The sequence below is a fragment of the Neoarius graeffei genome, chromosome 3, assembly GCF_027579695.1.
Source record: "Neoarius graeffei isolate fNeoGra1 chromosome 3, fNeoGra1.pri, whole genome shotgun sequence".
Lineage (NCBI taxonomy): Eukaryota > Metazoa > Chordata > Actinopteri > Siluriformes > Ariidae > Neoarius > Neoarius graeffei.
Window position 1 is genome coordinate 79660982 of NC_083571.1, and position 70406 is coordinate 79731387.

The window sequence follows — 70406 nt, forward strand, 5'->3', positions numbered from 1 at the left end:
AAGAACTGTCTATTTTCTACATTTTAAAGTTTTTTTTTTTGTTTTTTTTTCATTATTAAACTTTGTCATGATAACTTGCACTTGCCAGTTGGGTTTCATTAGGTTTAAAAAACCGTTAGTTTTGGTATATTGCTCAATAGAGCTTTGTCACATTGGGCTTTTTGCCGTTGCGCCTTGCGCTTTTGAGCACCGCTCTCGTATTTTCTGTCACACATGTTCACTGTTCAACTGTGGAGTGACGTCGTGCGTGACGTCTAATGTTTATATATGGAAGGCGGATTTGCCTCACCCAATCAGCGTCCGTTTATTTAAATATTCATTTTGAGCCAATGAATATGAAGGTTTTCTTTTGACCAATTGGGGGCCCTAGCCTGAAGCCATATGAAGCCTGTGCGGTGATCCGGGCGTGACTGCACCATATACTGTAAATCAGGACAGACATAAAAGCAAAACAAGTGCAATATTTTCAAAAAAATAAAAACCCAAACAGACATCACTTTATTCTCATAAGTGAGCACAGCATTTCAGTAAGATGTACACGGATTAGAAATCTACATGAAATGTTTTTATTTGACCTTAAATTGTCACTATCAAGTCAGATGTTGATCTATCTTCAGTACAGTGTTAGGCTGAATCAGGCATAAAGTGTCAAAGGTCATAATGTATCTGACCCTGAAGTTTGTTCTAAGATGCTCCCTGACCCGTCTCTCATCTCCTCACATGCCTCCACTTCTCCTCCATCTGCTCCCTGATTTGTCGATGTTTCCACCAATCCATCCTGATCACAACTGATATCATGTGACTCGTCGGCCCGCTCTTCCTCCTCCTCGTCCTCCACGTCCATCTCAAACACGCGGACGTGACGCAGGTTTGAACTCAGCTAGTTCAGCAAGTGCAAAACATGTGGGGTTATTTTAATAAATTAGCATTCATAAGTAGTGATTTGTTTGAATTCGCAGACCTATGTTTTATTCATACACACACAAATATATGATTTCTATGCAAGCCGAAACTGAAGTAGTTACAGTAGCTCAAAGCAGGTTTGCATAACGTGCTTAATCTCAACTCTTAATACGATCACTACGTGTAACAACTAAACAGCAATCTCGCCATGATTATAATCTCGAATTCGTTAAAGAAGCAGAAGAATCATTGACCTTTTACATGCTGCGTGGTTAGTTTATAAAAGATATACATGCAGAACGCAATTCATATCCACACAAGATCTAAAACATATGTAGTAACAAACTGCTTACCACACACGACACTTTGCGAATGCCATTCACAGCCACAAACTGGGCTTTCATGTTCTCTAGATCCCGGCTCATATTTCCCCACGTTAGCCCTCGTACAGGGATCTCGCTGCTCTGTTGGTCCAACCTGGTTCACAATTGACCACAGTTACAGTGAGCTTGATGTACAGTGCAGTATAATCATTAAAACACTTGATTTGGGCCAACATAAAAATCTTTTTGTGCTTCAAAAGAAGTCGCTCATATCACAAGTACTTTTTAAACTACACCCCACTGAAGCAGCAGTGTTTCATTTTTAGGGACTTGGGGATTTGAAGAAAAAAAAACCCAACAACATGCTCCTGTAACAAATATGCTGCTGTGAGCAACATTCTTTGGTGTGGATTAATCTGACTGTTGCAAGCACAAAAAAAGATAGAAATTTCACAAGTTGGTGGACTAACATTTTGGTACACCATTGCACTCTTAAATAAATTCTGTTCAATAGTGGAGGCATAAAATTTATAAAACACTTTTCCTCCACTAATTCAACATGTGCACAAACTGAGGTGTGTCGATACAAAAAAAACAAAAAAAACTTAAGTACCACTTTTTTTTTTTTAAATACACACACACACAAAAAAATAATAAAAGATGACCGTCGCTGGGATGTACCTGAAGGCAGGGTCCCAGTTAAACAACTCCTCACAGCTGAGGGCAGGGCCAAGAGGAAGCTGGGCCAGAAGGCGGAGCTTGTTCTCATTCTCTTCCTGGGTTTGCAACACCACAGTCAATGTCTCATCGTCGTAGAGACGGGCATCGAGGCAACTAAAGCAACGATCACTGCAATACAATGGCATTTTTAAAATCTGTTATTTTAACCTGAATATGCAGGTGGCAAGTATTTTTACCCTTACTAAAACTTACGAATAATCAGGCACAGGTGCTTCATCAACAACACTGGTGTTGAGTGGCGTGCTTAGGTCTATAGCCACTAAGCCATTTTGGACAGATCTATTTAAAAAAAAAAAAAAGCCAGAGAGTGAGTTCAACCACAGCGCTTTACCTCATAGTGCTTTAGTGCAGAATATGCGTGAGAATCATGTGTGTGTGAAGAGAAATGTTACTGTTTGAAGAGAAATGAGACAAATACCTGTTTGGGTCTGTTGCCCTTCTCAGGATGCAGATTTTGGAAGTCGACATCTCTGGCATACAGAAAATGACGTAATGCATACCAGCATTTTTATCGTTCCATCTGCAGGTGAAAAACAATTAGTAACCAATTTCATTATAATAACCATAATAAGTCAAGTCAAGGCGGCACGGTGGTGTAGTGGTTAGCGCTGTCGCCTCACAGCAAGAAGGTCCGGGTTCGAGCCCCGTGGCCGGCGAGGGCCTTTCTGTGTGGAGTTTGCATGTTCTCCCCGTGTCTGCGTGGGTTTCCTCCGGGTGCTCCGGTTTCCCCCACAGTCCAAAGACATGCAGGTTAGGTTAACTGGTGACTCTAAATTGACCATAGGTGTGAATGTGAGTGTGAATGGTTGTCTGTGTCTATGTGTCAGCCCTGTGATGACCTGGCGACTTGTCCAGGGTGTACCCCGCCTTTCGCCCGTAGTCAGCTGGGATAGGCTCCAGCTTGCCTGCGACCCTGTGGAACAGGATAAAGGGCTAGAGATAATGAGATGAGAAGTCAAGTCAAGCTTATTTGTATAGCGCTTTTAACAATAAACATTGTCGCAAAGCAGCTTTACAGAATCTGAATGACCCAAGACATGAGCTAATTTTATCCCTAATCTATCCCCAATGAGCAAGCCCGTGGCGACGGTGGCAAGGAAAAACTCCCCCAGACGACACGAGGAAGAAACCTCGAGAGGAACCAGACTCAAAACAGAACCCATCCTCACCTGGACAACAACAGACAACATGACTATAACATTAACAGTTTTAACATGAAGTCAGTTTATAAACTCTTCATTAATGGAAACTTGAGTGCAAAACTGTTCATGACAACCGCAGTCCTAAAGTTAGCAAGCCAAGTGTCACACAGTTAAAATCACAATAATGACATAACACATACAATCATCGTCATCCTAAGGAAAGGATGCTTGAGTAAATTAGATTACAAAAATGGTGGCATGTTACGTGATTTTGTACAGTCACTATATTCATTCATCCATCCATCCATCTTTGGTACCTGCTTCACACACTCACTCATTCACTCCTAGCAGCAAGTTCGCATCACCAGTCTGTCTACCTGGATGATTTTTACCCCATTTTGTCAATAATTTGGTCTTTTGGCCAGTCACCCACCCACTCACTAGCCAACTCCGTCCTATTACACAGCAATTACCAATCAGAGAGAATGGGGCGGCGGAGCGGTGGTGTAGTGGTTAGCGCTGTCGCCTCACAGGAAGAAGGTCCGGGTTCGAGCCCCGTGAGGGCCTTTCTGTGTGGAGTTTGCATGTTCTCCCCGTGTCCGCGTGGGTTTCCTCCGGGTGCTCCGGTTTCCCCCACAGTCCAAAGACATGCAGGTTAGGTTAACTGGTGACTAAATTGAGCGTAGGTGTGAATGTGAGTGTGAATGGTTGTCTGTGTCTATGTGTCAGCCCTGTGATGACCTGGCGACTTGGTCCAGGGTGTACCCCGCCTTTCGCCCGTAGTCAGCTGGGATAGGCTCCAGCTTGCCTGCGACCCTGTAGAACAGGATAAAGCGGCTAGAGATAATGAGATGAGAAGAGAGAATGGGGCTAGCATGTGCTTCCTCCTCTGAGGCCCTGTTTACACCTGGCATTAACATGCTTTCTGGGTGAAGGGATCACAAGAGGACAGAGCTAAGTACAGGTCAGAACTGGGTCTAATGCGAGCTGATCACTCAAACCATGGTAAAGCTCTCTGCTGCTAGGCTAATCAACAAAGCAGAGATGAAGGCAGCTGCTTTTCATAACTTCATTTGTCATCTCATCCCTCATAAGTTCCCTTAACAGACCACGTGAGTAAAATGTTTATATTAAAAAATAAAAATAAAAATCCGTATAGGTACATGAGATATAACAACTGCCTTTCTCCAAGTGCTCACTGGAGACACGTTCACAATGCTAGGTGTGAACAGCTATGCATCTTGGCTGTCCACTTGTGATCTGATCACTCGGGTTAATACCAGGTGTGAATGGGGCCTGTGAGAAAAGTCAAGGCAACCCCAAAATCTTTTTGAACTGCTGTACATGCAGTATAACAGACATCAAGGACAGCACCATCTACCCTATTGAGGTTTTTCACCCACGTGACCAAGTCATGTGAGGCTGCCATCACGTCACATTGACGTCACGGCTCAAATCAGTTTGAATGCAAGGAAGGTGACAAACGAAAAACAAAAGAAAAAGGAGCGAGATGCAGAAAACACCTTCACTATCCAGCGACATAGGGCATTTACAGGGTGAGCAGAGGGAGAGGTATTTGCAAAAATTGAGGTTAGCAGGCTTAGAGAACGACGTTTACCTGCTTCCACCAGGATTGTTCACTGACGTACGGAAGTACACGAAGCCCTCGTCTTTACCTGACTTCGGCCCACATGATCTGTATACCTATGTCGTTAAAAACCCATCGCCATACACAGGTATTGATCTGAAAGCGTATTAGAGTTTGGATGCCTACAAATATTTTGTCAGGCTGGGTAACATGCCTACATCAGTGGGTCGTCCCTGGAGCCGGTGGTCGCCATCTTATTACAGCTAAGGTTTGTTCACATTTTCATTTACTTTCGGTCCTCAGGATAAACAAAATGTTATTAAATGTCATTGAAATAACTTCTTAGTCTGTTGAGACATGGCCCGTTATAAATTTGCTGTTACCAGGCAATGACCAAGAACTGTATTATTAGGGTCGGTGTCTGTGTTGTAGCAGTGTACTAGCAACTAGCTGTTAGCACTAGCTAATGTCAACAACATCATAGCTGGTATGTTACTGTAGCAATGTTTACGTTCAGTCATTTGGATGACTGTTAAAACCTTTCAGTCTCAAGTTTTTCCTTCACTGTATTTACTAGTTTACTGTAATTATGATCCGGCAGCTATTTACACCGGATCCAGTGCAAATAGCTGCCGGAGCGCGCTGCTTAATTTGAGGGGGAGCAAGCCGGAGCGCGCTGCTTAATTTGAGGGGGAGCAAGCAGGAGCGCGCTGCTTAATTTGAGGGGGAGCAAGCAGGAGCACGCTGCTTAATTTGAGGGGGAGCAAGCCGGAGCACGCTCTGGAACCTCGGCCGGAGCACTCTGGGAGCAAGCCGGAGCGCGCTCCGGAACCTCGGCCGGAGCACTCCGGGAGCAAGCCGGAGCGCGCTGCTTAATTTGAGGGGGAGCAAGCCGGAGCGCGCTCCGGCAGCTATTTACACTGGATCCGGTGTAAATAGCTGCCGGATCATAATTACAGTAAACTAGTAAATACAGTAAAGGAAAAACTTGAGACTGAAAGGTTTTAACAGTCATCCAAATGACTGAACGTAAACATTGCCTACAGTAACATACCAGCTATGATGTTGTTGACATTAGCTAGCTTGACCTTCAAAATGGCGGACACCGGGGCGTCACGTGACCCTGTGACGTCAGGTGAAAAACCTCAATTCCATATGCATGAGCTCTCAGACGTCCACAATTAGCTAGGCTCGTCCTGACTGACAGGAGCTGTGTCCGAACTCACTCACTCGTTCACTACTCCCTACCTAGGGAATTACTATATAGAGGACTATATAGTGAACTCATTGGTAAAATGAAAAAACACTTTCGGACACTACTCCGCTGTGCCGTTATTTACGTCATTACTGTCGCACAATTAAAACGTGCCGGATCAATCGGCTGGTGGGTTTTCAAAATAATAAATACGTGCATGCATTTTTGTGATACATACATATTATACTGAGCGTATTTCCCAGAAAGTACTTTGTGTCTGCTGCATCTTTCAGTTCTTTTAAATCAAGGCTGAATACTTTCTTCTTTGCCGCTGCCTTTTATTAAATCAAATTTGAGGCTTTTGATTAATTCCTCGCTCTGCGCTGTAACTTTTATTCTTGCATCTTATCTGCCTTATTCTATTTTAGCTTATTTTCTATTCCCTTACTATTTTTAATTGTACTTGAATGTCTGTTTATAATGCGTTTCCTCCTCCATCCATTCACCCCAACACACTATTTTTTCTTTCAGTGCGACCACAATGCATGATGGTATATATTGCTTCGGTTAGTGACCATCAGTTGTCCACTACTTTTCATGATGTATTGTGGGATACTATGAGTCCACTATATAGGGTGTAATAATTCTCACTATATTTTTGGACAGCACTACAAAATGGCGGATGGCTTCGGATACAGGGAAGGAGTCTATAAGGTATGCCATCCCTCCCACTCAGAGGGCGCAGCCAACTACGCGCTCTAGACTCCCGGCCACAGATGGCTGATGCATTACTGGGATTCGCACCCACAATTTCTGCATACTTTTCTTTTGTGCCACTCAGGAGCCCCCTTCCTGCATGATTTTGAACAGTCAGTCCATACGATACACCTGAAAATCAAACGCAGGAGCTGTGAAGCAGCAGAACTACACACTGCACACACTGGACCACCCAATATGTACTTCTACTAAACATTATTGACAACATTTTTCAATGAAAACCATACGATTTTTAAAGGCTCGTGCAGCACATTACTGGAAATCTAAGAAGTCTGCACTGCTGCTACAAACGGACGTCAGGGTTCCATCATTTAGAATGAGCAAGAACTCCGAGATATCGGTCCAGTCCAGAGTAAGATTGCGGTCATCCAGCTATGTGTATTGCAAATACTACATCACATTGTGACTTATGAGGTCTTAGCATACATATACCCAAGAAGGTATCCAGGCAATTCTCACTACTCATTGACAATATCGGGATAAAACCATTTCACTCCTACTCTGGCTAAGGATTGATACGATAATCATGATGTCAGTACATTTGAGACAGTATCATGGAGCCATAATAATAGCGACTGTGTTATACAAGCAGCACAATAACAATTAGCGGGGTGTCGTGGCTCAGGTGGCTAAGGCACCATACCATAAATCCGGGGACCCGGGTTCGATTCTGACCCGAGGTCATTTCCCGATCCCTCCCCATCTCTCTCTCCCACTCATTTCCTGTCTCTACACTGTCCTATCCAATAAAGGTGAAAAAAAGCCTCAAAAATATCTTTAAACAATAACAATTAGTGTAGACATTTAATCAGCAGTTATGGTGTTTACTGGCGTACACTTACAGTGACGGAAGCTCAAACAGCCGTGGTGTGTTCTCAGAACTGTCAAAAACAGAAGCATACACATGAGCACATCATCTCTTGCCAGAGAAACAATTTAGTGTTAAATAGAAGTGCACGCTACCTCTCAGGCACCGAGTACAGCCGCAAACACACAGCCTGCTTCACTGAACTACCAATCACAACCTGGGGGAGGGAGGGATAGATAGATAGATAGATAGATAGATAAAAAATTATATACAGGGGGCTGCAAAAGTAGGTATACAGTAAGGATTATTCCAGTATTATAATAGTGGTGCTAGGTTTCATTTAATACTAACGTTTTACGCCAACGGTTTGTTTTTCATTATTGTATACCTACTTTTGCAGCCCCGTGTGTGTATATAAATAAAACACAAATTTGGAGGGTGGGTATCATATGCAAGAAGAAACAGAGGTGAGTGAAAAGAAAAGATAGACAGAATGTGACTGGGAATGAAGACAAATAGGAGCAGGTGTGCGCACGCACGCATGCATATGCATAGTCAGGCGCTCATGCTACAGCAATTCAATTCATCATGTTTCCTTCAGCCTGACTAGAATCCAAAGAGCACTCTTACACACACCTGACTCAGCAATAACTCAAAGGCAAACTTTAACGACAGGAATCAAAACAGTCCGTGTGTAATCTCGATTCTTCAGCTAAGACAGAGAGCTGTGAACCTTTTTTATGCATGTGATAAAATTCACAAATCTCACCAAACCTAGGAATTCTGAAGCTGTGTACTGCATGTGTGTGTGTGGGGTGTGAGAAAGAGAAATACATAGCTTGTGTGTGCATGTGAGTTATAGATTTACAGCTGGTTTTTGCAGACAGAGGTCAATGGAGCCCTCCATCAACCTTTTCACGAAGTGCAGAGACTTTTGTGGGTAGGTGGGAAACAGCAGAGGGCTCTCTGCAGGGGAAAAAAAAAGGAAAAACCCATCAATCACACAAGAGCAGGCATCTTACAGTGAGAAGACCTAAACACTAATCCCACCCAATTCTAACTGCCTAAACTGCCCTAGAGCTAAAAATACATGAATAACGAAGAGGAAAGGATTCTCTCTCCTTAACTGCCTAAAGTTGTACTTCATATATTTAATTATTTATTTTCATGCCTTTCTTTAAATCATAATGATGTGCATTTTATTCAGAACACCTGTACATGTACTCACATAATGAAAGCAATACACTTATCCACATAAAAAATAAAATCATGCAGGTACAGGTCAAGAGCTTCAGTATGGAAGCATGTTGCTGCCACACCGGGGGGTGGGGGAATCAATATCAGGTAATAATGAGAAAAATATATTGTTCTAACAAACTTTATGTTATTACAATATATTTTCATGTTATAATGTGATGATTTGGTTTCACGTTATAACGATCATTTATATTGTTAAAACCTGAAACTTTTCTCGTTATAATATGATAACTTTAAACTCATGTTTGAATCTATGTTTTGAATGAGGTGTGCGTGGAATAAACTGGGGAATGCGAGGAATAAACTGGGTAACAAACTGGGGAATGCGAGAAATAAACTGGGTAACAAACTGGGGAATGCGAGGAATAAACTGGGTAACGTGCGGAATAAACTGGGTAATAAACTGGAATGACCTGGGTAATATAGAGAATAAATTGAGGAATAAACTGGGGAATGCGAGGAATAAACTGGGTAATAAACTGGAATGACCTGGGTAATATGGAGAATAAACTGAGGAATAAACTGGAATGACCTGGATAATATGGAGAATAAACTGAGGAATAAACTGGGGGATGCGAGGAATAAACTGGGGAATAAACTGGGGAATGCGAGGAATAAACTGGGGAATAAACTGGGGAATGCGAGGAATAAACTGGGGAATAAACTGGGGAATGCGAGGAATAAACTGGGTAACGTGCGGAATAAACCGGGTAATAAACTGGAATGACCTGGGTAATATGGAGAATAAACTGAGGAATAAACTGGGTAATGCGAAGAATAAACTGGGTAACGTGCAGAATAAACTGGGTAATAAACTGGAATGACCTGGGTAATATGGAGAATAAACTGAGAAATAAACTGGGGTATGCAAGGAATAAACTGGGTAATAAACTGGAATGACCTGGGTAATATGGAGAATAAACTGAGGAATAAACTGTGGAATAAACTGGAATGACCTGGGTAATATGAAGAATAAAATGAGGAATAAACTGGGGAATGCGATGAATAAACTGGGGAATGCGATGAATAAACTGGGGAATAAACTGGAATGACCTGGGGAATGCGAGGAATAAACTGGAATGACCTGGGCAATGCGGGGAATGAACTGGGGAATAAACTGGAAAATAAACTGGGTAATATGGCTCATTTACATGAATTAATCAAGTGCTGTTTCATGTTTGGGTTGAGACATGGTGAGATTCTGCTGTTACTGAGCATGGTGGATGACACTGTAATAAGTATGTGCACTCTAAGAAAGATTTTAAAGTACATGGGGCTGTACAGAACGAGTCCGACCCGCTGGAGGTAACTTGTAACCATGAAGCTGTCTGTATTCCTCCAGCTGATCAACAAGAAATGATGCTACCCCCTAGCCTGGGCCCGCCCATCCTAAGTGTGACGCAACACGAGGGCCTGTTGCGAGCTTAGTCTGGTAAGGCAAGCTATCTCCAGCTCTTCCAAGCTCCCGAAAAATCGGGAGCCAATCAACTTTGAGCATCTCCAACGGCCCTGGGTAGAGGCATGTTCAAGGCAGTGACGTAGTAGAACTGCGACCGGAAACCATAGATTGTTTACAGAATCTATGCCGGAAGCGCTTCATTCACTAGAAACATTACGAACATGGAGCAGCGGCAAGCCTTTGACACAGCGGTAGATGCTGTATTGAAAGCATTCAACGGGAAGTTCTCATTGAAAACGGAGCAAAGAGCAGCCCTGGAGGTATTTATCTTCTTCCTGTTACTCAAGCAGTTTCCGTCGCGTCACATACGTCAGAGGAAAGAGTGATGTGATTGGTTTAAGCTTCGTCACAGCCTTTTCTGGCTTCGACCAGTAGCAAACTGAGGCATTTCAGGGAGGCGGGTCAACCACGCCTTTGGGAAACGGTTGGGCTTAATATCTTTGCCAGACCAAATGCTCGCAGAGCTCTGAAGTCGCGTTAGCCAGACTAGCTACCCCCAGCAGGTCGGACTCATTCTTCTTTCTGTACAGCCCCATGCATTTTAAAATCCTTCTTAGAGTGCACATATTTATTACAGTGTCATCCACCGTGTTCAGTAACAGCAGAATCTCACCATGTCTCAACCAAAACATGAAACAGCACTTGATTAATTCATGTAAAATGAGCCATATTACCCAGTTTATTCTCCAACCCCCCCCCAAAAAAAACAAAAAAACAGAAAACACTTACTTAATTGCACCTTTAATGTGCACATCAAACATGAGAGGATTTTTGTATGAAAATCTCAGGAGATCAGCTGCATTACATTTTCCTTCCATTCGGATGTTTGATGCGAACACATAAGCTTTTGACCCGGATTTGCATGATTTTACACACTGCACTAATGCTTCAACCACATGATTGGCTGACTGAATAAGTCTTTGCCTTTCAGGTGTGTGCTCTGCTGAACGAATGTCACCCAGTGATTGCCCTCCATATTTGGGGGAGACACCAAATCTTCATCTTCATCTTTCAGATACTGCAGAAAGAAAGAAAAAAGAATTATACTATCTGTCATTGTGTGACAAGTTGTGCCAAATAACTTTCAGGAAACACGCCCACATACATACACTCGCCCAACTTGTCCTCACCTGCCCCACTCGTTCCACATTGAAGTACTTCCCTTTACGATCAAACAGCTCCTCATTCTGTCAGGACAAAGAAACCATGCTGACAATACAGTGTTTTGTAAAGAAATGTACAAGTATTAAAAAGTGTGACTTCACCCTCAGCTCTGAGCCGAACTCCACCCACTGCATCATTTTGAAAAATGCAAAAAAAGTGGGCATGGAGCGGAGGTGGTGGTGATTTGCAAACTCATGTGGGTAGTGAGTTTCGAGTACTTGAAAATGAGCTCAGTTTCACAGACTCCCACTCAAGGGCGGGGCTGGGGGGAGGCGGGGCCTGCACACTTCTGGTTAATTAACAATTATCCGCTGAAGGCGAAGCGAATATCGGTGAATAATAACAGAGACGAAGTCAAGGTTATTATTCACTGATCCTAAGGCGAACAATTGTTTTAGTATAAATACTATTATTTAAAAAAGAAAAAAACATTAAAAAAATGTATTTCAAACTTCAAAAACGGCATGCAAATGTAATAACGGCGTGGCATAGACTTGTCACTTATCTATGCCGACTCACATAAAATACTTTATTTTGAAATCGATAAAATAAATCACAATTCCACCTCACCTTTGAATAGTTTTAGACCAAACTTCGTAGCATCTTTAGTGCTTTTAGGAACAGCATTTTCTTTCATCATTTGTAATTCTTCCTCACTTACGGTGACAAAGCGTTTGGCCGCCACTTTACCGAGTCACTCAAGGTGATTATCAAGAAATAGTATAAATACAGAGATGATTATAGAAAATCGCGTGTGCTGACTGGTCGAGAAATTCGGACTATTTCTTGATAATTACCTCGAGTGACTCGGCAAAATGGCAGCCAATTGCTTCGCCACAGAAGATATGAAGTTTATATTCAAGTGGTGAACATGAGTGAGTGAAGCAAATGAGTGAAAATATTTTCAACACAAGAAGATAAACTTCATATCTTCACATCACCGTATAACGTTCTTTTATATGGACACAAACAAAACAACCCAAGTTAATCAAAAGAATGTTCATTCTGAACCGGTTCGCCATTTTGACAACGCGCATCCGGTTAGTGGGAAAACACTAGGAGTGCCGTCACCGGAGTGAAATATCGGGAATTATTATACATACAGAACACTTTTTCAATGGAATAAAAACATTTATTTTTATACTTGGTCATTTATTTATTTAGGAAAATTATCCAATATTACATATCTGTGAGTGGCGAAAGTATGTGAACCTTTGCTTTCAGTATCTGGTGTGACCCCCTTGTGCAGCAATAACTGTAACTAAACGTTTCCGGTAACCGTTGACCAGTCCTGCACACCGGCTTAAAGGAATTTTAGCCCATTCCTCCGTACAGAACAGCTTCAACTCTGGAATGTTGGTGGATTTCCTCACATGAACTGCTCGCTTCAGGTCCTTCCACAACATTTCGATTGGATTAAGGTCAGGACTTTGACTTGGCCATTCCAAAACATTAATTTTATTCTTCTTTAATCATTCTTTGGTAGAACAACTTGTGTGCTTAGGTTCATTGTCTTGCTGCATGACCCACCTTCTCTTGAGCTTCAGTTCATGGACAGATGTCCTGACATTTTCCTTTAGAATTCGCTGGTATAATTCAGAATTCATTGTTCCATCAATGATGGCAAGCTGTCCTGGCCCAGATGCAGCAAAACAGGCCCAAACCATGATACTACCACCACCATGTTTCACAGATGGGATAAGGTTCTTATGCTAGAATACAGTGTTTTCCTTTCTCCAAACATAGAACTTCTTGGTTTAAATGAGAAGCATTATTTTGGTTTCATCCATCCACAAAACATTTTTCCAATAGCCTTCTAGCTTGTCCACGTGATTTTTAGCAAACTGCAGATGAGCAGCAATGTTCTTTTTGGAGAGCAGTGGCTTTCTCCTTGCAACCCTGCCATGCACACCATTGTTGTTCAGTGTTCTCCTGATGGTGGACTCATGAACATTAGCCAATGTGAGAGAGGCCTTCAATTGCTTAGAAGTTACCCTGGGGTCCTTTGTAACCTCACTGACTATTACACACCTTGTTCTTGGAGTGATCTTTGTTGGTCGACCACTCCTGGGGAGGGTAACAATGGTCTTGAATTTCCTCCATTTGTACACAATCTGTCTGACTGTGGATTGGTGGAGTTCAAACTCTTTAGAGATGGTTTTGTAACCTTTTCCAGCCTGATGAGCATCAACAACGCTTTTTCTGAGGTCCTCAGAAATCTCCTTTGTTCGTGCCATGATACACTTCCACAAACGTGTTGTAAAGATCAGACTTTGATAGATCCCTGTTCTTTAAATAAAACAGGGTGCCCACTCACACCTGATTGTCATCCCATTGATTGAAAACACCTGACTTTAATTTCACCTTCAAATTAACTGCTAATCCTAGAGGTTCACATACTTTTACCGCTCACAGATATGTAATATTGGATCATTTTCCTCAAATAAATGACAGAGTATGTTTGCCTTATTTGTTTAACTGGGTTCTCTTTATCTACTTTTAAGACTTGTGTGAAAATCTGATGATGTTTTAGGTCATATTTATGCAGAAATATAGAAAATTCTAAAGGGTTCACAAACTTTCAAGCACCACTGTAGCTCATATGAAAAATACAAGTGGTGTATTTCCCCGGAAAACACACTGTCCATAAATAAATAAAATATTCATCATAGCACAGTTTATCATTTATTTTACAGCTCACAAAACATATCTAAAATGTGTAGTACTGGCACCTCTTTAATGTTTGATAAACTATTTATATTTACTCACAGCACTAAAATGTTCAGACAGGAAATCAGCAACAAATGCCAAGTCCTTCTGGGTCATCTGGGGACAAAATTAGCACGCAATTAGTGAACAGATTTCAACTAAAATACAGAATAAAACTGATTCATTCTCATGGAGCAGTTTATCACCTTGTTTAGCTCTGCTGGGACATGATCTTCTGACATGCGAAGCATTGCTTACCAGGAACAAACAAAATCAACCCATGATTACATCAATGAGAAAAATGAAGCATGACCAAATTTGTAAGTATAAAAAAAAAAAAAACCACATTAAAATAAATAAATTTAAAAAAAATAATCAGATGGTTCCAGTCTTACCAACATAGAGCCATCGGAAAAAGGCCTTAAAATTCTTCATACTTTTATCTATTACTCTGGAAAGGAAACACACACACACACACAGTGGAGTGCTCAATGGTGACCAGTTTACGACACATTGCAGAGGAACATGTGGTGGCCACATGCTGAGACTTACTGTAAGAGCTCACTAGCCTTTAGTGTGAAGGATCCTACTGCTGAGATGGCATCTAGAAGACACGCAAAAGAGTTAGAGTGCTGTCTTTTAAAGCCGAGTACAACATATTCCTTCTTTTAGATGCCATTTTCATGTGGCGATTTGTTACTATAAATAGATTTGGATGGTCCTTTTACCCTCTATAGCTGCAGGGTCCAGACCAAGAGGCTGAAACTTCTGCTTCCACAAAGCCATGCCTTTGACCTCACTCAGATGATACAGCAAAGCCTCTGAACCACTGAGAGGGAGAATTAATATGTTAAATCAACAGATATGATCATAAATACACAATCAGTGGAACATTTTACTAAAAAATGAAAAAAAAAAAATACTCCTGAACAGGGCAACAGAAAACCATTTGTTGCACTGTAATCAATCATCGGGAGATCAGAATATACAGTATTGTGCAAAAGTCTTAGGCACCTTATTATTTTTTTCTTAGACAAAACTTTATAGATTTCTATTTGATGACTTCTACATTATCGAGTCAGTACAAAAACATTTTAGAGTCCAAACATTTGTTTTCCAGCACAAAATTAAAATATTATAGAAAAAAATGCATCTGAGCAGCATATTCCATAAGAGAGCACTTTTCAGATTAAAAAAGAACACATAATGAAGGCTGCTGGGTTTTGGTGCAAAATGAAGAAGCGAGTGTGACAGTCAAAGTGTCCAGAAGAACTGGGGCTGCTTCTGTAAGATGCTCAGTAAAACCTACAGCTCATTTCCTTATCAAACTGCACTCACTGTACCTCAGACTACTATTTTTTTCTTTTTTTTAAAGCAAAGGGTCATCTCACACCAAATATTGACTTTGTTTCATTTATTATGGCTTACTGCTGTTTATAGTACAACCCCGATTCCAAAAAAGTTGGGACAAAGTACAAATTGCAAATAAAAATGGAATGCAATAATTTACAAATCTCAAAAACTGATATTGTATTCACAGTAGAACATAGACAACATATCAAATGTCGAAAGTGAGACATTTTGAAATTTCATGCCAAATATTGGCTCATTTGAAATTTCATGACAGCAACACATCTCAAAAAAGTTGGGACAGGGGCAATAAGAGGCTGGAAAAGTTAAAGGTACAAAAAAGGAACAGCTGGAGGACCAAATTGCAACTCATTAGGTCAATTGGCAATAGGTCATTAACATGACTGGGTATAAAAAGAGCATCTTGGAGTGGCAGCGGCTCTCAGAAGTAAAGATGGGAAGAGGATCATCAATCCCTCTAATTCTGCGCCGACAAATAGTGGAGCAATATCAGAAAGGAGTTCAACAGTGTAAAATTGCAAAGAGTTTGAACATATCATCCTCTACAGTGCATAATATCATCAAAAGATTCAGAGAATCTGGAAGAATCTCTGTGCGTAAGGGTCAAGGCCGGAAAACCATACTGGGTGCCCGTGATCTTCGGGCCCTTAGACGGCACTGCATCACATACAGGCATGCTTCTGTATTGGAAATCACAAAATGGGCTCAGGAATATTTCCAGAGAACATTATCTGTGAACACAATTCACCGTGCCATCCGCCGTTGCCAACTAAAACTCTATAGTTCAAAGAAGAAGCCGTATCTAAACATGATCCAGAAGCGCAGACGTCTTCTCTGGGCCAAGGCTCATTTAAAATGGACTGTGACAAAGTGGAAAACTGTTCTGTGGTCAGACGAATCAAAATTTGAAGTTCTTTATGGAAATCAGGGACGCTGTGTCATTCGGACTAAAGAGGAGACGGACGACCCAAGTTGTCATCAGCGCTCAGTTCAGAAGCCTGCATCTCTGATGGTATGGGGTTGCATTAGTGTGTGTGGCATGGGCAGCTTACACATCTGGAAAGACACCATCAATGCTGAAAGGTATATCCAGGTTTAGAGCAACATATGCTCCCATCCAGATGACGTCTCTTTCAGGGAAGACCTTGCATTTTCCAACATGACAACGCCAAACCACATACTGCATCAATTACAGCATCATGGCTGCGTAGAAGAAGGGTCCGGGTACTGAACTGGCCAGCCTGCAGTCCAGATCTTTCACCCATAGAAAACATTTGGCGCATCATAAAACGGAAGATACAACAAAAAAGACCTAAGACAGTTGAGCAACTAGAATCCTACATTAGACAAGAATGGGTTAACATTCCTATCCCTAAACTTGAGCAACTTGTCTCCTCAGTCCCCAGATGTTTACAGACTGTTGTAAAGAGAAAAATGGATGTCTCACAGTGGGAAACATGGCCTTGTCCCAACTTTGAGATGTGGTGTTGTCATGAAATTTAAATCACCTAATTTTTCTCTTTAAATGATACATTTTCTCAGTTTAAATATTTGATATGTCATCTATGTTCTATTTTGAATAAAATATGGAATTTTGAAACTTCCACATCATTGCATTCCGTTTTTATTTACAATTTGTACTTTGTCCCAACTTTTTTGGAATCAGGGTTGTACGTTTTTAACGTTGAAACATTTCATTTCTTTTTTTTTTAAAAGCCATTTCTCTACAGCATTTCTTTACATGTGCTTAAGACTTTTGCACAGTACTGTAAATGTAAAACGATGCCATGGCCATCTGCAAAATTGTCAGAGGTACTAGGCAATCGCAAGCATCCATGAGCTTGTGTATGTGGAACAGGGCTGACAGCAATTTCATCAGTATGTGTTACGCTTCCATGTGATGCAGCATCAGCAGCAGTTCAAAAAGATTAGCTGGTTTTACACGCCACGGAGGAAGTATGTGATAGGTTTAAGGTTATCAGTTGGACACCCCTACTCATTCAGATGGTTTTCTGTATTTTCTACATTGTAGAACAAAACACGTCATCAAAACTATAAAATAACACATGGAACATGCGTATATGGAATTATGTGGTTAAAAAAAAAGTTTCATATTTTAGCTTCTTCAAAGTAGCCACCATTTACCTTGATGCTTTACACACTATTGGCATTGTCTTAACCAGCTTCATGAGGTAGTCACTTGGAATGCTTTTCAATTAACAGGTATGCCTCGTTAAATGTTAATTAGTGCAATTTCTGGCCTTCTTAATGCATCTGAGATTAAACAGGAAACAATAATAAAAAATACAGTAAATGGCCCTAATGCACAACTGTAGTAATCCATATTATGTCAAGAACCACTCAACTAAGTAAAGAGAAATGACATCCATCATTACTTTAAGACATGAAGTGTCTTTTAATGAATAAAAATAAAGAAAAAACAGTGAATTACTTTAGAAGGCGTGCCCAAACTTTACACTGGTACTGTGTGTGTATTTAAAATGTATGCAATGTATTAAGCTGCTTAAGTGTTTCTCCTGTTACTTCAAGCCATTATACCTCTGTAAATGACTGATAACCAGTTTCTGGATGCTTGAGTAGGATGACTCAATGGACTGGCCCAACATCTTCAAGCCCTTTCAGTGGCAAAAAGGCACAAAAATGCATACAAACAAGGTTAGTAAGTGAGAATTGAGTTTCGGAGACGACTGATCAAATCTTTACTCTTTCAGAATCCTACGGTCATGTATTATCTGTAAGGAAAACATACGACTGCATTGGTAAAGAACATCTTAAATGCTTCAGACTTACTTTGACTGTCAGCTGATTCATGAGAAGTGCTTGCAATTCAGGACTGGGGGGGAAAAAAATTCAAAATGCACGTCAGTGGATGTGTGTACCTGTCACATAGTGCCCCCTGTTGGATAGCTAAAGCTAATGCATGATAAGACTCAAGATTCCTTTGTCAGCCCATCCATACACGAGTATACAGTTAGGTTGAAATGATGATTCTCCGAGACTCATGGTGCAACATAAAAGACAAAATGCAAGACAAATGACAAACACTATAAATTAAAGGTGAGTAACTTCAAGTGCCACATGAATTACACAATAGTGCTGGTCTTTACTGTGCCTGTCTACAACCAACATATTACATTTTAAAAGCACTTTAGCTGCATACTTCATGTTTACTTTGAGCTGCAACAACTAATCAACAAAATGGATGCAACTTAAAAAAAATATATATACACTTGGCAACAAATTTCATTAAATTTAGTTGGTTATGAAGCATGCCATGATGTCCAGTGATGTTTACTTTTTGTGCAATATAACGTCTGAGTACGCTAGTACAAGCCATTACTCAAACACACCAAAAGAGCAGTCGTCTTCTCCACAATAAAATAGTATGAGCCAATCAACATATATCTCGCATGATGTGTAGCTATTAAGTGACACTACCGAGAAGCCCCGCCCCCTTTCATGCTCATCTCGCATAATCCCAGAAGCCCCGAGACTCACAGGGCACACTCGCTTATGTCCCAGTAAGTGGAGAATTTCAAATTAAAATTTCATTAATGAGAAACAAAATCCATCAACGCACAGTATGTTGGAACTAATGTCACACAAGACAAAATCAACTGATTCGTGGGGGGGGGCAAGAGTGCTCTGAGAGCACAATATCCCCTGCTGGCAACTATGCCATAACTCTGGTAAAATGCAAGTGAATTGAACAAAATTGCAATACGCATATTACTGACATACAACAAAGAATCCTGTCAAGTTTTGTAAAATTCCTCCAAAAATTGTAAGAGGAGTTGATTTCAGAAGGCGAGTACCCTTCCCAGGACAGACAGACAGACAGACAGATGGACATCGCCACAACATAATCCCCCTTCGGGCCTTTCGGCCAGCGGGGGATGATAAAAATTGTGAGGAAAGTTGATTTCAGAAAGCAAGCACACCTTGATGAAATTGCCAAAGTACAAGTTTGTTAATAATCAAGGGCATAACTCTGGTAAAATTTGCCCAAATTAAATGAAATTTCAATATGCGTATAACTGTCATACAACAAAGCCTTTTGCCGAGTTTGGTGAAATTCCTCCACAAATTGTGAGAGGAGCTGATTTCAGAAGAACGTACACCCTCATGAAATTGTCAAAGTACAAGTTATTTAATCAAGGGTCAAAACTCTGGTAAAATTTCACAAATTAAATTAAATCGCAATATGTGTATTACCGTCATATACCAAGGCCTTTTGGCAAGCTTCGAGAAATTCGCCCAAAAATTGTGAGAGGAGTTGAGGTCAGAAGGCGAGCACACCTTCATGAAAATGTGAAAGTACGAGGTTGTTAATCAAGGGCCACAACTCTGGTAAAATACGACCAAATTGAACAAAATTACAATATATGTGTACTACCGACATATAACAAGGCATTTTGCCAAGTTTTGTGAAATTCCTCCAAAAATTATGAGAGAAGTTGATTTCAGAAGGTGAGCGCCCTTCCCCGGATGGATGCCACCATGACATAATCCCCCTTCGGGCCTTTCGGCCAGCGGGAGATAAAAAAAAAAAAAAATTAAAGCCATGTTCATCTGATGTCATATGTATGTATCCGGCATACACCATCAGAACCTGTCCAACATGCACACGAAAGAAATATTTCTTATCCAAGACCACTAGATTAGACTCTGGTGTCTGTTCTACTCTACAGTGTCGGTACCTGGCGTGTCCCCATAGCAACAGCTCCAAGAACTCATCTTGAACCTGAGTACTTGTATTCTTTTCCTGCAAAACAGCAGCAACAGGAGGTTTCTCACTCAAACTATATTTTTAAGATAAAGATTATAAACTGTCAGGGATGATTATTCGTAATCCAGCCATAAAGACACTGTTCTTGGACCTGGACAAATTTGGTGAGGCGGAGATCCATTTGCATGAGGATGTCCTCCCAGGCCTCGCACATACAGGTGAGAGACAGACGCAGGTACTGCAAGAGGCACATGTAAAAGACAGAGAGAAAAGACGATATCCGAATAACTAAAAAACATTAAATTTAAATAAATAAATAATTTAAAAAAAAAATCACAATTATGTATTGTTTTACTTTTACACTGTTAGAATTTCTTTAAAAAAAGCTGTCTTTTCTGAATTTGTACATACATACAGTACGATGCAAAAGTCTAAGGCACCATTTTTTTTCATATAAACCTTGTTATAGATTTCTATTTTATGACTTCTACATTATCAAGTCAGTACAAAAACATTTTAGAGTCCAAACGTTCGTTTTCCAGCACAAAATTAAATATTACTGGAAAAAAAAAAAGGTTTGTATCTGAGCAGCACAAGACAGCACGTTTCAGATTAAAAAAGAACACATAATGAAGGCTGCTGGGTTTTGGTGCAAAATGAAGAAGCGAGTGTGACAGTCAAAGTGTCCAGAAGAACTGGGGCTGCTTCTGTAAGACGCTCAGTAAAACCTACAGCTCATTTCCTTATCAAACTGCACTCACTGTACCAAAGACTAGTTTGTTTGTTTTTTTAAAGCAAAGGGTTGTCTCACACCAAATATTGACTTTCTTTCATTTATTATAGCTTACTCTTGTTCATAGTATTTCTTTTAATGTTGAAACATTTCATTATTTTTAAAGCCATTTTTGGTCTACAGCATTTCTTTACATGTACCTAAGACTTTTGCACACTACTGCACATATGAGATAATGTTGAAATCCAAACCTGTATCAGGGTGGAGATGTGTGTGAATTTGCGGGCCATTCTTGTCAGCTCTGGGAGACATGAGGACAGCAGTCCTGTGTCCAACTAAATAAGGAAAAGGGAGCATCTTCAGATAATCTTCACCTGACGTTTAATCAGCGTCATCATCCATCACCCACAATGCCACATTTCTGCTGGCTGAACTGGACAATTACACTCGAGTAAATATTTAAAAAGACTGCACATTAGGGCTAAACGATAATTAAGACAGACAGACAGACAGACTCACTCATCTGACTCATACATTTTGCTTTATTTAACACGTTTTTCATTTTTATGCATGTTATTTGATGAGCTTCGATTATGTACAGCATCCACCATACAAGCCCCTCTATATGAGCAGTTACAAAAGAAACAATAACCTATTAAAAGCAATACATAATATTATTTAACTGTTTAAATTAAACACTTTCCTAGCTCGGCACGGTGGTGTAGTGGTTAGCACTGTCGCCTCACAGCAAGAAGGTCCGGGTTCGAGCCCCGTGGCCGGCGAGGGCCTTTCTGTGTGGAGTTTGCATGTTCTCCCCGTGTCCGTGTGGGTTTCCTCTGGGTGCTCCGGTTTCCCCCACAGTCCAAAGACATGCAGGTTAGGTTAACTGGTGACTCTAAATTGACCGTAGGTGTGAATGTGAGTGTGAATGGTTGTCTGTGTCTATGTGTCAGCCCTGTGATGACCTGGCAACTTGTCCAGGATGTACCCAGCCTTTCGCCCGTAGTCAGCTGGGATAGGCTCCAGCTCGCCTGCGACCCTGTAGAACAGGATAAAGTGGCTACAGATAATGAGATGAGACTTTCCCAGCTTGGGATCAATAAAGTAAATCTATCCATCTATAAACCTATTATTTATATGTTACAGCCACGAAAGTAACGCAAACTTTCTGACCAATCAGATTTGAAAATCCAACCAGCTGTAGCATAATACGACTTATCAATATAGTGATAAATTATCTTACAATAGACTTTCCTGAAATATCATAACCTCCATTTTTTTTTGTTCTTTAAACTAAATACAATCTAAAGGAGCCAACTGTAAAATGTTTAAATATTTTACCTGTTCGCTCCTTTTTCAGTGTTAAATATTTTTGTATAACATGAAAGAAAATATGACATTTGTTATGGAATTTTTTAAATAATATTTTACATAGGGCGGCACGGTGGTGTAGTGGTTAGCACTGTCGCCTCACGGCAAGAAGGTTCTGGGTTCGAGTCCAGCGGCCGGCGAGGGCCTTTCTGTGCGGAGTTTGCATGTTCTCCCCGTGTCCGCGTGGGTTTCCTCCGGGTGCTCCGGTTTCCCCCACAGTCCAAAGAAATGCAGGTTAGGTTAACTGGTGACTCTAAATTGAGCGTAGGTGTGAATGTGAGTGTGAATGGTTATCTGTGTCTATGTGTCAGCCCTGTGATAACCTGGCGATTTGTCCAGGGTGTACCCCGCCTTTCACCCGTAGTCAGCTGGGATAGGCTCCAGCTTGCCTGCGACCCTGTAGAACAGGATAAGCGGCTACAGATAATGGATGGATGGATATTTTACATATAAAATGCATTTAAAAAAAAAAAAAAACGCACACACTAATACAGGTAGTCGTCGACTTACGACCTATGCGACTTACGACCGATCAACTTTACGACCGTCTGGTTATGACTGGCAAGTGTTTCCCAGCTGAGCGTACGACAGTTTCCGCCCCAGCTCCCGGCAGCGCCCAGCATCCAGCCAGTGTTGCCAGATACTGCTGACGGTTTCCAGCCCAAAATATGTTCAAAACCCACCAAAATGCACTTAAAACCACCCAATCTGGCAACACTGCATCCAGCCTCTATTATGTGTGCAGTGTTTCGCTGGACAAACAACGAGCGAGCTACAGCGCGCGTACGGCTTAACCAGATCTTGTGCTATAACGTGCGCAGCTGGTAATCAAAGTAACTTTCACTTTTCTGTTGTTACACTGTTCTGTGTCCAATGTCCAAAATGAAAAGTTAGTTTTCAACTGTTCAGCTAAAAAAAAAATGTAATTAAAATGATTGTGTTGTTGAAATGATGTGTTTGCAATTTATTTATAATCAAAAACTGATACAGGTGGATGAAAGAGTGATAGTGTGATAAAAAAAAGTACTATACTAGTACTACTGAGTGATAAGAAGTCCTAGTGAATGCTCGATAAGTAGACAATAATAAATAATTAGGTGTATTTTTCGGCGCGCACGCACTATAACTCAAAATAATATACCAGCAAGAAATAAAAGTTACTTTCACCCCTGAGTATGCAGTGTTTGACTTAAACCAAATAATGAGCCAAGGTAATGAAATAAGAAAATGTTGATAAAATAAGACTTTAAGATGATTACAATATCATTACACATCACAATATACTTACGTTCATTTAACATGGGCCGACTTACGACCAGATCGGTTTATGACCGGTCAGTCGTAACCAAACGCAGTCGTAAGTCGACGACTACCTGTATTTGGTGTGGCCGCCTTGAGCTTTGCTTACAGCTTACGTTCACCGTGGCATTGTTTTGATAAACTTATGCAATGTCACAACATTTATTTCAGTCCAGAGTTGTATTAATTTTTCACCAAGAGCTTGTGTTGAGGATGGGAGTGTCAAACCACTGTGTAAAGTCTTCTCTAGCATCCCAAAGATTCTCAGTGGGGTTAAGGTCAGGACTCTGTGGTGGTTAATTCATGTGTGAAAATGATTCCTCATGCTTCCTGAAGTACTCTTTCACAATCTGAGCCCTAATTTTATACCCGTGCCAACAGGGAAGAAAAAAAATCCATCAATATGAACCTGGTCATTCAGTACATTCAGGTTGTCAGCTGACTTAATTTTATTGCCCCATAGCGTTTCTGAGCCTCGACCTGACCAACTGAAGCAACCACAGATCATAACACTGTCTCCAGAGGCTTGCACAGTGGCCACTATGCATGATGGATGCATCTCTTCATGAGCTTCCCTTCTTACCCTGACACACCCATCACTCAGGAACAGGGTCGATCTGGACTCCTCAGACCACATGACCTATTCCTATTGTTCCAGAGGCCAATCTTCATGCTCCTAGCAAACTGAAGCCTTTTCTCCTGATTAGTCTCAATAAAAAATGGTTTTCTTATGGACATACAGCTGTTTAGTACCAATCCTGTGAGATCTCATCACACTGTACATATGGAAATGCTCTTAGTTTCACGATTAAAGCTAGCCGTGAGTTCTACTGTTGATTTTTTAATGATTCAACTTCACCAAGCATTTACATGATCTCTGATCATAGTCAATCAGGATCTTTTTACAACCACATTTCTTCCATGAAGTTGACAGTTCACCGCTATCCTTCCAGGTTTTAATAATGCATTAGACAGTTCTTAACCCAATTCCAGTCATTTCAGCTCAAATCTTTAGTTGTTTTCTTTGCTTGATGCAGGCCAATAATTTGACCCTTCTGAAACAGTAACATCTTTTCCATGAGCACGGGATACATCTTTCGACATGTTTGTTTAAGAAATGAGAAGCTACTCACTGCATCAATTCGGGTTAAAAGAATTGTTGCCAGCTGAAACACATTAATCACTGCACTAATTATCCAATCAAAGGCTCTTAAGTATTTGCTTATTTAAATCAAAATGGTGACTTTTTTTGGATGGGCAGTGTATATAAATAAAGATGTACTTATTTGTCTAGGCATTAAATAAAGTATCAAGTGTATCGTAGAAAGCCTGAGAGATTTTGCATTATGATATTTTTGTCAAGCTGCCCAACTTGATGACACATCATATACATTTTTAATTTGGAAACAAGCTACAAACATCACTTTCTGATCATGTCTGGACACACTTAAAAAACCAGACACACAAAACCTACCTTGAAACATCCGATATCTACGAATGCGTAGGACAATGTTCTGCTCTCTTAACTATATTAAAACAGAAATGTTGCTACTGAAGAGAAAGAAACAGAAGCTGAAGGTTATGAAGACTTGGTCCCAGTGGCGTTTCACTCACCTGTATGTACTCGATTTCAGAGTTCCTGTTTGTGGATCGTATTTCTGTTATGACAGAGAGAGATTTGAGGTCACTGGACAGACAGAGACTACGGCAAGTTCCGGTGACCTGACAGAGACAGACCAGAATTATCATTACTTTCATCTTCGGTACTGTAGATTCATGAAGACAAAGCAAGTGAGGTGATGAAGACAGAAAGGAGCAGAGAGAAGAGATGATGAACTCGTACCCCATTTAGTGTAGCTATCTTATACAGGCCATACGCATAAAGTTCCACAAAACCAGACGGCCCGCCTACGACCAAGATATTGAACCTGCAATACACATAAGAACACAATGCTGAAAGGGGAAGGAAGGAAGACAGACAGACAGACACACACAGACCAAAAATAAATAAATAAAAGAGTCAGGGTTACCAAAGCAGGAAGTAAAAATCACACCACTGACCTGACTTCCCCCAGCAGGTTTGTGACTTCATCAGATTTCTCTTCACTGCCAAAGAAAGCCCAGTGCATGAGGACACACAGCGCACATACACCAGTGCAGTTGAATTCTTAAATCTGATTTCTGCCAGAAAGGTAAACTTTTTCATCTGAATATGCTGTGTCTACAGCAACAGCTAAAGTCTGACTGATAAATCAACGTTCTGATATTATTGGCCAATATGAGTTAATTGACAATAAATCTGCATCGGCGTTTATAACAGTTGATAAATGACCACCCCACCCCCGAGATGAAAGATCCTTTAACCATGTTATGAATGTTGTCACTGCATAGTCTATCCACCAGACGGCACACTGCAACTCCACTGTTTGCAATCACAACAATCAGCTGACCCAAGCAGAGTACCAATACAGTGTGTCAAACGGAAGGTGTCAGCTGTTTAAAAATAAGTCAGTTTCAGTTGTACACATAAATTAATGGCATATACATATATGTACAAACCGTATTTTTTAGTTTTAAATTTATTTTTTTTTTTTACAGTTCCTATATAAAGGAATAATGTAAAGTGTTTCAGAGTCATGTTAACATTGCATATATGCTATATTTGAGTGATGAAGATGGATTAAACATTACTTTATTTAAGCTGCACTTTGAAAACACATAACTAATAAATGTAGATGATTCCAGATGAATAGTTATGTATATACTGTAGGCTTAATTAAAGTAATTCTGTTGTACACATAGTTCAAAAAGTTTTTCCCCAGCTACAGTTAGGCCTGCTTGGCTATTTTTGTACTATTCAAATCCTGTAATACTTCAATTTGGATGAAGACGTTTGTCTTTTTTTTTTTTTCCTTTTCCCTCAAGGGGTGGGTATCGGCCAATAATATTGGTTATCAGAAATCACAGACCTTTACTGGTATCGGGGCCAAAAATCTCTTATTAGTCGGGCCCTAGTAACAGCTAATGGTGGATGCTGATATAATTTAAGTTTAATAATGAGACGGTCAATGACTGCATAGCTCACTCTGGCCCCGTCTAGTCCAGAAGGAACCATCTAAAAGTGGGCCACCTTATGCAATAAATGTTGCAAGTGATATGCACTATGTACAAGCTATATACACCCTAGGAATACAGACCTATTTGCCAGAAAGAATCCAAAACAACGAGGAATTGACCGAGAAAAAGCGATTTTTGCTGAACTGCTCATTAAGGCTTAATTAGTCCAGAACTTCATTAATAATTGTAATAAGCAAATCTGGGTAGAAGTTATATGCACCCTAGGTACCCCTACCTTCATGCCAGAAAGAATCAAAATCGGTGAAGAACTGAAGGAGAAACAGCGATTTGTGTGGAAATTGCTCGTTAGGACTTAATTACTCAATTTCTTCATTATTAATTGCAATTATGCAAATTTGGGTAGAAGCTATAGGCACCCCAGGCAGACCTACCTTCCTGCCAAAAAGAATAAAAATCAGTGAAGATTTGAGAGAGAAGTGATTTTCGTGAAATGTGGACCACGCCGGACAACACGATGGTATAAGCTCATCGCCTGTCGGCCAGATGAGATAATAATAACAAGTTGCTTTATATCTTACATAGAGGAACATATAAACAACGATATGAGGAGAAACTTTTATGGCAGAAACTCTTAAGGACAGATGGAAAAGGGGCTGATGATGAAATGAAGGTTTAGAGCTGCTACAATATACTCAAGTGATAACAGGAACTAACTTGCTTTAAAAGGTAACTATAAAAGGATTTAAAAAAATATATATACAGGTTATTTTGTGTGTTGTTGGAGGAAATGAGCAACTCCTAGGTGGCAACATGCAACACCATCTACCGCTGTTGATTATTTTCCTATAACTGCGTGCCCCATTGTAATTTACTCCTTACATAGGCAGCTGAAGTGATGTCAACACATTCCACCCACCCACCTGAATATCTTTGATGATGAGCTGTAGCTGAAAACACAGAACACAAAACATTTGAGAAAGCTTATTCTTCAGAGCTCAGACAGCATGCCTTCACACAAAACACAGCTCCGAGTCCAACCCTGATCTCCAAACTGACCTCTTGGGTAACGTTGGTAGCTTTGGTAGGAAACGACTGGACTCGTCCTCCGAATCGCTGGATGATGACGAGGAGCTTTAAAACAAGTGAAAGGAAGAGTAAATCAATTTTTTTTAAAATAAAAGAAACTAAAGAAATTAACAAATCGAGACAATATTAAGAAATCACAGATAAGACACACTTGCTGTCACTCTGCACTTCCATCCAGTGCATGCAGGACACAGAGCAGTCGACAGGAAACAGGTGGAGGATCTCCGCCTTCTCAGCATCGCACAGGACAACCTGCTTGGTGTCTCCCACACTGAACGCCAAGACTGTCATCAACAATAACAGAAATATTATAGAGACACCAGTGCTACTTTTTATTTGGATTTTCAATATTATATCCATCTCAGAATTCTGTTGCTGCAATTCATTCTACTACACAGAGATCAAGATCTGTAGGATTTCTATGTCTCGTCTGTAAATTTGATCACCATATTAAGATGATCTACACTAATTATTTCTCTGCGATTCACAAAAAGTAGGCATGGAACGAGTCACCCAATTCACGATTTGATTTTCCCATGATATTTTTGTACTCCCTCCATTTGCTTCTCTTTTCTTTAGCTTTCTGCAGTCTGTAAAAAGAGAGCTCTGATTTCTAGTTAAATCTATTTGTACAGTCATCACACAACAGCTCTTTCCCATTTTACTTTCGATTGTGGTTTTGCAGCAGTAGAGCTGTGCTACCGCCACCTACGGTGAAGTCATATGTACTCCCACTATTGTACATTATTGTGCCCTCTGCTGACTAAATAATGCAATTACAGCTAGGAAAAATTAAGATTACTCAGCTTGATGGTAACCACGAGTCTTTTTTTTTTTTACTCAAATTGTCAAATTTGTATCATGGTTTCTGGTTGCATAATATGTAGTTACATGCATCACAAAAACAAATGATGTATGCTGACAATATACAGTACCGTGCAAAAGTCTTAGGCACCCAATTTTTTTTCATACAAACTTTATAGATTTCTATTTTATGACTTCTACATTATCAAGTCAGTACAAAAATATTTTAGAGTCCAAACGTTTGCAGGGGTGATAGCGTTCCGGCGCGCCGTGGCTGGGGGAAAAAAAAAAAAAAAAAAAATCTAGTTCGCCCATTGTCCTGTGTCATTCTGAGATGCGCAGATAGACAGTAAAGGGAATTCGGAATTCCCTTTACTGTCTATCTGCGCATCTCAGAATGACACAGGACAATGGGCGAACTAGATTTTTTTTTTCCCCCCCAGCCACGGCGCGCCGGAAATCCGGCGCGGCGCCGGAACACTATCACCCCTGCGTTTGTTTTCCAGCACAAAATTAAATCTTACAGAAAAAAAAAGTTTGCATCTGAGCAGCATATTACATAAGAGAGCACTTTTCAGATTAAAAAAGAAAAACATAATGAAGGCTGCTGGGTTTTGGTGCAAAATGAAGAAACGAGTGTGACAGTCAAAGTGTCCAGAAGAACTGGGGCTGCTTCTGCAAGATGCCTGGACAGTCACTCCTGTAATGAGCAAACGCCTGGCTGCATTTGAAATGTGGGCATATCGGAGAATGTTACAGATGCCCTGGACAGCAAAAATCACCAACAAGGAGGTATTAGAGAGGATTAACATCAAGGAATGCCTCATGAACATTCTACAAATTAAGAAACTCAAGTATTTTGGGCATATTATCCGCCACAATACTTTTCATTGGACGCTTTCTCATCTCATCTCATTATCTGTAGCTGCTTTATCCTGTTCTACATATACTTATACCATAAACTTTTCAAATTTGCATATTTTAGATTTTTTATTCTATGTATATAGTTACTTTTGTCTTTGCTGAATTCTTCAATTTTAACTGTTCAAGCACCAATCACCAAAGCAAATTCCTTGTATGTGAGAACGTTTGTTTGTTTTATCTGTAACTGCTTATCCTGTGTGGGGTCGCGGGGGGCAAGCTGGGGCCTATTCCAGCTGACCATGGGCGAGAGGCAGGGTACACCCAGGACAAGTCACCAGCTCATCGCAGGGCTGACACAGAGACACAACCAACCATTCACACTCACGGTCAATTTAGAGCCACCAATTAACCTAACCTGCATATCTTTGGACTGTGGGAGGAAACCCACGCAGACACGGGGAGAACATGCAAACTCCACACAGAAAGGTCCTTGGCAGCTGCTGGGTTTGAACCCAGACCTTCTTGCTGTGAGGTGACAGTGTGAGAACGTACTTGGCAATAAACTTGATTTTGATGTGTGTGTGTGTGTGTGTGTGTGTGTGAGAGTGAGAGAGAGAGGCCAAAAGTTTGTGGACACCAAACTATCACACTCATCCATCCATTATCTGTAGCTGCTTATCCTGTTCAACAGGGTCGCAGGCAAGCTGGAGCCTATCCCAGCTGACTACGGGCGAGAGGCGGGGTACACCCTGGACAAGTCCCCAGGTCATCGCAGGGCTGACACACAGACACAGACAACCATTCACACTCACATTCACACCTACGGTCAATTTAGAGTCACCAGTTAACCTAACCTGCATGTCTTTGGACTGTGGGGGAAACCTAGTCTGGTTAACACCAGACCATATCACAAGTGAAATATGGTCTGGAATCCGCCTATTGAATTTCTCGTAGGGGAGGTGTGGTTTACGATTGTCAACGGCCGTTTATCGGACGTTGCGAATGTCTATCATTTGGCGTATACGTAGCCCATGGCCAATCACGGCAGTTGTACCCGGTGACGTAGTTAGAGTGATGAAGATGAAGAGGCGAAGAAAGACTGTAACGCCAAACGCTGTTCTTTTTTTAAAACAAACTTTCGCTCTAAACTATTCAGAACAGTGTCTAAAGCTTGATCGAAAGTTTGGTTTGTATCGCTCGCTGCCATGTTAAATGTGATCCGTAAACAGTCCCAAATAAACTACAAGCTTCCGTTTGTCGAGTAGTACGCGTCACTGTCTTTCCACCCCTCCCCACTCTCTGATTGGCTCCCTAACTCAGGCGAGCCTTTAGACCATAGTTTCCATGCTGTCTTTTCAGATTGGAACGATTGTGCAAAGCAGCATGGGATTTCCCAGGCTAGGGGAAACCGGAGCACCCGGAGGAAACCCACGCAGACACGGGGAGAACATGCTAACTGCACACAGAAAGGCCCTCGCCGGCCACGGGGCTCGAACCCGGACCTTCTTGCTGTGAGGCGACAGCGCTAACCACTACACCACCGTGCCGCCTCATTGGACGCTTTTAGAGGGAAAAATTAATGGAAAAAGAGGAAGGCCAAGAATTTTATGGACATCCAACATCTGTAGGTGGACAGGCCTCAGTTACACCAAAGCAATGCGAATGGCTCAGGACGACAGAAGCGGCTGGAGAACTATTGCATCCAACCCTCGACCTGAGGATGGAACCTGACGACAACGATATAAACTAACCAACTTGTTAAAACAAGTTATCCATAACACAAAACAAGCATGAGGTGTGATATCAAATTGAAAATTTGAAATGCAAAGGGAATTCTGTTTACTCCTGGCTGTGCGCGCAAGCACCGCCATATTGCTGTGACGTCAAAGAACTTGGGCAAGCTGAGGATGTCCCGAGTTCCCAACTTGGAATTCCAACATGAGAGGCGGGGCTTTTTTGGGTTCTGAGCACACTGGATTGCCACATGTGCATCCAGGTGACTGAGTGTGTCCGATACTGACACACTCACAACCAAACCAAGCTGTTGTAAAACGACAGAAAACATCTGAGGCACAACAGGTCTTTTCTAGGTCCCTTCTAAGATCTGTGCTGTATCAGTCAACATCGCAAGCATCCAGTATGTCAGAATTCATACATCAAATCCAGCTTCAAACTGGCTTAGTATCAGATCAGAGCAACACTTTAGAAACATGTCTAAGGCTAGGCTGACACTTGCACGATTCCGTGGCACGCATTGGCACGACTCGAGTCGTGCCAGTGCGCAAACTAGTCGTAAACTGGCGTGAAGTGTGCGTAAACCCGTCGTGACTGCGTGCCATGTCGGGACGAGAATTTTGAAATGTTCAAAATTTTGGTCACGACAAAATTTTGCGACCGGGTCGTGAACTATGCGCAAACTGTTCGTGATCTCGTCGTGAACTCGTCGGGACGATGCGGGAGGATGCGTGCCAGTGCGTGGAAGTGCGCGCCATGCCACGACTGTCACGAACTGCCATGAATAGTTCACGAACAGCTCACGTCGAGTTCACGAGTAGTTCACGACATGTTCACGAATTGGTGCGCGTCGCAGCGTGGCCGTGCCTTCCCACTGACACGATCACGCATTGATGGCACAAGCAGTTCACAACTAGTTTACGCACTTCACGAACAGTTTGCGCATGGCACGAGCAGTTCACGACGAGTTCACGAGCAGTTCACAACTACTGCGCGACAGTGGCGCTCGTGTCGGTGCGGGGGTATATATAGGGCTTCCCGGACACTTCTCACCATTTGCAATTTTTTTTCTTGCTTTTTTCTTTAATGTCTTTTATTTTCTATTCCTTCATGACTTTTTTTTTTTTTGGGGGGGGGGGGGGGGGGGAAGAGTTTCGTTTCTTTTATTTAAAAAATGGAACAACTGTGGATGCAGCTCATGAAGCTACTACCATTCTTTCTTGCCAAGGGACAGCACCAGCAGGGGACATGTAGTAATGTGACAGGTAGTCTCGCTGATCCTTTGCATCCTTCTGGGTATGATGGCCGGTTAGAGGCAGCAGCCCCTGCAGGTGTCGGTCAGTCTTCCATCCACCAGGGATCAGATCATGTGTGTCCGGATCTTCGCGGTCCACTTCTGAAATTGCGTGTGGGTACCTGATGAGGATGAGGTTGTGCTTGACACAGGCGTGCCCAAGTCGGCACGACACCGTCCGAATTGCGCAAACTCGTCGTGCCAATGCGGGAAGTGCGTAAACTATGCGAAAACTATGCGTGAACTCGTCGTGCCAGTTCGTGAATGTGGACAAGCACGCATTCGTGAACTCGTCGTGAACTATGTGTGAACTAGTCGTGAACAGTGCGGGAGCCTCCCAGTTCGTGCCCCAAAATGGCACGACTTGCCACAACAAAATCGTGGCCAAAAGTCGTGCAAGTGTCAGCCTAGGGTAACTCGTCCTTTGAGTTCTACGTACATCCTGAAAAAAAGATTTGAAATAAAGAACCTAAAGCTTACTTTTGCCATCAGGCCTCCAAGCCAAGGACGTGATCTCTTTTCCTGTGTTTTCATTGGGCGCTAAACTCCAAACACGCTGAAAATTAGCAAGCCGGTGCAGAAGAAGCTGAAATTGAAGATTAAAAAGAATTGCATAATCGAATCAAATCCAAGGTCAATTACAGACAGTAAGATTTTCCTCAAATGCTATATATTGCTGTGTGTTGAATACAGGACTTGGAGCTCTGACGATGTAACATACTGACACTGTGATAAATTACGTTAATACTTTTTTAAAACCTGGATAATGGATACGGTGATATATAAAATGTTTAAAGATTTTATGAAATGTAAAATATTTTGCAGACATTGTGTGAGTCACTGAAAAGTTCTCTCTTTTTAATTACAACACTGCTGGCAGTTTGTGAGCAAACCTACACATACACCATGATAAATATTATTTATCAGAGAAACACCTTAAAGAAATCACCATACAATATTTTTGTCACATCGCCCACGCCGTGAATGAATGCTTATATAGTTCAGATTATTTATTTATTAATACTGTTTATATTGTTTGAGTGTTTAGTCTATGTCTAGTTCCTATCTAGAGTGTTTATACTGTTTAAATTTTTTTTTTTTTTTAATTATTCTATTTTTATTTATTGCATTGCCTGTTTGCACCGTGGGTCAGAGAGGACTGAAATTTCATCTGTGCTGTATGTCGAGCATGTATAGCATATTTGACAATAAAGTTGACTTGACTTGATTATGACTGGAAACAGGATCAACCAGTCATAATACGAACTTGAAGCTTTTCCTCCGCATAGTAGTTTTTAAAATCAAGATTAGACTTCTCCATTCATTTTTCCAGCTATTTTTAAAGTTTGATAAAAGGGCAAGCCGTTAAATATGACATGCATCACAGAGACTGTGTGTAAGTGCAAAGACAATGGGTTTAAATACTTACTGCCTTGACTATCACTTTCCAGTCTTACCAAATTTCTAAACGAACCCTGTGATATTTGCATGTACAATAAATCGACATGGTACACTCTAAGATCAAAAGTTTGTGGACACCTGACCATCACAGTCATGTGTGCTTTTTGAAGATTCCCATCCCATTCCAGATTTTTGGCTGTTATACAGCAATAACCTCCACTCTTCTGGGAAGTCTTTCCACTAGATTTTGGGGCGTGGCTGTGTTTTCATTCAGCTAATGGCGTATTAGTGAGATCAGGCACTGATGTTTGTGAGGAGGTCAAGGGTGCAGTCGGCGTTCCAGTTCATCTCAAAGGTGTTCAGTGGGGTTGAGGTCAGGGTAGAGGTCTGTGCGGGACAGAATTTTCAGTCCCGCTCCCGCCTGCATTGTGCAGTCCCGCTTCCGCCCGCTCCCGCAAAGAATTATGATTTTCAGTCCCGCTCCTGCCTGCCATATTTTGTCCTGCTCCCGCCCGCAAATCCCGCATGGTGCAGACGTTCGCGTTATTTCTCACGAAAGTTCTTGTAATTGGCTTGGGGAATTAAACATGCTGAGCTTAGCTGAGCTCTCCACTGACCGATCCTTCACCTAGCGCATGTAGCGAAGGTGCGCGTTGCCAGGCAGCATGCGCAGCTGAGGCTTTACAGAGATACCCAACACACCTACCAAAATCTACAGTGGATATTAAGAATATTGTACATTGCACATAGCTTATATGTCACTCCTCACATTTACATTCTAGGAAATACAAGTAGGCCTATAAGAAATTAATATAATTTAAAGACACAGCGTGATGGTGCCCCGCCCCCTACTTTCTTTTTAAAGCAGCACTTACTTCTGAAGCACTGTGAGCTTCACTAGAGGAGCTCTGCTCTTCTGCCATGATCGGAGATCTCAAACACGGAACAGCGGAAAGGAATCGGAAACGTACGCGAGATTAGACCACATCCGCAAATTTAGGCATCTTAAAATGTTTTTATTAATGCTAAATAAAATATCCAGCACAAATTATATATGATAGGCATAAATTAATAATTTATAAGTTTTATTTTAAACACGTTTTTAGTTAGCGGGACTGCAGCTTATCACCTCTCCCACCCACGCCCGCATTGTGCACTCCCCCTCCCGCCCGTAATGAGCTTTCAAAATTTGTCCCGCGCCGCACTGCTTTGCGTCGGGTCCCGCGAGACTCCCACGGGAGTGCAGGGCTCTAGGTCAGGGATCTGAACAGGACATTGGCGTTTGTTTAGGGTGGTTTAGCCCCATCAGTGAATTGAACCAAGTTTGATCATAATTTTGCCTTCTAAGGCACCAATAACAGTAATTTATCAGTTTTTAGAGTTAAAGAGGGGCAGCACAGTGGTGTATAGTGCTTAGCACTGTCGCCTCACAGCAAGAAAGTTCTGTGTTTGAGCCCAGTGGCCAACAGGAGCCTTTCTGTGTGGAGTTTGCATGTTCTCCCTGTGTCCGGGTGCTCCGGTTTCCCCCACAGTCCAAAGACATGCAGGTTATATTAACTGGCTACTCTAAATTGTCCATAGGTGTGAATGGTTGAGAGGAGAAAACCTCTATAATAATCCAGTAGAAGCCAACAGGAAACCACTACTGTAATTCTTCCCTACAAACTTTGATGGCTGAAGCCGTCAGAGCGGACCTGCCATCAGGCAGAACACTAAAGAAGGAGAGTTAAGGATCAGAAATCATAGCCCACAGCCATATACTGCTTGGTGACCATTTTGCTGTGACTGCTAACATGCTGAACATCTGGCATCCTTCAAGTGGTTTCACCCAATCATTGAACTGAACCAAGTTTGATTGTAATTTTACATTCTAAGACACCAATAACAGTCATTTATGAGAGCTTTTAAGATAATCAAATTAAATTATATTTAAAATTAAATACAAAATTAAATAAAATATCGATTGGTGGCCGTACTGCCGTGACCATCTGACCATATGAAGCTCAAGCTGTATTTCTTTTTTTAAGATTTTTTTTTCTGGGCTTTTTCCACCTTTATTGGATAGGACAGTGTAGAGACAGGAAATGAGCGGGAGAGAGAGACGGGGAGGGATCGGTAAATGACCTTGGGTCGGAATCGAACCCGGGTCCCCGGATTTATGGTATGGCGCCTTATCCACCTGAGCCACGAAGTCCCCCTCAAGCTGTATTTCTGAGAGTAAATACAGTAAAAAAACAAAACAAAAAAAACACCCAAACAAACAAACAAAAAAAAAACCCTCATAGAAATAGAGGTCCTTTATTTATTTTAGGACATTTATTTTTTTTCCATAATGATCTACTGAAATTTCTTTGTAAAAACCCACAGAAAGACAGCTTAGGCTGATTATTATTAATCATTGTGATTATAATTTATTTGTATACTTTTATTTTTCATACAGGCGATATACATTTACTTGCGATTGTACATAATTCAGCTCACTAATCAGAGTTTCTTCAACCACTTTAAGTTAGGTTATATAAGTCAAATGAAAAATCCAGTCAAAAACTTCAAGTTCAAACTTTCCTTGAAAAAACAGGGAAAAAACAAACAAAAAAAGCTCTGTTCCCTTTAAATTTAAAATGATCAATCCTAGACACGTTTGATCAAATTTATTCATATTTAAACATGGGGCTAAACCACCGGATACCCCACGGAGTTCTTCTGTTCCAACCTTGGCAAAGCGTGCCTTCACCAAGCTTGCTTTGTGCACAGGAACATTGTCATACTGGAACAGGTTTGGACTTCTGAGTCCCAGTGAAGGGAAACTAACGTTATAGCAAATACAGTGGTGCTTGAAAGTTTGTGAATCCTTTAGAATTTTCTATATTTCTGCATAAATATGACCTAAAACATCATCAGATTTTCACACAAGTCCTAAAAGTAGATAAAAAGAACCCAGTGAAACAAATGACACAAAAATATTATACTTGGTCATTTATTTATTGAGGAAAATGATCCAATATTACATATCTGTGAGTGGCAAAAGTATGTGAACCTCTAGGATTAGCAGTTAATTTGAAGGTGAAATTAGAGTCAGGTGTTTTCAATCAGTGGGATGACAATTGGGTGAGAGTGGGCACTCTGTTTTATTTAAAGAACAGGGATCTATCAAAAATGTGTTGGGCCTATGATGACCTGGCGACTTGTCCAGGGTGTACCCCGCCTTTCGCCCGTAGTCAGCTGGGATAGGCTCCAGCTTGCCTGCAACCCTGTAGAAGGATAAAGCGGCTAGAGATAATGAGAATGGATCTATCAAAGTCTGATCTCCACAACACGTTTGTGGAAATGTATCATGGCACGAACAAAGGAGATTTCCAAGGACCTCAGAAAAAGCGTTGTTGATGCTGATGAGGCTGGAAAAGTTTACAAAAGCATCTCTAAAGAGTTTGGACTCCACCAATCCACAGTCAGACAGATTGTGTACAAATGGAGGAAATTCAAGACCATTGTTACCCTCCCCAGGAGTGGTCGACCAACAAAGATCACTCCAAGAGCAAGGCGTGTAATAGTCGGTGAGGCCACAAAGGACCCCAGGGTAACTTCTTTTTTTTAAAAGATATTTTTTTGGGCTTTTTGCACCTTTATTGGATAGGACAGTGTAGAGACAAGAAATGAGCGGGAGAGAGAGAGACGGGAAGGGATCGGGAAATGACCTCGGGCCGGAATCGAACCCGGGTCGCCCGCATTCATGGTATGGCGCCTTAACCACCTGAGCCACGACGCCCCCATCCAGGGTAACTTCTAAGCAACTGAAGGCCTCTCTCACATTGGCTAATGTTCATGAGTCCACCATCAGGAGAACACTGAACAACAATGTTGTGCATGGCAGGGCTGCAAGGAGAAAGCCACTGCTCTCCAAAAAGAACATTGCTGCTCGTCTGCAGTTTGCTAAAGATCATGTGGACAAGCCAGAAGGTTATTGGAAAAATGTTTTGGGGACGGATGAGACCAAAATAGAACTTTTTAGTTTAAATGAGAAGCGTTATGTTTGGAGAAAGGAAAACACTGCATTCCAGCATAAGAACCTTATCCCATCTGTGAAACATGGTGGTGGTAGCATCATGGTTTGGGCCCGTTTTGCTGCATCTGGGCCAGGACGGCTTGCCATCATTGATGGAACAATGAAGTCTGAATTATTATTATACCAGCGAATTCTAAAGGAAAAATGTCAGGACATCTGTCCATGAACTGAAGCTCAAGAGAAGGTGGGTCATGCAGCAAGACAACGACCCTAAGCACACAAGTTGTTCTATCAAAGAATGGTTAAAGAAGAATAAAGTTAATGTTTTGGAATGGCCAAGTCAAAGTCCTGACCTTAATCCAATCAAAATGTAGTGGAAGGACCTGAAGTGAGCAGTTCATGTGAGGAAACCCACCAACATTCCAGAGTTGAAGCTGTTCTGTACGGAGGAATGGGCTAAAATTCCTCCAAGCCGGTGTGCAGGACTGATCAACAGTTACCGGAAACGTTTAGTTGCAGTTATTGCTGCACAAGGGGGTCACACCACATACTGAAAGCAAAGGTTCACATACTTTTGCCACTCACAGATATGTAATATTGGATAATTTTCCTCAATAAATAAATGACCAAGTATAATATTTTTGCCTCATTTGTTTAACTGGGTTCTCTTTATCTACTTTTAGGACTTGTGTGAAAATCTGATCATGTTTTAGGTCCTATTTATACAGAAATATAGAAAATTCTAAAGGGTTCACAAACTTTCAAGCACCACTGTATATTCTATACAATTGTGTACTTCCAACTTTGTGGCAACAGTTTGGGGAAGAACCACATATAGGTGTGATGGTCAGGTGTCCACATACTTTTAGGAGGTTGGAACATTACATTAACTCCAATAATATAAGAAGAATATATGAAGGAGGGGTGTGTGTGTGTGTGTGTGCTCACCTCGCCAGCAGTGTTGGCCAGGGCTATGAGATCCCTCTTTGGAGACCAGGCCATGTAGAGGACAGGGTTGGGGAGCTGCTTCTCTCCCACCTGTCTGAAAGCTCGCATCGTGAACACTTTGGACGGAACCAAACTCAGAACTCAGCAACTTTCCTTCCTAGTATTATAGATCTCTAGCTACTTGCTAGCTAGATTAGCCGTCTTTAGCAGTGTGTGGCAGGCAGCGAGTCAGCTAAAACTCACAAAATATATCAACACGACAGAGTAAACATAAATAAATGCAAACTAAACCATGTGAACAGATGCTCTGACATTTGCTTCTTCTATGATTTGGACAAACTGACTCATTATTATGAAACTTCCTCGAAACTGTGCGCATAGTAGGCACTGACCAATCAGAATTCTCCTTTACGCGCTCGTGAACAGCTAGCTACGGAAAATGAAAAGGGACAAACACCTAAAATTCGAAAACGCTGAACAACATCCAGACTGTTGTGTGTGTGTGTATATATACTTATATATATATATATATATATATATATATATATATATATATATATATATACTATCGTTCAAAAGTTTGGGGTCACTTTGAAATGTCCTTATTTTTGAAAGAAAAGCACTGTTCTTTTCAATGAAGATCACTTTAAACTAATCAGAAATCCACTCTATACATTGCTAATGTGGTAAATGACTATTCTAGCTGCAAATGTCTGGTTTTTGGTGCAATATCTCCATAGGTGTATAGAGGCCCATTTCCAGCAACTCTCACTCCAGTGTTCTAATGGTACAATGTGTTTGCTCATTGCCTCAGAAGGCTAATGGATGATTAGAAAACCCTTGTACAATCATGTTAGCACAGCTGAAAACAGTTGAGCTCTTTAGAGAAGCTATAAAACTGACCTTCCTTTGAGCAGATTGAGTTTCTGGAGCATCACATTTGTGGGGTCGATTAAATGCTCAAAATGGCCAGAAAAATGTCTTGACTATATTTTCTATTCATTTTACAACTTACGGTGGTAAATAAAAGTGTGGCTTTTCATGGAAAACACAAAATTGTCTGGGTGACCCCAAACTTTTGAAAGGTAGTATATATATATATATATATATATATATATATATATATATATATATAAAACCACCGTCCCGCCCATATATATATATATATATAGGGGCGGCACGGTGGTGTAATGGTTAGTGCTGTCGCCTCACAGCAAGAAGGTCCGGGTTCGAGCCCCGTGGCCGGCGAGGGCCCTTCTGTGTGGAGTTTGCATGTTCTCCCCGTGTCCGCGTGGGTTTCCTCCGGGTGCTCCGGTTTCCCCCACAGTCCAAAGACATGCAGGTTAGGTTAACTGGTGACTCTAAATTGACCGTAGGTGTGAATGTGAGTGTGAATGGTTGTCTGTGTCTATGTGTCAGCCCTGTGATGACCTGGCGACTTGTCCAGGGTGTACCCCGCCTTTCGCCCGTAGTCAGCTGGGATAGGCTCCAGCTTGCCTGCGACCCTGTAGAACAGGATAAAGCGGCTAGAGATAATGAGATGATGATGATATATATATATATATATATATATATATATATATATGTTGCGTTCACTGTAAGCAAACTGGAATTAAAGATTTATTTGGTTAGTGCTTACTTTTTAAAGGTGCAATAGTCGATTTTTAAAATTTCATATTTGTACAAATAACCTGCATGATATTTAGAACATGATGAAAATGTTTGGTTTAAACCATGACCTCAGCACAAGTGTACTAAGTGGCTGAGAAAATCCATTTGGAAAACTGACTTCCAGTCCAGAATGTTTGTTTGTGTTTTGATGTGCCTCCTGTCAGTCATTTAGACACTCTGTACAGAACACTGTAGATCCTGAGTGGATGGATGCTCAAAGAGTTTAAATAAAATCATTCAAACATCAAACCCACATACATACAGTATGTTAGAGACCTAATCTTAATTCAAAGTCCTTCCCACGCCATGTGGCGCATAGAGCGGTGCCGATCTCCGTTTCCGTAGCCCTCGGCCTCTCGCCTATTACATAGCTAGGGTTACAGTGGGGGGTTGGTCCTCTGGTAACCATGAGAGTTTGACTCCCCACTCGCATCTGTATTGCAGCATGCCTTGCCAGACGGCAGTAGGTACCATTTTTATGATGGTCTTTGGTATGACCCGACCGCGAGTAGAACTCACAATCTCATGATCGAGAGGCGGACATGCTAACCACTAGGCCAACTTGCAGTCAATCTTGAGTCAATAATTAAATAAATGAATGAATAAACTAATGAATGAATAACTTATAGTACTGTGCAAAAGTCTTAGGCACATGTAAAGAAATGTTGCACAACAAAAATGGCTTAAAAATAATGAAATGAAAATTTTCAACATTAAAAAAAAATACTACAAACAGCAGTAAGCCATAATAAATGAAACAAAGTCAGTATTTGGTGTGAGACGACCCTTTGCTTTAAAAAAAAAGTAGTCTCAGGTTCAGTGAGTGCAGTTTGATAAGGAACTGAGCTGTAGGTTTTACTGAGCATCTTACAGAAGCAGCCACAGTTCTTCTGGACACTTTGACTGTCACACTCGCTTCTTCATTTTGCACCAAAACCCAGCAGCCTTCATTATGTTTACTTTTTTAATCTGAAAAGTGCTCTCTTATGGAATATGCTGCTCATATACAAACTTTTTTTTTCTGTAACATTTAATTTTGTGCTGGAAAATGAACGTTTGGACTCTAAAATGTTTTTATACTGCCTTGATAATGTAGAAGTCCATCCATCCATCCATCCATTATCTGTAGCCACTTATCCTGTCCTACAGGGTCGCAGGCAAGCTGGAGCCTATCCCAGCTGACTATGAGTGAGAGGCGGGGTACACCCTGGACAAGTTGCCCATAATCAAGGTTATCACAGGGCTGACACAGAGACAACCATTCACACTCACATTCACACCTACGGTCAATTTAGAGCCACCAATTAACCTAACCTGCGTGCGTATCTTTGAAACCGTGGGTGGGTGAGTGGGTGAAACCGGAGCACCCGGAGGAAACCCACACAGACACGGGGAGAACATGCAAAGTCCACACAGAAAGGCCCGAACCCAGGACCTTCTTGCTGTGAGGTGACAGTGCTAACCACTACACCACCTCAATGTAGAAGTCATAAAATAGAAATCTATAACAAAGTTTGTATGGAAAAAAACATAGGGTGCCAAAGACTTTTGCACAGTACTGTGTGTCCCGCTCACATAATTCAAAAATTTCCAACTTGGAACCTCCTACTTTCCACATTAGAGCATTCATGCAAACTCAGCCTGCTGAAAATAAGAAATAAAATGAATAGCTTGTTTGTGTATGATGTCAGGTCACTGCATTGCTGTGGCCTGAACTACAAAATAAATAAATTCCTCATAAAAGAAAGTTGCAGCAGAATGACCTGGCTTTATAAAGTAAAAGTAGTATGAGGCTGAGAGAAAAGTAAAGCAGGCTATCAGTCGGTACTTGTTGGTGTACTGAATAAAAATTCATAATCAGAACTCTTTATTTATGACATTTATAAGAATTACAGTGTCACAATGGATAAGTAACAGTACATGATAAGGTCATTTATTTTTAAATGATTTGATCTATTTTTACTCTGTCACTGCCCTTCAGTTTAACTAGCTTTATTACTACAGCCTATTGTTATAAATATAACAGTATATTATGTTGTTGTTGTCATCATTTTTCTTGGACAATCAAAATTTCTGACTTCGATTTCTTGCACTTGAATATAAAAACCTGCCACTTGGATCATTAAATTCTGGGGTGAATCAAATTAATTTCCATTTCTGCCTCTGAGAATTACTGAGCATAATGTGTACAACCCCGATTCCAAAAAAGTTGGGACAAAGTACAAATTGTAAATAAAAACGGAATGCAATAATTTACAAATCTCAAAAACTGATATTGTATTCACAATAGAACATAGACAACATATCAAATGCCGAAAGTGAGACATTTTGAAATTTCATGCCAAATATTGGCTCATTTGAAATTTCATGACAGCAACACATCTCAAAAAAGTTGGGACGGGGCAATAAGAGGCTGGAAAAGTTAAAGGTACAAAAAAGGAACAGCTGGAGGACCAAATTGCAACTCATTAGGTCAATTGGCAATAGGTCATTAACATGACTGGGTATAAAAAGAGCATCTTGGAGTGGCAGCGGCTCTCAGAAGTAAAGACGGGAAGAGGATCACCAATCCCCCTAATTCTGTGCCGACAAATAGTGGAGCAATATCAGAAAGGAGTTTGACAGTGTAAAATTGCAAAGAGTTTGAACATATCATCATCTAGAGTGCATAATATCATCAAAAGATTCAGAGAATCTGGAAGAATCTCTGTGCGTAAGGGTCAAGGCCGGAAAACCATACCGGGTGCCCGTGATCTTCGGGCCCTTAGACAGCACTGCATCACATACAGGCATGCTTCTGTATTGGAAATCACAAAATGGGCTCAGGAATATTTCCAGAGAACATTATCTGTGAACACAATTCACCGTGCCATCCGCCGTTGCCAGCTAAAACACTATAGTTCAAAGAAGAAGCCGTATCTAAACATGATCCAGAAGCGCAGACGTCTTCTCTGGGCCAAGGCTCATTTAAAATGGACTGTGGCAAAGTGGAAAACTGTCCTGTGGTCAGACGAATCAAGATTTGAAGTTCTTTATGGAAATCAGGGACACCGTGTCATTTGGACTAAAGAGGAGAAGGATGACCCAAGTTGTCATCAGAGCTCAGTTCAGAAGCCTGCATCTCTGATGGTATGAGGTTTCATTAGTGCATGTGGCATGGGCAGCTTACACATCTGGAAAGACACCATCAATGCTGAAAGGTATATCCAGGTTCTAGAGCAACATATGCTCCCATCCAGACGACGTCTCTTTCAGGGAAGACCTTGCATTTTCCAACATGACAATGCCAAACCACATACTGCATCAATTACAGCATCATGGCTGCGTAGAAGAAGGGTCCGGGTACTGAACTGGCCAGCCTGCAGTTCAGATCTTTCACCCAGAGAAAACATTTGGCGCATCATAAAATGGAAGATACGACAAAAAAGACCTAAGACAGTTGAGCAACTAGAATCCTACATTAGACAAGAATGGGTTAACATTCCTATCCCTAAACTTGAGCAACTTGTCTCCTCAGTCCCCAGACATTTACAGACTGTTGTAAAGAGAAAAGGGCAAGGCAAGGCAAGGCAAGTTTATTTATATAGCACATTTCATACACAATGGCAGTTCAATGTGCTTTACAGAAGCAAAAACAAAAACAGTAAACAATAGAGAAATAAAATTACATAAAATAATTTTATTTTTAATCTAAAACAATTAATTAAAAGAATTAAAAGAAAATAATAAGAATTAAACAACAGTAGAACTAAAATAATAAAATGCCAAAAAGAAAAAAGGAGAAAAAGAAAAAGAAACCAGCGGAATAAAATAGAATAAAATTAAAGTAAATTTAAAACATGCAGAGAAAGTAAAGATTATAAAAAATGTAAAAATATTAATTATTTAATAGAAAGCATCTGAAAACAGCTTGGTCTTTAACCTAGATTTGAAGCTGCCAACAGCAGGAGCATTTTTAATGTCCTCTGGCAGTTGGTTCCATAGCTGTACTGCATAGTAGCTAAAAGCTGCTTCACCACACTTTGTTTTAACAACTGGTTTTAATAGTAAATTTTTCTGTTGCGATCTGGTAGATCTGATCGGGTTAGGCCGCTGCAACATATCAGAGAGGTAATTGGGCCCTGTACCATTTAGAGATTTATACACCAGCAGCAATGCTTTAAAGTCAATTCTGTAGCTTACTGGAAGCCAGTGAAGAGACCTTAGAATTGGAGTAATGTGCTCTGTTCTTTTTGTTCGTGTGAGAACCCTCGCCGCTGCATTTTGAACCAGCTGAAGTCGTTTGATGGTCTTTTTTGGCAGGCCTGTGAAAAGGCCATTGCAGTAATCAACCCTACTAGAGATGAAGGCATGTATTAGTTTTTCCAGATCATTTTTTGACATAAGTCCTCTTAGTTTGGAAATGTTTTTTAGGTGATAAAATGCCGTTTTAGTGATTGCTTTCATGTGACTGTCAAAGTTTAGCTCGCTGTCAATGAAAACACCAAGATTTTTAACCATTTCTTTAGTTTTAATCCCTTTTGTGTCAAGAATAGTGGTAATCCTGAGTCTTTCATCTTTTTTTCCAAATAGAATTACTTCTGTTTTATCTGTGTTCAACTGAAGAAAATTTTGTGACATCCAGCTATTGATTTGATCGATGCACTGGTAGAGACATTCAAGGGGGGCATAGTCATTTGGTGATAGAGCAAAATAAATTTGGGTCTCATCTGCATAGCAGTGATACAAAATTGAATTTTTATTGATAATTTGCCCAAGTGGGAGCATATAAAGGTTGAAAGGTTGAAAGGTTGAATATAAAGGGGATGTCTCACAGTGGTAAACATGGCCTTGTCCCAACTTTTTTGAGATGTGTTGTTGTCATGAAATTTAAAATCACCTAATTTTTTTCTTTAAATGATACATTTTCACAGTTTAAACATTTGATATGTCCTCTATGTTCTATTCTGAATAAAATATGGAATTTTGAAACTTCCACATCATTGCATTCCATTTTTATTTACAATTTGTACTTTGTCCCAACTTTTTTGGAATCAGGGTTGTACATTTAAATCTTTATAGTGTCTACAGTTTCACATTAAACACAACGATCACACCTTTTTAAGGTGTAGCCACACTTAATTACTTTGTTCTCTTGCATTACTAAGTTGTGACCAACCATATTTATTAATTAGGGATGTCACCAGCGGCGGCTGTGCAGAAAGCTGAGAAATCCTCTTGCTTTCGTAGTTTAGTCATCATTTTGTTGCCGCCAGAGAAGCTTCTGTGAGCTTTGCCTTTTATGGAGTTTTGTTGATGTCACTAAATGTAAATTAACTTTGCAAGCTTGAACATACTTCTTAATTTATGGTTGATTTGCATTTATGAACATACTCACGAGTGCGAAAAATCCATTTATACATTTGCCAGGAATTATTAGTTCTGTTACTAAAAGGCTTATAAATGATGCCCAGTAATGTCCAAATGCACTCACTGGACCACATTTATCAATCTATATTTTTTTTAAAGTTGCGTGTAAGTGTTTGTGAAAGCCAAACTGAACAAAAACCTTCTACCTGATTTACAAAAATTTCAGAAACGTTGATTTTCATGCTTACATGTGCATGTTGATCATCTGTAAAACACATTCCAAGCAGAGCTCATTTGCATTTACTGACGCCCACAAAGCTCCATAAAAGGTCAAGTGCACAGACAGCTGGGAGCATGAAATGAGCAATCAGGGTAAAGGCTGAAAGACAGAAGTGGACATTATCTTAAAAGACTGAAATCTTGACTCACTACTATGGCAGTAAGAATATGTCTCATCTCATCTCATTATCTCTAGCCACTTTATCCTGTTCTACAGGGTTGCAGGCAAGCTGGAGCCTATCCCAGCTGACTACGGGCGAAAGGCGGGGTACACCCTGGACAAGTCGCCAGGTCATCACAGGGCTGACACATAGACACAGACAACCATTCACACTCACATTCACACCTACGGTCAATTTAGAGTCACCAGTTAACCTAACCTGCATGTCTCTGGACTGTGGGGGAAACCAGAGCACCCAGAGGAAACCCACGCGGACAACATGCAAACTCCACACAGAAAGGCCCTCGCTGGCCACGGGGCTCAAACCCGGACCTTCTTGCTGTGAGGCGACAGCGCTAACCACTACACCACCGTGCCGCCCGTAAGAATATGTAATAACATATAATATGAATAATAATAATGGGGCAGCACAGTGGTGCACTGGTTTGCATTGTTGCCTCACAGCAAGAAGGTTCTGGGTTCCAACCTGCTGGTCTTTTGACTGGAGCCTTCCTGTGTAGAGTTTGCTTGTTCTCCTTGTGCCTGCATGGATTTCCTTTGGGTGCTCTGGTTTCCTCCCACAGTCCAAAGACGTGCAGATTAGGTCAACTGGCTACTCAAAATTGCACAAAAGTGTGAATATAAGTGTGAATGGCTGTCTGTCTCACTTAGTCCTGTGAGAGACTGGTGACCTGTCCAGGGTGTACCCCACCTCTCATCTGAAGTCAGCTGGGAATGGCTCCAGCTCACCCACAACCCGCATTGGATAAGCGATATACAGTTGTGCTTGAAAGTTTGTGAGCCCTTTAGAATTTTCTATATTTCTGCATAAATATGACCTAAAACATCATCAGATTTTCACACAAGTCTTAAAAGTACATAAAGAGAACCCAGTTAAACAAAAAAAATATTATACTTGGTCATTTATTTATTGAGGAAAATGATCCAATATTAGGGCGGCACGGTGGTGTCGTGGTTAGCGCTGTCGCCTCACAGCAAGAAGGTCCGGGTTCGAGCCCCGTGGCCGGCGAGGGCCTTTCTGTGCGGAGTTTGCATGTTCTCCCCGTGTCCGCGTGGGTTTCCTCCGGGTGCTCCGGTTTCCCCCACAGTCCAAAGACATGCAGGTTAGGTTAACTGGTGACTCCAAATTGACCGTAGGTGTGAATGTGAGTGTGAATGGTTGTCTGTGTCTATGTGTCAGCCCTGTGATGACCTGGCGACTTGTCCAGGGTGTACCCCGCCTTTCGCCCGTAGTCAGCTGGGATAGGCTCCAGCTTGCCTGCGACCCTGTAGAACAGGATAAAGCGGCTAGAGATAATGAGATAATGAGATCCAATATTACAGATCTGTGAGTGGCAAAAGTATGTGAACCTCTAGGATTAGAAGTTAATTTGAAGGTGAAATTAGTCAGGTGTTTTCAATCATTGGGATGACAATCAGGTGTGAATGGGCACCCTGTTTTATTTAAAGAACAGGGATCTATCAAAGTCTGATTTTCACAGCACATGTTTGTGGAAGTGTATCATGGCATGAACAAAGGAGATTTCTGAGGACCTCAGAAAAAGCGTTGTTGATGCTCATCAGGCTGGAAAAGGTTACAAAACCATCTCTAAAGAGTTTGGACTCCACCAATTCACATTCAGACAGACTGTGTACAAATGGAGGAAATTCAAAACCATTGTTACCCTCCCCAGGAGTGGTCGACCAACAAAGATCACTCCGAGAGCAAGGCGTGCAATAGTTGGCAAGGTCACAAAGGACCCCAGGGTAACTTCTAAGCAACTGAAGGCCTCTCTCACATTGGCTAATGTTAATGTTCATGAGTCCACCATCAGGAGAACACTGAACAACAATGGTGTGCATGGCAGGGTTGCAAGGAGAAAGCCACTGCTCTCCAAAAAGAACATTGCTGCTTGTCTGCAATTTGCTAAAGATCACGTGGACAAGCCAGAAGGCTATTGGAAAAATGTTTTGTGGACAGATGAGACCAAAATAGAACTTTTTGGTTTAAATGAGAAGCGTTATGTTTGGAGAAAGGAAAATACTGCATTCCAGCATAAGAACCTTATCCCATCTGTGAAACATGGTGGTGGTAGTATCATGGTTTGCGCCTGTTTTGCTGCATCTGGGCCAGGACGGCTTGCCATCATTGATGGAACAATGAATTCTGAATTATACCAGCGAATTCTAAAGGAAAATGTCAGGACATCTGTCCATGAACTGAATCTCAAGAGAAGGTGGGTCATGCAGCAAGACAACGACCCTAAGCACACAAGATGTTCTCCCAAAGAATGGCTAAAGAAGAATAAAGTCAATATTTTGGAATGGCCAAGTCAAAGTCCTGACCTTAATCCAATCGAAATGTTGTGGAAGGACCTGAAGCAAGCAGTTCATGTGAGGAAACCCACCAACATCCCAGAGTTGAAGCTGTTCTGTATGAAGGAATTGGCTAAAATTCCTCCAAGCTAATGTACAGGACTGATCAACAGTTACCAGAAACGTTTAGTTGCAGTTATTGCTGCACAAGGGGGTCACACCAGATACTGAAAGCAAAGGCTCACATACTTTTGCCACTCACAGATATGTAATATTGGATCATTTTCCTCAATAAATAAATGACCAAGTATAATATTTTTGTCTCATTTGTTCAACTGGGTTCTCTTTATCTACTTTTAGGACTTGTGTGAAAATCTGATGATCTTTTAGGTCATATTTATGCAGAAATATAGAAAATTCTAAAGGGTTCACAAACTTTCATCACCACCGTAGATAATGGATGCATGAAGTTAAACTCAACAGTATATTCCATATATAAAAGTGCAGTCTTTTTAGTCTTCTTATGTGTAAATTTGCACACACTCACTAGCACGAGTAGGATACGAACGTTTTTTTTTTCTGAATGTACAGGATTTTCATGAATACCAAATTCCTTGTGTAAACACTCGTACTAACGATTTACGAATAAATCCGTTCATATCCAGCCTGATGAATGAGGTCCATTAAACCATTGTAAGTAGTGTTTCCTACATGACACAAACAACGCAGTGTTAGTCTGTGATCCTGGTCACACTGTGACAAACCTCTCATGGTAGACATTCCTTTGTATCCAGTCAGAATGGCTTAACTGTAATCAGTGGATTGTAGGGAAACGGGAATAGCTCCGAGCTGTCAGACATTTAGCAGCGAATATGATAAGGGCCCTTAAATAGAGCCTTGCTGCTTCTCTGAGACTCATACAGACTGTAATCACTGTCAAACACCTCTGTAACCAGTCAGCCATCATTAAACAGCAGACAGGCTCCCATTTCTCCTTCTAAGTTTAAAAACTGGCTTCATATCAGTCAGCGCAATGTCAAACTGGAGAAGGAACCACTGGCTCTGAGTATAACAGAATGCCAAAGAGGATATATCAAGGAGGCAGGTGAAGTGAGATTAAGTCGACAATTAGAAAATAAGAATAAGAGCTAAAATAAATATAGTAGTTAGGTATATACATCTGTATATACATGTTTGTGCTGTGCTAAAAGCCGTGTGTTGTGTCAGGCTTGTATCAGTATTTAGTAAATGAGCCACTGATGCGATATATTCAGCGTGTGACTGACTGACCCACATGGCTATCTTTATGGAAATAGAAACACATAACTCTTGGAAGGTGTAAGTGCAAACAGGCCAACAGTTCTGTATGTACAAAGTAATTTCTTAAAGCTTTGTCACATTTTTTTCCTTTCAGGTTGAAATGACCTAAGATAATATCTGTAATGTAGTTATTCATTTTAAAGGAGACATATTATACCCATGTTTCACAAGCTGACACAGTTCCCTGAGGTCTTCATGAAATGTCTGCAACATACTTCGGTCAAAATACCACAAGGATAAAACACCACAGCACCTTCTCACCCTGTCTAAACAGCCCTGTTCAAAACGGCCGATTTGAGTGCCTGTTCCTTTAAATGATAATGAGCCGCTGCCCACCCCACTCCACTCTTCTACTGGCCAATCAGATAGCACTTTCTTCATCAATATTCATTCACAAAGGCAGTTCTCAAGCCATGAGTGAAGATACTCTGATGAGGGGGTGGGATCATTCTAATGATCTCCCCTTGTGACATAGGAATGGGAGCCAAATCTGAACGGCTTGTTGAAGCACATGTTTTCTGAAATAGGCAGGATGAAAGAAACTGACTGGGTGTCTTATTTCAACGTTTGTAGGTTGGTTGGCACTCCACATACCCAACTATATGTGTACAAGCACTGAAAGTGAGTTTTTCATAATATGTCTTCTTTAAAATTGATTTGTAGCTTTATATTAGAAATTCAGATTTTGTTGTTTAGTGTTCTCGTTTGAGAAGAAATTTAAAATAGATCAGAACATCAGGGTTGGTCATCTAAATGGCAGCATGATGCAAACAAGAAAGGAAATTACTCTGTATTGAATAGTTTTATTTGGAAAGTTTTAAGAGACGGGGCGGCACGGTGGTGTAGTGGTTAGCACTGTCGCCTCACAGCAAGAAGGTCCAGGTTCGAGCCCTGTGGCCGGCGAGGGCCTTTCTGTGCGGAGTTTGCATGTTCTCCCCGTGTCCGCATGGGTTTCCTCTGGGTGCTCCGGTTTCCCCCACAGTCCAAAGACATACAGGTTAGGTTAACTGGTGACTCTAAATTGAGCGTAGGTGTGAATGTGAGTGTGAATGGTTGTCTGTGTCTATGTGTCAGCCCTGTGATGACCTGGCGACTTGTCCAGGGTGTACCCCGCCTTTCACCCGTAGTCAGCTGGGATAGGCTCCAGCTTGCCTGCGACCCTGTAGAACAGGATAAGGCGGCTAGAGATAATGAGATGAGATGAGATGAGTATTGTTTGTGTCACAATAAAACAACAATTTTCACCTTTAAAGCTGTAGGCATGTTGTGTAAATCAAATGGTGCTACCCCTCCAAAAATCCATTTTAATTCCAGCTCGTAATGCAACAAAACAGGACAAACATCAAGGGGGATGGATACTTTTGCAAGACACTGTAGGTTTACTTTATGCTTTTATGACGAGTAAAAGGCTCTTAAAGTTACAATTTATTCAGTTCTGCATCTTGCAGCACATTATACAACAGCTCTGGTTAAAAGAAAGAGGAAAGTTACAGTATGTGTTTACGTGTTTGGATGTGTGTGAATATGAGTTTATGGCTGAAAAACACATTACTGTCTTCTGTGAACAGGACAGCATACATGTGATGATAGAGGTAAGGAGCCACCTCTCTGTTGCTTCCTGTCTATCTTTTCCTTTCCCTCTCTCTGGCTGTGAAACTTGAGCCAGTGGGCCAAATATAGTGGCGCAGAGTGAGCGGTCGGGGCTCAGGACAGGTGGGACAGCAGGCCAGCCTCAGCCACTGCGCAGAACTCTGACCAGCTCGCTGTAAAACCCTGCAGCTTCGAGAGTGAAGGAGAAAAAAAAACAAGATATATACACTAGTGGGAAAAAAATCTTCTGTTTTATCTCACTGACAGACGTTCCCTTCAGAAAAACTGGACTCAGAAAAAGTGGGACAGACATTTGTCGAAAAATATTTGAAGGTAAAAACAAGGATATTTCCAACTTTTAGGTCAAATATTAACAAGATCAAGGTTTCAGGTTTGTTATTTTACCACTGAATTACTGCATATTCTACTGAATGACGTGATTAGTAGATGTTTTCATTTGCTTGGCTGCAAGTTTAAGAACTGCATTATGTGTGTATACTAAGCTAGAACTATTAAATATTCACATGTTGTTTTTATATCCATTGTTTCATCCATGACAGTAATGAACAACACCAGGCAATTTGTCGACTTTTCACATTGTTTAGGTGTTGTTGATCTGTTTTTGCATTCTACTATGAATTATTAAGTAATTCCACAGAGATGTTGACATTTCCATGTGAATAAGAGGCTTAGGGCTTAAACAGTGTTTGTTTCATCTGTAGGAGTGTAACAGTTTGAAGCTGTGAAACGTACCCCTCAGGGATTAAAAATAACAGCTGGCCTCCAGGTCGCCATGACGGACAGAATGTCACACCATCACATTCGTTCCCAACACACACACACACACACACACACACACACACACACACACACACACACACACACACACACACACACACACACACACACATGTGGGCTTGTATTAATCAAAATTCTAGAATCAGATGTTTGATCAATGGAAATCTGCTGCACGATCCGTATCTTAATCTTAAAATGCAGCTATAGCAATAGTGCGTTTGTTTTAGGACACTTGCTCAGACCCTGCTCTATATATGTAGGGCAAGCAGTAACTGGGAAGCCATTTGAGTATCATATAAGCACATCTTTTGAACTTTGAACGTAAAAACGTTGGAAACTCTGCACCATTTTAGACAACAATACACAACTAAGTTCATACACATATGAATGCATGACACAAGTTCTCTCAGAGACTCGATATGTTTGGGAGAGAGACGGCTACCTTTCCGACACTTTCAGTTTCATACTAATATTTCACCAACTGCAGGATGGAGCTATTTTTTGCACAAATGATTGATGTGTAATGTAACGGAATTGTTCACTGTGAAATATACTGTATTTCACAGTATATTTCAAGAAGAAGAAGAAGACCAAGGGTCTTCTTCTTCTTCTTCTTCTTCTTCTTCTTCAGTTATCTTACTTGATTAGTTGTTTGGCCATAGTTAATTATTTTTGTTCTGCATTCCAGGTGTGGGTATTAATGAATTTTTATTCATATTAAATAATATGTGAATTGAATATTGGCGTAATTTACTGCAGGATTACCTTATAAAAGTGACAGTGAAGTACATTGTGAAGCTACGTAATTTATAGTGGCTATATAGGAAATAATCATCATGCAGCCTTTACCTCTTTTTTTAGACAGTGAAAGCTGTATATTATGCATGAACACAAATTGTCAACCTGTCTGAAATGGTATTTTGATGCCATAGATTGGAAAGGATTGTCCTGATCAGTGATGCATTCATTATTTCAAGGAACCAGAAATAAGGAAAATGAAATAATGTATCATGTGATGGGATGATGGGAAGAGAGAATGATCAGACATAGTGTTGCATGCCAGTGACGCACTATTGGACTCATGGAGATATTTAGTTAATACCCATCAGCTGTGCCCAAGGAATGTCTGAGTCACTGTACAACAACTGCCCTCGAAGGGTCTCCGAGTGTGTTTACTGTTAGTGCAGGTTCTCAGTATGAGTTTGTATCTAGTCTCTGTTGGACACTCTGAGACCAGCTGTAAGAATATCAAATTTATTTATTTATTTAATGTTCAAATTGATTCATTTATATTGTGTTGCTGTCCATTGTAGGATGCAGGATGGGAGCTGGAATGACACACTCCCCCGCTCAGTGCTTCTAAAGGAAGCGTGTCCTCCAGGGGGTGTGTCTCAGGATGGGGATAGAGGCATGTTTTTGGAGGCATCCTCAGATGGCAAAGTTTACTTGGCGGAGTTCGAGGGAGAGGATGGGGACTTTCTGGAACTCTCTGCCTTTCTAAGTCAGGATGAGATTAACCGCAGTCTGGACCTGGCTCGAGAGGCCATGAGTGATGCTGAGGATCCCTGTGATGTCTCTGATATGCCAATTCCTGCCTCTTTATCCAAAGAATTTGATCCAGCACTCCAGTCCCCACCTTCTACCCTAAACTCCACCCCTCAGCATTTAACCGCAACAGAGAATCAGCCTTTTCATTCGCAAACCAAAGGTACCACACGACAGAATTCTGTTGCAATGGCATCGTCTAATCCAGCTGAAGCTACATCTGTCAAGGTTACATCCAGTCAAAGCGTTCAGCTCAACAGACCCACTCAGACCCGTACAGGCTCTGAACCCCCAGCCAACCAAAAGTCCAGCATGCCTGTGTACAAGCAGGAGCGCCCCCGGCTGGTCCATGGAGGTCTGGAGGTCAATGAGCGAGCAGCTTCCACCACTGAATTCTGCAGCCGGGCTGCCACCTTTATCGAGGAGCTCTCCTCTATTTTTAAAGGGTCTAACCGCTTTGATCACCAGGAAGATGATGACTCCTCCTCACCGGACAGTGGCTACCTGTCCCCAAAGAGCCATAAATTGGCAATGCAGCAGGCTCGGTCCTCTTCATCATCTGCATCGTTTTCTCCAGAGGTTCAGCAAGGAGCAGGTCTTGAAGGCAAGATAGAGATGGAGTCAGAAATAGATGAAAATGATCATCAGGTTGGTGAGATCAGTATGGATGGGTCAATGGCTCCTCCTCGGTTCACCCAGAAGCTGAAGAGCCAAGAGGTAGCAGAGGGGAGTCCCATTACTCTAGAATGCAGGGTGACAGGGAACCCCCAACCATTGGTTAGGTAAGTACAGATCTGTCATGTTGTTGCTTGATGCTGGAAATGTTTACAATCTTAAGAAATTATTTATTTATTTAAAACACTTTTATGTGGCAATAGTAACCATTCGGTCTATGTAACTAATGGAAAATCCTGCAGGTATAACTAGTAAACATCCATCAAACCCTGCCTGCTATACATCAGCATACCTGATATGTTGTTGACCGCCAATGAGATTACCTTTTGGCTTGGAGATATGCTATGAAACAACCGTGGCTCAGTAGATGAAGAGCAGGACCAGCCATTTCTCCTGCCAATACTGGAAGGTGCTGTCACAAACACCTATTTATAGAGTGAACGTTGCAAGGCAGTTAAGTCCCCTGTTGGTTGTGTTCCAGACCTATTCCCCTTGAAGGAAATCTGAGCAGCTAAACAATATGAAAATGGCCCCTATTTACTCATATTCAAACCAAAGTGAAATAGGCTTTAGTTTAGAAAGCACTTCTTAATTGACTGATTGTTTGATGGGTTAAATAAGCATGAAAAAAACAACATTCCATTGGCTCAAATAAATTAATTTGCAGTTTATAAAAGGTGGTAGAAAACGTTTGATGTCTTTCAAATGGCATGGGGATATTCATAAAAATGTCATTACATACTGTCTTCCTGTAACAGCAAACAGATTTAAAATACATAAATAAAGTCAAGAAAAATAAAGAAAAAATAAAGAAAAATAAAGTTTAAATAAAGAAATAAAGAAAATAAAGAAATAAAGAAAAATAAAGAAAAATAAAGTTTTCTTAGTTGAAGTCAAACCTAAGACTACTCTGAATCAATAGTAATAGCAGCATTGCATTGACTCTTGTGATTCTTGCTTTTTTAGCAGTTATGAATGATTAGGTTTCTGATGGGACTGTGGTATTAAACAGACCGAGAAGGTTTAAGATAAGGCTAATGTGTGTGTGTGTGTGTGTGAGAGAGAGAGAGATTTTCTAGTACAATTGCAACTTGAGAAATGATTTTCCATCTTGTGGACATTTTAAGTATTTAAGAAAATAGCGCAAACTGTACACTTTTAGCATTGCTGTCTCACAGCTCCAGGTTCGATTCTGAGCTCGAGGGACTGTCTGTGTGGAGTTTCTGTATGTGTTCTCCACTTGTCTGCATGGGTTTCCTCCAAGTTCTCTGGTTTCCTCTCACCAGTAGGTGGATTGACTGAGATCAGTTGCCCCTAGATGTACAGTGGTGCTTGAAAGTTTGTGAACCCTTTAGAATTTTCTATATTCCTGCATAAATATGACCTAAAACATCATCAGATTTTCACACAAGTCCTAAAAGTAGATAAAGAGAACCCAGTTAAACAAATGAGACAAAAATATTATACTTGATCATTTATTTATTGAGGAAAATGATCCAATATTACATATCTGTGAGTGGCAAAAGTATGTGAACCTTTGCTTTCAGTATCTGGTGTGACCCCCTTGTGCAGCAATAACTGCAACTAAACGTTTCCGGTAACTGTTGATCAGTACTGAACACTGCCTTGGAGGAATTTTAGCCCATTCCTCCGTACAGAACAGCTTCAACTCTGGGATGTTGGTGGGTTTCCTCACATGAATTGTTCCTTTCAGGTCCTTCCACAACATTTTGATTGGATTAAGGTCAGGACTTTGACTTGGCCATTCCAAAACATTAACTTTATTCTTCTTTAACCATTCTTTGGTAGAACGACTTGTGTGCTTAGGATCGTTGTCTTGCTGCATGACCCACCTTCTCTTGAGATTCAGTTCATGGACAGATGTCCTGACATTTTCCTTTAGAATTTGCTGGTATAATTCAGAATTCATTGTACCATCAATGATGGCAAGCCGTCCTGGCCCATATGCAGCAAAACAGGCCCAAACCATGATACTACTACCACCATGTTTCACAGATGGGATAAGGTTCTTATGCTAGAATACAGTGTTTTCCTTTCTCCAAACATAACGCTTCTCATTTAAACCAAAAAGTTCTATTTTGGTCTCATCCGTCCACAAAGCATTTCTCCAATAGCCTTCTGGCTTGTCCACATGATCTTTAGCAAATTGCAGATGAGCAGCAATGTTCTTTTTGGAAAGCAGTGGCTTTCTCCTTGCAACCCTGCCATGCACACCATTATTGTTCAGTGTTCTCCTGATGGTGGACTCATGCACATTAACATTAGCCAATGTGAGAGGGACCTTCAGTTGCTTAAAAGTTACCCTGGGGTCCTTTGTGACCTCGCCAACTATTACACACCTTGCTCTTGGAGTGATCTTTGTTGGTCAACCACTCCTGGGGAGGGTAACAATGGTCTTGAACTTTCTCCATTTGTACACAGTCTGTCTGACTGCGAATTGGTGGAGTCCAAACTCTTTAGAGATGGTTTTGTAACCTTTTCCAGCCTGATGAGCATCAACAACGCTTTTTCTGAGGTCCTCAGAAATCTCCTTTGTTCGTGCCATGATACACTTCCACAAACGTGTTGTGAAGATCAGACTTTGATAGATCCCTGTTCTTTAAATAAAACAGGGTGCCCACTCTCACCTGATTGTCATCCCATTGACTGAAAACACCTGACTCTAATTTCACCTTCAAATTAACTGCTAATCCTAGAGGTTCACATACTTTTGCCACTCACAGATATGTAATATTGGATCATTTTCCTCAATAAATAAATGACCAAGTATAATATTTTGTCTCATTTGTTTAACTGGGTTCTCTTTATCTACTTTTAAGACTTGTGTGAAAATCTGATGATGTTTTAGGTCATATTTAAGCAGAAATATAGAAAATTCTAAAGGGTTCACAAACTTTCAAGCACCACTCTGTGTGTGTGTGTGTGTGTGTGTGTGTGTGTGTGTGTCTGTGATGTCCTGCAATGGACTGGCATTCCATTCCATCCCATCCGATGCCCACTGTTCCCAGGATAGCCTCCAGGTCCACCACCACCCTGACCAGGATAAACCAGTTATTTAAAGTGAGGGTGTGAGAGAGTGTAATACATTTAATTGTGCCTATAGGGAAACAAGATGTGCCAGGACAGTAGCACAAGGTAATGCATTATATTTTCAGCAAAGGTAATAAACAAATTTGATTTGTGAGTAGTGAGAATAATTGTGTACAACCCCAATTCCAAAACAGCTGGGACACTGTGTAAAAGATAAATAAAAACAGAATGCAATGATTTGCAAATCCTTTTTGCAATATTCAGTTGAATACATCGCCTTTTTTTAACAATACTCAGTAACTGTTTGGGAACTGAGGACACTAATTGTTGAAGTTTTGAATGTGAAATTCTTTCCCATTTTTGTTTGATACACAACTTTATTTGCTCAACAGTCCAGGGTCTCGTTTGTTGTATTTTATGCTTCATAATGTGCCACATATTTTCAATGGGAAGCAGGCGAGTTTAACACCCACACTTTTTTTTAAAACTATAAAGTAAATGTTATTACTTACATTTTACCCACCATCCCAAATTTTTTGGAGTCGGGTTTTTAGCTAATTAAGATATATATTTATTCAGCAAAATATTTTACAACTAGACAGATGGAACTGCAGGTAGCTACAACTGTCCAATACAATTGTCCAGTAGTCATGTGAATAAATCAGTCGCTTTGTTGTGAAGTGGCTAAGACTTGAGTAAGAAAATACAGTATCAATCAAAAGTTTTGACACCCCTACACATTCATAGGTTTTCCTGTATTTTGTATTTTCTACATTGTACAACAATAAAGACATCAAAACTATTAAATAACATCTGGAACATATATGGAATAATGTGCTAAACAAACAATGTGTTAAACCCCCCCAAAATATTTCATATTTTAGATTCTTCAAAGTGGGGTGGCACGGTGGTGTAGTGGTTAGCACTGTTGCCTCATAGCAAGAAGGTCCTGGGTTCGAGCCCAGCGGCCAACAGGGGCCTTTCTGTGTGGAATTTGCGTGTCTCCCCCGTGTCTGGGTTTCCACCGGGTGCTCTGGTTTCCCCCACAGTCCAAAGGCACGCAGCTCTAAATTGACCGTAGGTGTGAATGGCTGTTTATGTGTCAGCCCTGCAATGACCTGGCGACTTGTCCAGGGTGTACCCCACCTCTCGCCCATAGTCAGCTGGGTTAGGCTCCAGCTTGCCTGCAACCCTGTAGAACAGGATAAACGGCTACAGTTGATGGATGGATGGATTCTTCAAAGTATCCAGCGTTTACCTTGATGACGCTTTACATACTATTGGCATTATCTTAACCAGCTTCATGAGGTAGTCACCTTGAATGCTTTTCAATTAACAGCTGTGCTTCGTCAAAAGTTAATTAGTGCAATTTCTTGCCTTCTTAATGCATTTGAGATCAAACAGTAAATAGTAAATAATAAAAATACAGTAAATAGCCCTATTGCACAACTGTAGTAATCCATATTATGTCAAGAACCGCTCAAGTAAGTAAAGAGAAACGACATCCATCATTACTTTAAGACATGAAGTGACTTTTAATTCATAAAAGTAAAGAAAACACAGTGAATTAGAAGGTGTGTCCAAACTTTTGACTGGTACTGTATAGCCAAATTTTTATTTTTTAAGATAACTGCAAGGATAACATCAAAATGTAATTTTGGTCTAAAATTGATTGAGTTCATAAACCAGAATTTTTAATGTACTAGTTTGCAGGCTCAGCCTCTCAAAGCTGATTATACTGTGGTGGTGTTTTACATTCAGAACGCTCTTGTAGACAAAAACTCCATCAACATGGACTGCAGTGACAGAGTCCATTGGAAATATTCTAGAAGTAAAACATGACATTCTTTGGTTGTTTAAATGTTTGGAAATTTTCAGTTTTCTGATATATTAGTGATGATGCATATATAAACACAGCGTGGTTGACTGTAAATCAGATGTTGTCTTATTCAATGTGTGTGATATTATTTGGCTTTTTTAGTCATGTAATTTGGTGTTTTATTCATTCCTTCAGTTCATCAATTCAATCATCATTAATACAATTCATTCAAAAACTGAGGAAGTTGAAGGACTATTTAAGTAACTATTTAACTCATGGTTAGAGGTGAATGAATTACTGAAGTTCTTTTGTCCAAAGGTATTGCAGGTCCTGAAATTACTTAGTAGAAGCTATACTGGCAATTGTACCATAGTTAATATGAGGGATCATTATGAGTGCTGGTGATCTGAATGATTAATATAGTTGGTGATGTGAGAGCTACCATCTCTCTCTCTCTCTCTCTCTCTCTCTCTGCAATTGAGTGTTAGTATAAATAGGTTGCCCCTAACCATGTCAGCAATGTCATGACTTGATGCATTCTATTGCGCTCTGTCCTCTCCACCTCTCCACACCTTCTTGGGTAATATGTAAGGAGAGGAGCTGAAGGTAAGATTTAACTGTTGATATGTAAACTGCATGAGGTGACACAGAACAAAGACAGATTCTTTATGCTCTTTATTGAGGGTGAGAATTACTCAAGTTCACCACAGTGCGCACATGGTGTAACATCTGGTGAAGGTAGATTGTGAACTCCAATTTCACAAATGTCCACAAGTCACGCTCCATTTAGTGCTACTCAGGAGATGGCCTTAGGATGTCTTGAATGCCATTTAATGTTAAAACGCACATAGAGACCTACATTCAAATGCGCTTATTCTTCCTTTACCCAGTGGGCTAATCTGTTTTTAGACAGGAGAGCCTGCTTATGGTGCTGCCCAAAGCACATAAAATGGCTGATCAGTGGATTTATTAATTTAAGGCTTCATCAGTCTAACTTTGTTAGAAATTCTGTATTCAGCTACAGCGTGATACAGCAGGGCCGTGCAAAGACCTTTGGAGGGGCAGGGGCTCAACATTCAAAAAAGGGCACTTGGAACAAATTTTTCACACAAGTTAACTTTATTCAAAACTAAATTTCAATTGCAACTGAACATTCTGTGTGTGTGTGTGTGTGTGTGTGTGTGTGTGTGTGTGTGTGTGTGTGTGTGTGTGTGTGTGTGAGTGAGAGCCATCTAAATGCTGCAGTATTCTTCAAAGCAGCAGTCTTCGGTTTGCCGTGTTCTTGAAAATGTCTATGACAACACTGTATTCAATATGGATATCTTTCTCAATTGCCAGCAGAAGAAGGTCTGACAGCCTTTCTTCATGACAAAGGCTGCGGAGTTTTGTCTTCACTAGCTTTAACTTTGAAAAGGAACGCTCTACCATTGCAGTTGACACAGGTAGTGTTCCATATATTTTCAGCAGCCCAGCCAGCTCTGGAAAAACCAAGTCGGCATTGTTCTCCTTGAGCACATAAAGCATGGATGCCACACTGGGGAGGCAAGAATGAAATGGATGGAGCAAACGGTTTAAATATAGCCTAGGCGGCTTCATTAAATGATAAACAACCCTACGCATTTACTGTTGTGTTCTAAGCTGCACAATATTGCATGTTCAGATAAGAAATGAAAGGAGACTTTCAGTGTGACCTTACCATGCCGTTCCTCGCACTGTCTCCCACTGTCAACCGCCTGCATGCGCTTTCTGCACGGAGGTTCACTGAATGCATGACGTCACGGATTGATGCCCGCATTTACATAGAAAAACGTTATTTTATAAATCTATAATTTCATATATTATTGTCAAATTGGGGCGGCACGGTGGTGTAGTGGTTAGGTGGTTAGCGCTGTCGCCTCACAGCAAGAAGGTCCTGGGTTCGAGCCCCGGGGCCGGCGAGGGCCTTTCTGTGCGGAGTTTGCATGTTCTCCCCGTGTCCGCGTGGGTTTCCTCCGGGTGCTCCGGTTTCCCCCACAGTCCAAAGACATGCAGGTTAGGTTAACTGGTGACTCTGAATTGACCGTAGGTGTGAATGTGAGTGTGAATGGTTGTCTGTGTCTATGTGTCGGCCCTGTGATGACCTGGCGACTTGTCCAGGGTGTACCCCGCCTTTCGCCCGTAGTCAGCTGGGATAGGCTCCAGCTTGCCTGCAACCCTGTAGAAGGATAAAGCGGCTAGAGATAATGTGATGTGTGTGATGTGATTGTCAAATTGTAGAGAATATTGATGTTGGAGCTAACTTATCTTTTACAAATATAAAAAAAAAAACCAAAACAGCAAAACAGTCCCTATGAAAAGGGCACTTTGGACAGCAAACAGAAAAGGGGCAGGGGCTAGAGCACCTGTAGCACCGGTTCATTGCACGTGGGTGTGATACAGTATGAACTCGAGTTCCCAACACAGACGTTAGCTGACGCTTTTCACAGAACCGTCAGGTCTCTCAGTAACATTAACAACAGACAGAACCATAGTCTGTTTCGGCCAGAATGGGGCTATCATCAACACTGATTGGTTACATTATCTGTTGGATACAGTGTAGTTTCATCCACAGTCGTGGTAGCATCAGAAAATCATATAACTGTAGATTTGTAAATTAGTAGATCATGTGCTAATGCATCCTGGCCCAAAGCTTTGTATCTGCCCTGTGTGTGAACCACATCAGACAGTTGTCTGGCTGTTCATATTCATACAAAGCTTTCCACATTAGCTGAATCACCACCTTGTCACTTTGCCCATCCTTGTGACACAGTAGACCGTGTGTTCACTATCTGACTGAATGGGCTAAATAGGTTGGCAGCTCTTAAGGCAGAAGCATCTGTCCATTTCCTGGATTTTCTTTCTTGTGTGATCTGGTGCCCCCTTCATGGGTGATGTAAAACACCAGCATGATATTGTCAGGCCTCACTAGTATGTTTGACCCCTATAGGAGTTCCTGCAAATATTGCAGCACTAGCCACACTGAGTTTATTTATATGATATTTAGACTTTTTGCTCTCTTGTTTTTGCACATGCTCCTTCATTGTTGCTGGAAGCATCAGTTGTTACAGTACCCCTCTTTACAAGGAGAAAACCTGTCCTGGATTAACACCTTAGGGTGTGCACACGCTCTACTAGTGACACTTATCTTTGTGATATGGCTGACAAGTGCCGACCATTCAGGAAACATAGAAATGTCCTGCCGTGCAACATAACCAGTTTCACGACAGGAAGTGCAATACCAATAGCATCACAGCTAAGTGTAGAAAGCCTGCATACGAGCATTTTGTAGCCATTCATGACTGCATCCTTAATGGCTGTCTAGCATTAAAAAGGCCATCATGCATGATGTTAAGCCAGGGAACAGTCCACGTAGGAGTGAAGGGAGTCTTTGTTGATAAACTTTAGTCATAGCACTTCCACATGAAAGACCAGGAGCTTTTACTGGCTCAAGATGTACTGCTGGGATTGTCAAGCCAGAAACCATTCATCAAACAAACAAACAAAACCCAGGTACACCCAGGTGAATGTCTACTAAATGAAATGTGGAAATCTATACTCACTGGCCACGTTTATTAGGAACACCCATACACCTGCTATTTTATAAAGAAAAAGAAGAAGCCTTTATTTGTCGCATAAACACAGCTTGATTCCTCTTCTGCATTTAACCCATGTGAAGCAGTGAACACACACATACCCAGAGCAGTGGGCAGCGATGCTACAGCACCCAGGGGTTAGGTGCCTTGCTCAAGGGCACTTCAGCTACGATACAGCGGGAGGGGAAAATGCTATTCATTCACTCAACTCCTCTCACATTTTTCCTTCCAGTCCCAGGACTCAAACCAGCAACCCTTTGGGCCCAAGGCTGCTTCTCTAACCTTCAAGCCATGGCTGCTTCCAGTTAGCTAATCAGTCATGCAGTTCTCTAATCAGCCAATCCCTTGACAGCAGCACAGTACATAAAATAATGCAGATACAAATCAAGAGCTTCAGTTAATGTTCACTTCATTTTTTTTCCTGCGTGTTATTGTAAAGCGACCTTGGGTTTTGAGAAAGGCGCTATATAAATTGAACATATTATTATTATGTTTTCATCACACAGCTATTTCTAGCTGGGGGTCTTAAAAAGTTTTAGCGCTGAGGGCAGGTTACATCTCGTATCCTTAGGCCTCGAGCACTTTCCTGAGAAGGCGTGCAGTTCCTAACAGAGCTGCCTTCTGTAGGAGCTCGAGTCTTGTTGTAACGTTTATTGACTTGAGGTGTACAGCAAGGTTGGATGTGACCGTGCCAAGCGCACCAATCACCACAGGGATCACTTTTGCTTTGATATTCCAGAGTCGTGTTACTTCTCTCCGCAAGTCCTGGTATTTCTCGACTTTCTCTTTCTCTTTCTCGGCGATGCCTGCATCTACTGGGACGGCAATATCGATTATCTTACAGTCTTTGTTCTTTTTGTCAACCAGCACCACATCGGGTCTCCTAGCTTGGATAGGCACAGATGTCTGTATGTTAAAGTCCCAGAGTAATTGTTATTACTATTATTATTATAGTTATTATTATTATTATCGCACCGCTCCTGTGAAGGACGGCCCCATGAGGACAGTTGAGGGTTATACCTGTTAAAACTGTTAATATTATAGTCAGGCTGTCTGTTGTTGCCCAAATGAGGATGGGTTCCCTTTTGAGTCTGGTTCCTCTCGAGGTTTCTTCCTCATGTCGTCTGAGGGAGTTTTTCCTTGCCACCGTCGCCACAGGCTTGCTCATTGGGGATAGATTAGGGATAAAATTAGCTCATGTTTTAAGTCGTTCAAATTCTGTAAAGCTGCTTTGCGACAATGTTTATTGTTAAAAGCGCTATACAAATAAACTTGATTTGATTTGATTTAGAATGGGAAAAATTGTGATCTCAAAGTGTGACTTTCACTGTGGCATGGGTGTTGGTGCCAGATGAACTGGTTTGAATATTTCAGAAACTGCTGATCTCCTGTGGTTTTCACACACAACAGTCTCTAGAGTTTACACAGAATGGTGCGAAAAACAAAAAACATCAGAACTTGTGTGCAGTCAGCGACAGTTCTGTGAATGAAAACGTCTTGTTGATAAGAGAGGTCAGAGAAAAAACAACCAGATTGGTTCGAGCTGCCAGGAAGGATATAGCAACTCATATAATCACTCTTTATAACCGTGGTGAGTAGAAAAGCATCTCAGTATGCAACAGCAAAAGACCACATTGGGTTCCACTCCTGCAGCCAGGAACAGGAATCCTAGAATCAAGAACAAGTTCCTGTTAAAGTGACCGATGAGTGTATGGTCAGAACCAATCATGGTTATGTGTTCTACTGGTGTTCTGATATGCCTAATGAATGAAACGGCAGTTGTGTTAAGAATACATTTAGGCTTATTAGACATAGCACAGTGTGGATTCTGCCAGATGTTCTGGCCCACGTACTTTCTCTTTTGCATGTTTCTGTAGTATAGTCAGCTTGCCCCTTTGTATGACAGACCCTTGCGTTTGACAATGAACTCTTAGCTGCTGGGAATTTTCATATATAAATAGTATTATTATTGGGCGGCACGGTGGTGTAGTGGTTAGCACTGTTGCCTCACAGCAAGAAGGTCCTGGGTTCGAGCCTAGTGGCCAATGAGGGCCTTTCTGTGTGGAGTTTGCATGTTCTCCCTGTGTCTGCGTGGGTTTCCTCCGGGTGCTCTGGTTTCCCCCACAGTCCAAAGACATGCACGTTAGGCTAACTGATGGCTCTAAATTGACCGTAGGTGTGAATGTGAGTGTGAATGGTTGTTTGTCTCCATGTGTCAGTCCTGCGATGACCTGGCGACTTGTCCAGGGTGTACCCCGCCTCTTGCCCATAGTCAGTTGGGATAGGCTCCAGCTTGCCTGCAACACTGTACCTGATAAGCAGCTACAGATAATGGATGGATTATTATTAGTTTTGGGTTGTGCAGCTGCCATAACATATACACTTCTATCTGTATCCTGTGTAACTTCAACCATGTGGCTTCTGAATCCATCTTCTCTGGAACGAAGTGTTGGTTGCATATGCTTCATTTGTGGCTGAGTCTATCTTTTTGTGCAAAATCACTAATCTGTAAAAATTGGTATATTAGCAGCTGATTGTATTGTATTGGTGTTGGTATTGGCATTGAGTTCACAGAGTCCCATTCAGGGTCATTTGTTCCAAGTTGGAGATGTTCACTGTTGCTCTGTATGCAAGAGTATTGTTGGGCTGCATGATCAAACTACACATTTCGGCAAACTGTGCAACCGAAATAATCGTTTAACTGAATGGATTCAATTTACTCAAGTAACTAACACTAGTCATTTGAAACTGAAGCTTTAATGATGGCATAAAAAGGCATCTAGATGTAGCATGCTTTGTGTTGGACTGAAGGAAGCAACGATCCTTGAGTAGACCAAGGATACCAGTAAATGTTCAAATGATTGCTCAAAGATTATTGAGTAGACAGTTGTTAATCTCTAGATGGCACTGTTGTCTTCCAAATTAAAAGATCAAGCCCAGTTTTGCGTTCTCTAATGGAGCTTTTCTCTGGTGTAGTTCAGATTAGCACACTGAATATATGCCAAAGTGGCTCGTACTGTAGGAACACTCAAGTCAGGAATAGACAAAATTACATCACATGTTTTGCACAGGTTTAACACTGAGAAAGCACAACAAACATACAATTTTTTTTGTAATGGATACATGTTTGTCATTTGTACATTTCTGACTTACTATACTGTTTTCTGTTACCGGTATGTGTGACTCCTACATGTTGCTATAATGAAGAAGAAAAGTGCTTAATATTATATAATAATATAAATGTAATGTGTGTGTGTGTGTGTGTGTGTGTGTGTGTGTGTGTGTGTGTGTGTGCTTGAATGGATAGACATAGTGGTTTGAAAGTTCTCAAGACATGCTCAAGAAACTACTGCAGCCAAAATACTGAAGGTATCAGAGAATGACCACAGAAAATTCCCAGAGTAATATGGTTATTATCAAAAAACCTCGAAAATTACTTTTGGTCCTTGGATAGTATCAGGGTATCTGTTTTTAATTATTCAGCACCACATTTTTAATACTAAAAAAGGCCATGTTTGATTTGTCTTCTCAGCATTCTACTAGTTTGTGTGGTTAAAAAGGAAAATCTGTGATACTGGTTATTTGATGTGCTAGTCCTGAGAGCGAGATAAATAGAATTCATGGTCTCAGGGCTGAGTTTATTTCAAGGAAATGTGTATAAATAAAGATTGATAAACACAGCAAGACTTCTGTTCTTCATTATGCGCGGTGTCTCAGATAAAGTTCACAAACATGCTGTTCTCTCTCGTTCGTTCTCTCTCTCTCTATCTCTCTTCTGATCATCCTGAAATTTTCTCAGGGTGGGAGTGCAGTTTAAATAAGGAAGTAAAGGAAGACAGACGACATTACAGGCCTTTAATTGTCACTTTGCCCATGAGAAGAGCAAGAGAATAACATACTGACTAGGAGGTCATATCTAATTAAAGGCTTATGGTCTATACTACAAAAAAAAAAAAAAAAATCAACAGGAAATCCAGTTAAGGATACACTTAATGTAAAATATTAGGCCAAATCCAAGTCTGAGAACAAGTGACTCATATATTATAATTTCTTTATATCATTACAAATGGTGGGGGGAAAAAACACAAAGCAGATTTCTCTCTTGCCTTCACCGAGTTCAAAATTGCCACCAGTACCATGGGTTTTTGGGAGACATCTCGTGTACTAACCACTAATTTCATCACTCCCTGGTCTAAAATATCATATAAGTTGCATCAAAAATGTCTGGGTATTAGTGCACATTCTTGTGCATTTATGTGTGTTATCATTTGAAAACTGTAGTTTTGCATACATTTCTCACTAAAGCCGCATTTCCATGAGATTGTTTTATGACGTACTGCCTTTTTCAAATCAGTCCAATTACAACTCTAACCTATTACACTGTGACATAAGTAAAGATTTTAAAAAGGAGCTGGACCCCAAATCATTTTGGTCTGTCCCACTATAAACACACATTAAAATTCTTTATGAAATATAATCCACAGGTGAATGTAAATGCAATGTTATTTTTCCAAGATGACACTTGGAAATCAAGGTCTGAGAGTCTGGAGGAAGAGTGAAGAGGCACAGAATTCAAGGTGTTTGAAGTCCAGTGTGAAGTTTCCGCAGTCTGTGATGATTTGGGGTGCCATGTCATCTGCTGGTGCTGGTCCACTGTGTTTTATCAAGTCCAAAGTCAATGCAGACGTCTACCAGGAGATTGTAGAGCACTTCATGCTTCCATCTGCTGATGAGCTTTATGGAGATGCCAATTTCCTTTTCCAACAGGACTTAGCACCTGCCCACAGTGCCAAAGCTACTACCAAATGGTTTGCAGACCATGATATTACGGTGCTTGATTGGCCAGCCAACTCACCTGACCTGAATCCCAAAGAGAATCTGTGGGATATTGTCAAGAGGAAGATGAGAAACAGACAACACAAAAAGACAGATGAGCTAGAGGTCGCTATCAAAGCAACCTGGGCTTCAGGAACACCTCAGCAGTGCTACAGGCTGATCGTCTCCATGCCACACCACACTGATACAGTAATTTGTGGTAAAAGAGCCCCAACTAAGTACTGAGGGTATAAATGAAAATACTTTTCAGAAGTTGGACATTTCTGTATTATAAATCCTTTTTTGATTAATTTGAAATGCTTGATTTCTGATTTTCATGAGCTATAAGCCATAATCATCACAATTAAAACAAAAAAAAAAAAGATTGAAATATTTCACTTTATTTGTAATGAATATAGAATATAGAAAGTCTACCATTTTGAATTAAATGACAAAAAAAACCCCCGAACTTTTTCACAATATTCTAGTTGTTTGAGATGCACTATTACTATTAAAATCATTTGGGCCAAACTTTGATGAAATGCATGTTGTTACATTGTATTTAAAGTATTAGGCTGCATTCGATTGGAAGCTGTAAATTGTAATTCATGACCTCCATCAAGGACAAGTCAAAGAAAATATCCCCTCACCTCAAAATTCCTACTCGTGAACTCAGGATACTCTTCTTAAATATAATTTCCACAGATTTCAGGGATTGACATCAAATCAACATGGATGCTCATACCGTCAACAGCAAACAACATAGCACTTCTTACCTTCCAGTGAGTTATATTGTATATACAACATATATACATATTCACTTGTTAAATCTGTAACACTGACTATAGTTCACTGTTTTGAGTAAGAAAACAGACATCATTCATCACAGCTTCTTGCTAGCAAAAGACAAACATGGAGGTTTCCATGTTGTACATCAAATGCACAGAGGTCAAAAATTACATTGTTACATAAGTTTTATATATACACTACCGTTCAAAAGTTTGGGGTCACTTTGAAATTTCCTTATTTTTGAAAGAAAAGCACTGTTCTTTTCAATGAAGATCACTTTAAACTAATCAGAAATCCACTCTATACATTGCTAATGTGGTAAATGACTATTCTAGCTGCAAATGTGTGGTTTTTGGTGCAATATCTCCATAGGTGTATAGAGGCCCATTTCCAGCAACTCTCACTCCAGTGTTCTAATGGTACAGTGTGTTTGCTCATTGCCTCAGAAGGCTAATGGATGATTAGAAAACCCTTGTACAATCATGTTAGCACAGCTGAAAACAGTTGAGCTCTTTAGAGAAGCTATAAAACTGACCTTCCTTTGAGCAGATTGAGTTTCTGGAGCATCACATTTGTGGGGTCGATTAAATGCTCAAAATGGCCAGAAAAATGGCTTGACTATATTTTCTATTCATTTTACAACTTAGGGTGGTGAATAAAAGTGTGACTTTTCATGGAAAACACAAAATTGTCTGGGTGACCCCAAACTTCTGAACAGTTGTGCTCATAAGTTTACATACCCTGGCAGAATTTTTGCTTTCTTGGCCTTTTTTCAGAGAATATGAATGATAACACACAAACTTTTTTTCCCCACTCACGGTTAGTGGTTGGGTGAAGCCATTTATTGATAAACAACTGTGTTTTCTATTTTTAAATCATAATGACAACAAAAAACATCCAAATGACCCTGATCAAAAGTTTACATACCCCAGTTCTTAATACCGTGTATTGCCCCCTCTAACATCAATGACAGCCTGAAGTCTTTTGTGGTAGTTGTGGATGAGGCTCTTTATTTTCTCAGATGGTAAAGCTGCCCATTCTTCTTGGCAAAAAGCCTCCAGTTCCTGTAAATTCCTGGGCAATCTTGCATGAACTGCGCGCTTGAGATCTCCCCAGAGTGGCTCAATGATATTGAGGTCAGGAGACTGAGATGGCCACTCCAGAACCTTCACTTTGTTCTGCTGTAGCCAATGTCAGGTCAACTTGGCCTTGTGTTTTGGATCGTTGTCATGTTGGAACGTCCAAGTATGTCCCATGCGCAGCTTCCGGGCTGATGAGTGCAAATTTGCCTCCAGTATTTGCTGATAACGTGCTGCATTCATCTTTCCTTCAACTTTAACCAGGTTTCCTGTGCCTTTGTAGCTCACACATCCCCAAAACATCAGCGATCCACCTCCGTGCTTTACAGTAAGAATGGTGTTTCTTTCATCATAGGCCTTGTTGACACCTCTCCAAATGTAACATTTATGGTTGTGGCCAAAAAGTTCAATTTTGGTCTCATCACTCCAAATTATCTTGTTCCAGAAGTTTTGAGGCTTGTTTCTGTGCTGTTTGGCGTATTGTAGACGAGATACTTTGTGGCATTTGCTTGGTTTTAACAGAGCCCCTGATTTTCCATTTGTTAATCACAGTTTGAACACTGCTGACTGGCATTATCAATTCCTTGGATATCTTTTTGTATCCCTTTCCTGTTTTATACAGTTCAACTACCTTTTCCCGTAGATCTGTTGACAATTCTTTTGCTTTCCCCATGACTCAGAATCCAGAAACGTCAGTGGCTGGATGAAAGATGCAAGAGTCTGTCTGGATCCCAGAA

At 40.9% G+C, this 70406-nt stretch overlaps 2 protein-coding genes across 3 annotated transcripts in view; one reads left to right on the forward strand and one right to left on the reverse strand.

Annotated features, from left to right (window-relative positions):
* Positions 1 to 463: 463 nt before the first annotated feature.
* On the reverse strand, positions 464 to 39210 carry anapc4 (anaphase promoting complex subunit 4). Its single transcript, XM_060917422.1, has 28 exons — positions 38803 to 39210; positions 32931 to 33036; positions 27906 to 28038; positions 27725 to 27799; positions 27589 to 27615; positions 25652 to 25696; positions 25434 to 25518; positions 25205 to 25312; positions 21172 to 21255; positions 20339 to 20425; positions 20159 to 20223; positions 18249 to 18291; positions 17997 to 18073; positions 14795 to 14895; positions 14619 to 14670; positions 14462 to 14517; positions 14273 to 14319; positions 14127 to 14183; positions 11324 to 11380; positions 11118 to 11211; positions 8346 to 8443; positions 7633 to 7694; positions 7512 to 7550; positions 2386 to 2487; positions 2160 to 2246; positions 1908 to 2075; positions 1257 to 1380; positions 464 to 880 (listed from the first exon to the last, which is right to left on the reverse strand). Exons 1-28 carry the CDS (start codon positions 38908 to 38910, stop codon positions 656 to 658), a joined length of 2412 nt encoding a protein of 803 aa, XP_060773405.1. The 5' UTR covers positions 38911 to 39210; the 3' UTR covers positions 464 to 655.
* Positions 39211 to 53598: 14388 nt separating this feature from the next.
* The window catches only part of palld (palladin, cytoskeletal associated protein), a 178636-nt gene continuing 161828 nt past the window's right edge, over positions 53599 to 70406 (forward strand). For both annotated transcript variants that reach the window (XM_060917423.1, XM_060917424.1), the window contains exon 1: positions 53599 to 54612. In XM_060917423.1, coding sequence (XP_060773406.1) covers positions 53600 to 54612 — 1013 coding nt within the window. In that variant the 5' untranslated portion in view covers position 53599. The remainder of the gene's footprint in view (positions 54613 to 70406) is intronic.

Coding starts and splice junctions, on each gene's coding strand:
- anapc4 (XM_060917422.1), bottom strand. CDS start 38,910: ATGCGAGCTTTCAGACAGGTGGGAGAGAAGCAGCTCCCCAACCCTGTC. Junction 21,256..25,204: donor CTGAAATCGAGTACATACAG/GTGAGTGAAACG, acceptor TTCCTTATTTAG/TTGGACACAGGACTGCTGTC. Junction 20,224..20,338: donor GCCTCACCAAATTTGTCCAG/GTCCAAGAACAG, acceptor GCTGTTTTGCAG/GAAAAGAATACAAGTACTCA.